The sequence below is a fragment of the Lutra lutra genome, chromosome 3 (genome assembly GCF_902655055.1).
Source record: "Lutra lutra chromosome 3, mLutLut1.2, whole genome shotgun sequence".
Lineage (NCBI taxonomy): Eukaryota > Metazoa > Chordata > Mammalia > Carnivora > Mustelidae > Lutra > Lutra lutra.
The window spans coordinates 192601083-192665309 of NC_062280.1; the positions used below are offsets into that span (position 1 = coordinate 192601083).

Sequence of the window (64227 nt, forward strand, 5' to 3'; positions counted from 1 at the left end):
TGGGTTTCCACACGCCGCCTGATTGCTACTGTCCGATGTAGACAATCGGAATTCTGCACATCTGTGCCATGACATCAGGGAATGCCGCAGCCCTTCATTCTGCTTGGTAGACCACACTAGAGCAGTTTTTTTTCTAGTTCATGTGGGAACAAAACCATCATTCAGAAGGCACCTTGTCCTAGCCATTTGTAAATTAATTTGTTAATGAAACATTACATCAGGGTAGCACTTTATAGTTTACAAAGTGCTTTCATTTCCTCACTTAATCCTTAAAATAACCTTGAGAAATAGGCAGGGCTGTTGAAAGAGGCTAAACAGTTGAGGAGAAAATCCAAGTGCTACTATTCCTGTCTTTAAATGTTTGGTTTTAACTTATATACAGATTAATGTAGAATCATAGCAAAGAATAAAATATGTACGAGCCCCCTCTCCCTCCAAATATGTTTCTCCCTAAGGGAAATAGCCTTTTCTATACATCATTTAGGGAGCACTGGATTTTTAGACTTTCACATTGCTGCCCAGAACTTAAGGAATGACTTTGTCCCCTGGGAGTGGGGGATGATGGGGTGGATGTTTGGGGGAAGAATTTGAATGGCAAGTTTTTAATCTTAAAATATCATATTGGTTTTGAGAAATGTTTACCTGTTTATTTTTGCCACACAATTCTGAGCAAAGTTGCTGTACCAGGAAGATATTCCATACTTATATGAAACTGTGTCTCCCAGTTTAAGAAACTTGGGTTGTTTAGCACATAATATTTGTCCAAACAAGAACAAGTTTTCATACAGTACAAAGGGTCAGCTAACAATATTGGAATAGTATTGGGACGGATTTTCCCTCAGATTGGGTCTTCAGCGAGCCTTTGTAGTTAAGATGACCACGCTGATACTATGGCTACTGGAGTAATGGCGAGCTGGCCTCTCCATAGGGAGAAACTACATATTCTGTAGGCTCTGTTGATTGGATGCAGTTGTCCCGAGTCAGGGGCCTGAACTAGGCCTTGCAGTGGCTCGTCACAAGCAGATGTGGTATAACAGGGCACCTCTTCTCTCAATTCTTAGAGTGCAGAACTAAGTCCAAATTTCTTTACAAGGATAACAAAAGTCTTCATCATCTGCCTTTCTCCCATGTGCCTATTTTCATCTTCTGCCACTTGAGTTTTTCTCTCCTCCCATACCCGAGTTCCTGCAGTCTCTGGACACATGAGGATCTCTCAGGTTTCTGCACTTTTGCACATTTGCACATAGTATTCTCTCGAGCACTCTCTTGCCCTGCTAATGAGAATGGCAAACTCTTCACCCTTCAAGTGTTGCCTCAAGCATGACTTCTTCCTGTTATTTCTCTTCCTAACGCCCTGAAGCAGTCTGAGGTGTCCTTCTTTTATGTCTCTGCTACACTTGCACACCTCCCTATGGTCCCACACATCACATTTTCATTGCTTGTTGGTCTGTCTCCTTAGTAGATTATTAAGTATTTGAAAACAGAAGCTCTCTATCGTGGTGCCTGGCAGAGAGCATGTACTCCAGTAGTTGTTGAAGGAATGAATGACCATGTGATTTTGCAGTAGTCATTTCAAAGTGACCTTGTGGAGGTCACCCTAAAATAGCAGAAAAGAATGATATATACTTTGCTTTTCCTCTCAAAGTTGGAATTATATTACTCATTTTGAAAATTATTATCTGAATATCACAGTCTTAAAAAGTGATTTGGCTGCACTATTGGGGTCCACTAGAAGGAATATTTTGATCAGATGCCTCTAAGAATGTCACATAAAGATAGAAGGAGATAAATGTCTTTACAAAACAAGTTTTAGCAAATCGTAATATGCTCACTAAGTTATCACCTAACTTATCAATTAGGTGGCTTCATTGATAATAGGATTTATAGGTTAAGATAGAGAGAGCAAATTGTAGGAAATATAGTGTCCTATAAATAATATGGGTCATTTTCCCTAGATTATTTCTTCACTATGTTTTTGTTGGTAAGAATGGAACTAATTTCTCTCAATTCTTCTAAGATATATTATCTACTCACCTCTCCCCTATCCATTCTTCCACTCATGTATTATCCATCTATCCATCCATCCATCCATCCATCCCTGCCTCCCTCCCTCCATCCAACCATCCAATAAATGACATAAAATATCTATTCTGGGAAAGCCTTAAATATCAGGAATAGACTGGATATCAGGAATAATCATTTGATTATAAAGTTAAAAATAGGGAGACATCTTACATCATTGGGTAAAATGGTGTACATATTTTTAGAAAGTAGATTAGCCATTATAGTATTTCTATTTTCCAGGGCTTCTGTGAGGATTCAAGACTTAACACACTGAATAGTATAGCTTGGGGTTCTCAGAAGAAAGATGCCAGTGGAACAAAGAACACCACAATTAATGCTCTGAGTAACTTACAGTTATGACCCTAAAGCAAAAGCTAAAGCTGATAATTCAAGTCTGGAGTACTGAACTCCATAATGACGATCCTCTAGAGAGGAAGAAATGGAAGCCAAGTTGTGCCAAAAATGATTTATTCTAAATAAAAAAAAGAAAATTATTTTTGACTGTAATAGTTTCTTTCTGTCTGTCCCTAAGAATGGGGATGGTTGAGCATTATTGGTTGGCAGGGAGAAACTGAAGCAAGCTGCTGAATTTACAAGTTGCTTTTCAAAAAAGTTTTACAGCCCAGGGAATTGGAGTAGTTTGTCTACTATTCACGGTCACTGTTGGAACTTGCATACTTAGAAATGCTGGGAAAAGGTGAGGAAATGAAGTAGTCTTTTAGGCTCAGGTTCAGGAAAGAAATCTACCCAGACTCTGGATGTAATGTCTGATAGGAAACCGTGTATTCCCTCGCTGCTTGTGGAAATGCCACTTGATAATGAGTTTTGACCTAATTTCTTTCTTCATTGCAGCATAGTAATTTAAATCATTGGAGACACATCCTGAAACCTTTTTAAAAAAGTTATTCTGGGGGGCGCCTGGGTGGCTCAGTGGGTTAAGCCGCTGCCTTCGGCTCGGGTCATGATCTCGGAGTCTTGGGATCGAGCCCCGCATCGGGCTCTCTGCTCTCTCGGGGAGCCTGCTTCCTCCTCTCTCTCTGCCTGCCTCTCTGCCTGCTTGTGATCTCTCTGTCAAATTAAAAAAAAAAAAAAAGTTATTCTGGGTCATGATCCCAGGGTCCTGGGATGGAGCTCTGCATCAGGGGCTCTTCTCAGCAGGAGGCCTGGTCCCCCCCCCCCCGCCCCCAACCCCTCTGCCTGCCTCTCTGCCTACTCATTATCTCTCTCTCTCTCTCTCTGACAAATAAATAAATAAAATCTTAAAAAAAGTTATTCTGGGTTAAACAAAGATAGGCTTCTTAATCCAACCTAATTTTATACAGCATCCCATTCTCAGTATATTGTATTTGAGATTACTGTGGTCTTGACTCACAAAATATTAAAGCTTAGACCAGTTGTCTTTTAGAGTTTTCCTGAGACTCATTCCTGGATATGTTATACAGTCATGAAAATTCTATTACCATATTATTTGCAGACCATTTTTATGTATTCACCTAGATTGATTTTTATTTTCCCTCAGGTTCCTCTCACGTTAAAATGTGATCAATAGGATTCTTAAGGCAGTTATTTTCTGACTGAAATTTGTTGATGTTTTAATCCTTCCTTCCTTCTTTCCTTCCTTCCTTCTTTTCTCCATCCATCCATCCATCCATCCATCCATTTATTCTGGTGTTGGTTTTTTTTTTTTTTCCCCTTTTCCCAAATAACAGAAGAGGAACAGGTTAGAAACACTGAGCATTCACATAGGGAGAGAAAATAAACTTTTTACCCATTTGTGTTTTTTATAAGCCATTTTTTGGAATGTGCAATGAGATTCCCATTTATGTGCGGGCAGCAACATCAAATTTTATAAGGAGTCTCCAGTTTTAATTTGGATTCATTTGGAAGGAAGAATTTGAAACAATGGAAAGAGAACAGATGGGGAAATGTCTTTAGAACTAGTGGGATCCAGTGAAGAATGAATGATTGGACTTGTAGGCAGATGAGAGTTTAGGGCTGGCACTAACCCTTTTATCAGTATGGGTAGTTGAGTCTCAACCTCTGAACCTCTTCTCCCTTATCTGTAAAATGGAAGTGGTAATTAAATGGGCCAGAGAGAAGACCTCAGAAATGTTTCCCCGTTTGCAGGTAGATAAGATGATGAATCAGATTGCTTTCACATTGATTTACTACCAAGCTAGCAAAAAAAAGAAAAAGGAGCAGAGGATATATGCAGTCCTTTGAAGGTCCCTGCTGCCTACATCATGTGAGCAATCCCCCTTTCACTAAGGCTAGCAGTGTGAGGGGGCGGCTTCCCTAATGCCCTTTTTTTCTTGTCTTTTAACTTAGCTCTCCAGCTCCTTCTGATCTATTCCTCGGCCACTACTACTCACATGGTCAATGTCAGAGTTGCCTAGAGTTGCTCCTGCATGATGATCTGGCACAATTTGACAACCTTATGTTCCCATGGCTTCCATTGCCACCTACATCCAGAAAATACTCAAATTTATCTTTAGTCTATCTCTTGATCCTTGGTGTCACACTGGACACTTCTACTTAAATATCCCATAGGAAACCTGAAATCATTCAGTCCAACTCAATCACCAACAGTCCAGACTCAATCATGATGGAGCCATCAATTGCTCCATTCTTGGAAGCCACAAGTTTGGAAATTACCCTGCGTTCCTCACTGCTCTGTCCTGGTTCAGGCTATCTCTGTTTTCACACTAGCTCTTTCTCGAATTCCTCCTGTATTGTTGCTGCAGTAATATTTGAAATATTCAGATTAAATGGAATGATTTCTTTGTCCAAAATGCTACTATGACTCTCTACTACCTTAGGGACAAAGTCCAGATTCCAGACCCTCTGTAGTTGGACTGCTGCCTGCTGTCTTGTTATTGTCACCTGATACCCAGTGTATAGCAAATGGTTCTGTCCATGGACGATGAACCCAGTTCCCTGGGCTCAGCATTTTCTCCCTCACTTTTGTGGCTTCCTTCCTCTTGTTCCCTCTGCCTTAAATGCCCTTCTCTCTTTTACTCCCCTGGCCAAATTCCTCTTGTCTTCAAAACTCACTCCATGGTGTCTTCCTTGTTTTCCAGATTCTTCTTGGCTGGAATCCTATTTTCCTACCATGCTCTTGAAATACCTCTCTCAAAGCATTTGCCCCACTGTCTTTTTTTTTTTTTTTTTTAAATACAGAAAGGCAGACTGCTGCATACATTGCATCATTTGGATGTATCTGGAGCCTTGGAAGCTTGACTACCCTACATTCTCCTACAAATAGACTTTGAGAGGTTCATTGGAGGTTCTAGCAAGAGAGTGCAGCTACTTGAAATACCCTTACTGAAAAATGGTCCTCCTCTATTAGGGAAAGTTATTCTCTTTGACCAGGCATGGGAGGGATGCACACAGAGTGGTGAGGGAGGAAGGGGACACCTGCCTTGCCAGCCAGACCAGCCAAATCAACCCCGGTGATCAGTGTGGTGATAGGCGCTGCAGCCAGATCTCCCTCACATCCTGCCTCACTGTCTTGTATGTGCTGGTTAATTTTTTTTTCTCTCTCCCTAGATTCTCAGTGAGAACCTTGACAACTCATTCATCCCGAGTCCCAGGCTTATTGCCTGGTACATCGTAGGAGCTAAATAATGTTTTTTAAAAAAGTGAATGTGTTTAATAAAATATCATCCTGACACATCGCTTGCATTGTTGTTTTGCAACTGTGTCACTATTAACATTTCATTTAGGATAAGGTTGTGTACCCAACTACACCGAAAAGTCTATGTGAGAAATAACTATGGGTTGTCATTTGTCATAGGCCCTCATCATGTGCCAAGCAGGCTCTTGATTTTTCTTTCTGGCAAATGAGTGGATGTTAGGTGACTTAGAAAGAAGCAAATAGACAATATCACAAGCTGGTCTGAAGCTTTGGCAAGCCACTGTCACTCTCCTCTCTCATTGCTGCTTCAAATGAGGCCGACTTTAAAGGAAAGTCACCTCTATTTATGCTCCAGCTCCTCTACCAAGGAAGCTGCAGGAGTAGATGGAGTAACGGATGGATTAGGACTGTAGACAATAAACAGGAGGAGCGGAAACAGAGCATGCTAGCCTAGGCCTTGCTGCCTCCAGCATTGATTATTAAGAAAACATAGGAGCATTATCATTTCCAAATGGGTAGTTGAGCGTAAGTGAAGGGGAGCAGGTCCTCCCGAGGTGTGTCTATCTGGCTTTATGTGGCTCAGTTTGATCAAGTTGTGGAGAGGATGTGGTGGCAAGAAAAAAGGCTGCCTGTAGGGCTGAATCCTGCAGGAAGCTGTGCAGGCCGTTACCCAGAGCCCAGACAGCACAGATAATTCACGTGGTAGGGACTGTTTCCATAGATCTTTTCAAACGCAATTAGATGGATCTGAAATAGAATTTGAAGCTCGCACAACATTTTGACATCAGAAAACCATGAATAAATAAAATTACAAAATCAAAATGCAATTCAAAAGGATTCCATGTGATAATGCCCTTTTCAATAAACGCTGCAGAAAGAAAACTGTGATAAACCATATCATTTCAATTTTCTCCTCAGGGATTTTATATCCATATGCTTTTATGTGGAAAAATTTGATTTTAAAAAAAGGCTCTGCCACCATGACTCCTGACTCCCTGATAGGTGTTCACCATGGGACCAGGTGTGGAGGGGCTGCAGGGGACCTTTGTGAGGCTGGCTGCATTTCCTGACGACATTTTCTGGGGCCAGAACAGTTCTGCCATTCACTGCTCCCTCAAAGGACTGACAGTTGCCTAACGTTCACCCTCCGGGGAGCATTTCCTTAAGTTAAGTTATATTTCTGGGAAGTTCAAGTTAAATTACAAAATGCTATGAGAGACAAACAGTACACTAATCCAAGAGGCATAAAGACCTTAATGCAAAATTTTCTAAAATTTGTATTTTACAAACTTTGCAAACACAGGGTTAAATAGGAACAAATTCTTTTCAACTTGCTTCTCCTCCTCTTCCTCCTCTACCCCTCACTTCTTCCTCCTCCTCCTCTACCCTCTCCTCTTGCTCCTCTTCCTCCTCCTCTTCCTCCTCTTCTCCTTTACCCTCCCCTCCTCTTCTTCCTCTTCCTCCTTTTTTATCCTCTCCTCCCTTTCCTCTTTCTTCTCCCCGACCTCTACCCTTTTACCCTTCCCTCCTCCTCCTCTTCAGCCTCTTCTTCTTCCTCCTTTACAATATACTCCTCTTCTTCAACCTCTTCTTCCTCCTCCTTTACTCTCTCCTCCCCCCTCTTCCTCCTCCTTCTCCACATCTTTCTCTTTCTTCTTCTTCTTCTTCTTTTAAAGCTATAAATTTCCCAAAGGCTTTAATATATGTAGAGTGAATCTCCAAGAAAGGAACATAGTCAACAAAATTTCCAGAAATTTCTTGAACTCGATAAGCTTTTTGTTTGTTTGTTCAGAGAAACACAGCTTGGGAAATTCTGTCTTTGTAACAATTAGGTTGTCACACTTGGAAGCTGAGAGAGGAGATGTGGTAAATGAAGGCTCTGCTGTCAAGTGAAGGAGGTCCGGGGTGCTGCATGCATGGCGGCTGCAAAGGGTAGGCCTGAGTGTGTCTGTAGCAAGGAGGCCTGGGAGATTGGTAGGGGCACAGAGGAGGGTTTTGAGGGCTAAGAAGGTAAGCTTTGCTTTGCTTCTAATTTTACCTTCTGAGGAAGGCCAGAGGGAGGGGCAGGTTGGAGGGAACAGGAGGCACTATTGGTTCTGGACTTCAGTTTCAGATCTGCTTTTGATGTCAACTCAGTAACTGTGTGAGAAAACTCATCTGAGATGAACTCGGTTCTGGATGAATTTGGGACTCCAAATCAATTGTCCTCTTGGATGGGTGATTGGCCTGGAGCTTCTCAGGAATTTTTAAGCCCAGGGGGGCCTCATCCAGTTCTTCTGGGGTGGCTTTGGGTTCCTAATGTCACCTCCAGAATTATAGGTTGGAAAGAAAAGAGCAGGTAGCGTGACATGTTGAGAAGATCATTTTTTCAGGGTTTAGAAAGGACAGATTCTGAAACCTGGACTCGTGCTTTAGTCTGAACTCTTCCACTTACCCAAGAGATGGCCTTGCGAAATTCCTTGCACTCTCTTACCTCAGTTCTTTGGTGAAATATGACTTCAATAGTTTCATCTGTCAGATAAAAACACCACACTCGATGATCTGTAAAATGATTTCTAGTTCTAATGTCTTGAGTTAGATTTCATGTATCTATGTCTACTATAAGTATGTGTGTGTGTACATATGTGTTTATGTATGCATATGTATATATACATACATAAGAATAAAGAGTTCACCAAATTTTTAGTAATGAAGAAATGATAATGTAATTCCTTTTCTTTGTTGAATATAACATTTTCTTCTGCTTCCATCTTAGACATATTTTGAATGCAATAAAAATGCAGACTCTCAGAAAGAAAGCACAAAACTTTTAGGATTTAAATGTTTTACTTTTAAGTTCATTCTTTGAATAACTGATGGATAGCTCAATAATGACATTCCGGGTTATGATTCTTAAGGTTTCTCATAAAAAAGTGCTTAATTTTTAAAGGTTAGTTGCTCTGCTGACCATGAATACTTATTCATAATGGTCGTGTGTCTCAGCATCCTAATTGTTATGTTTGCTTGATAATACTTTTGCAGGGTTCCAAGTATTCGAATACTCATGTACAAATAAACTTTTGAGATGAAGAAGGGAGTGTTTAGATATTCCTATTTTACTAGATGTGGAAGCAGGGGCATGTAGCATGTAACTCTGAAGTTAGACATAGGGCTTGTAATTAAGCCAAATTGAGCCTAGTTCTAGCCTCCTAATCTTTGACCAGGCCATGAATAAAGACTTAGTGCTCTATGAAATAATGAAGAGGAATATTATTATCATAATAATGCTTGAGTTTCTTATTTTGAGCAATTCAACCTGCTCATTTCAAACCCCTTTTGTACTTTAAAGAAAATACGAAGACAAGAGCCAAATTTAGGATTCAAGCTGATTCTTCCCTCCCTTTGTTTCCTATCATTGGATACTTTTGTGCATGTCTTAGAAATTGCCCATTGGATTCATTCTCTTCCTCTCAGTGCTATTTTCCAGTCATTGTTTTTATCAGACTATATATGGATTTTAGAAATAGTTTCATGGCTTTCCTCTCTGCTTTCAGCCTCATTCCTTTCTGTCCACCCTGCACACCATTACCAAGATAATATTCCAAAGACACCCCTTTAATTTTGCCTCTCCTATCAGGAAACTACAGCTAAATCTCTCTGTCCAATTTTTGAGGCTTTCCATATTTGGAACTTGTTTTATTCAGCATGGATTGCCACAGGAAAATATTGTAAGCTGGGCAGCTTAAACAACAGAGCTTCTGTTCAGAGTTCTGGGGGCTGGAAGACAAGGTGAAGGTTCCATCAAGAGAGGTTTTATTCTGAGGTCTCTTCTGTTGTCTTTTAAACTGAGGTTTCTTCTGTGGTTCTCTTTCTCTGAGTGCTCACATGACCTCTTTGTGTTCATGTGGGCAGAGAACAAATTCTCTGTGTCTCTTCTTATAAAGTTACTAATCCTGTTAGACCAGAGTCCCACCATCTTGACCTCTTTGACCTTAACTACCTCCCAAAACTCCATCTCCAAATACCATTACACTGGGATTTGAGCTTCAACATATGCCTTTTGGGAGGATGCCAACATTCAGTCCTTGGTAGGGCTCCTTCAGTCTCTTCAGCCTTACTTCTGCTTCTCCTGAGGTGTACCCTCACCTCCAGTTCCCTCAGTTCTAACACCTAGTGATTTTATCTGTATGCACCTGTATCTGTTTGCCCCTCAGCCCTCTTCCTTCTCTACCCCCTTCCTATTCTTCTCATCCAGAAGACTTTCTTCTTCCCTTGTACTTTCTCAAATTGTACACATCCTTCAAAGTCTACCTCAAGTTGCACCTGCCCCAAGAACACTTTTCAATCTTCTACAATTCATACAGTATCCTTTTTCTCTGAACTCTTATAGTCACAGCATAATTTAGCACTTAGTCATTCTCTAATTCTTTTATAATAGTAGTGAAATATCTTATTGGGATTAATACTGTACAGGGTACTTACATATCTATAGTTTTATGTGGTTCTTTCAAAAACCAAGGGAGATAGAAATTATTGTAATTTCTATTTTACACGCAAGAAGATTGAGGCTCAGTGAGGTTAAATGGCTTACCACTGGTTAGAAAGCCAGTAAGTCAGGAATGAAATGCTATTTTGTGCCTCTTAAGATTCATGGTCTCTCTACTCATTGTTTACTCCATTTTATGAATCTTTATTTGAGTTTTCTTCTTTCTTACCCATTCAAACTTAGGGTATCATGTTGTGTTTATGAATCTACAAGCTGAATTTTACTCTTTTTCTGGGGGAAAATTAACTTCCATGAAAGATATCAGAGTTAATTTCAATTAAGATTCTTTCCACTAAATCATAAATTAGGTATTTCTCTGATAAATAGTAGTCTCTCCATTTAATAAATGAAGAAATGGACAGAAAAAGGACTTAATCTCTGCATACTATCTACTGGATTAGGCAATTCCTCATTATTTTTTTCCAAGTAAAAAGTGTTAATGAGAAGCTCTTGGCTAAGACAACACAGATTCAACAAAGCAATATATCACTTTTGTTTTGCTATAATTGCAACATGTAGATCTAACTTCTCCAGTGTGTGATCTCAGAATATTTTGGCCTCCCACACAGAAGATGAACTCTGAGGTTATAGCCATTAGATGGGGGTGAGGGGGTGTGAAATAATTTAAGGGTGGAAGCCCACCAATCACACCTGACCCCAATCCATCCAGACATTAGTGCAGAGAAACCACTTACAAATTCCTTTAGAGTGATACCAAATCAGAAACATTTAACATGCACTGAAAAAGCCAAGTTAAGAATCAAGTTCAGACATGCAGAGGTGTGATATCTGCAACCAGAGCCAAGTTCGAAAAGGGTTAGTCCTTTCAATGGCCAAATTAAACAAGACACAATTGAGGGTAACTCTTCCCTCTGGGCACTTATAAACCTGCATGTGGGAACTTTTGAAAATGAAGTTAGTGCTGATTGTGTCTTATTTTGCTTGGCCATTGAGTGGTCTAACCCTTTAGGAATTTGGCTCTGGCTGGAGATATCACACTTTTATGTGTCTGACCTCCAATTCCCCCCCCCTCCAAAAAATCCTTTTTTTGGTGTATATATATAGAATTTTAAAAATCAGATACGGTGTTAGATTTTTAAGTTTAATAAAAATGAAAGATAAAAGCCCAATATGGAAAAGAACAGAATGTGCTGAAATAACAATGTAATTAGACTACCAAGGACATACTGTTTTATTTTTTTTTTCCTGGTCTCCTTTATAGTTAAGAGACAAGTAGCATAGTATTGGGTAAGGTCAATAATGAAGCTACTTGTGAGAATTCCTGACCCCAGCCTCACTGATTCACTGCTGATATACAGTGAAGCAAGTGTGCTTAAAAGGGGACAGCTGAGTAGGGAGACAGAAGAAGACACGTTTGAGAGTCATGCAGTAGACAGATAATGCAGTAGAGTTCAAAGATGGCTCCCGTTCAGCTTCCTCAGTGTTTGAAGCTAACAGATTGTATGTCATTGCTGAAAAGCTGGCAGTTCCTGGGGCTGCACACATAGGTGGGAATGAGGATGTTGAGAACCTGATGAAAAAAATGCTTTCAAGGGTGTTTTCCTACCAAGATGTTCTATGTCATACCTGTCAGCAATCTTCCTCTGCTTTGAAGTTGTAAATTTAAATAGCTACTCAACAATGCGCTGTTAGCTGCATAGATTATCAAGGAAAATTTTCATGGCATTTGATTAACTTGTAAATTTTTGTTGCAATGCAATAAAGAAGGCATCTTTACTGAAATCCCTTAAGTACCCAATTGTGAGCCGTTATCCCAAGTGACCTCATACCGAGATACATTTTTTATAGAAAATGGTATTTTTGAGCCAATAACCAAGTCATTATACTTTACCCTTATTTTAACAAGACATTCAGTTGAAAGGAACACAAAGCTTACTAAGTTAAGGTATATATTTACCTCATTTGTTTTCTGGAGTTAGGTCCTGCAAATTGCTCTTTCCCTTTTAACATCTATGTTTCTCATCATTACTGGGCCTACATGAGAAAAAGTCTGAGCTGCTTTTCATGGTCTGATTTAAGATTTTATCCTGGGGTTGATTATGACACAAAACTGGTGAAATGGTATTTTTTACTGTCAGACATTAGGCAAGATTCAATGCTCAGGAGAGGGCGCTATAAATATGTGCATTTGACTCTTTGCTCAGCCTTCTGACCATTGTGTAACTAAGGGTAATTCTCTTAAAAATTTGTTGGCACTTTTTATTTGGCTGTTTCATGCTGAGGTAAATGTTGGCAAATGAACAAACAGCTTCTGTTCCAGCTTCCCCATGGTTCTGTTCCAGGTCATTCCCAGGATTCTGGCATAATTTGAGAAGTTTCTGCTAGTCTCCACCATTTCTGGCCAAGGAGACCTTTGGGAGGCCTGTGTAGAATGGTAACTGCTCTGCTGATCCACGTCTGTTGGATGACTAACTTGGAAACTTATTTTTCTCTGTGCGAATTTCCTGGATCTGTCTACTACTGAAATTCCTAGACAAATGACACCAATTTATGACTTGACCAGTCATTGTTTTGTGTGTGTGTGTGTGTGTGTGTGTGCGCGCGCCGCGCACACGTGTGCACGTGTGTGTGTGTTTTCCTTAAGAAACGGGACTAGTTTTGTTAAGCAACTGTTAAATTAGTCTTAGTCTATATTCTCCAGGACTAACTTCTAAAAATCGAAGATCCCTCTGAAGTGGCTTACACTGCTAAATGACTAACCCTTTATTTTTTCTTTCCACAAAGCCCACACAATTTTTCTAGTACTGTTTAATGGTTTTATAACTTTGTATAATTGGTTTTTCTTCATAGCAAAACTGTTGGTGTGCCAAAATGTACACTAGTAGAGAATGATAGTGTACCGGAAAGAGCTTCATGTAGAGAGATGAAAAATTAAAGGAAATTTTATGCATTCATCAGGTATTAATTATACAGCTGCTCTGTGTAAGGTGCATAGTAAATGCATATTTACATTTATATTTTCGAGTAGTCTGGCTATTGCATGACATTGATTGGAATGTACTTTATTCAAGTGAACATTGTGACTGAAACTATGTATAATAGGATTTCATAGGAGAAATGAATCTGTTGCTTGAATTTGAGAAAAGCAGTCTCAATTTGGCAGAGATAGAGTAGAAAGAACGTTTTCCTAGGAGGGGGATGATGACAAAAAATAGTGAAATAAAAGTTTTAAAGGGGTAAATCAAGTATGCCTTTGTGGTACAGAACTATGACTAACTGACTTCAGTGAAGGTAATATAGTTGATGTCTTGGAAGTTGGGGAGGATTAGAGAATGGCAGAGAGGGGCTCCTATGGAGCACCTTCAATGACCATGGGCAGGAAGCTCAGTTGACCATATTGTTGCAAGGTTGATTTTAAACTCTTTCCTTTCAGTTCAGATTGATTTTCATAAGTGGCAGTGTGTTACTCTTTGATTTGTTAATCAAGTCATCTTAATTAAGTATTGCAAATATAAAAGACAAAATGGAAGATTCTGAAGTAAAGCAATTGAACTACTCCCAATGCCTAGCACACTGCCTGGGATATCACATTTGCTCAATAACTAAGTAATGTTTAGATGAATGAGAGCTCAGGAGTAAGTTCACCTCCTGGGCATGAGCATTTGTCACACACACTGAATAATTACTACTCTATATTCTGTAATCCCACTCTTAATCAATTCATAGAAACTCAGAAACTTTTCTAAATAGAAACACTCCATCTGAGTGGTGATAAACAAGATGTTAAAGTCTGTATAATGGAAAACAAATTATGCATAGGAACTGTGGGCAATGGCTTAGAAAGAAAAAAAATTCTGACCATTTTTAGCCCACTCCTGCTTCTTTAATTGTTTTGGTATGTGAGAATCAGAGAGTCACTCAGGCATGCAAATATTAGCATCCCAGAGGACTGCCACTTGGCTGCCCACATCCATTTTGTGTGTACCTTTACACTGCAGAAACACTCCAATAGCACAAAACAAACAAATGTTGTTAGGTTTGAAATGACTGAATGTGGTTTTGAACCTCTTCACTGAAGCAGGTGTCATGGGTTAAAGACTTTGACCAAGACAGCACTGAACCATAATATCATCTCCAGAACCCAGCATATTGTTCATAACTGAGGTTGGATGCTCATCAACGATTACAAAGTGATATTTGACAGTAAAGACGTTTGCAGTATCCTTTGTTTGGGGTTTTAGGAGTGAGCATATATATTATAAATGTTTCCTTCCTTTCATTTTTATTGCCTTCCCATACTTTCCTTCTATGAGTCTGGAAGAAAAACTTTAGTAAAATATAGTGATAAGAGTCAGTGAATTTCTGCAGAGATGTTAATGGGACAGTCAAAATTTCTTACATGAAGAGTTGTCTCTCACCACAGACATGGCCATTCTTTGGGTTATGGTTGAGAGGAGACTGCTGGCAACACCACAACCTTGACGATACCGAAAACAATACTGAAAACAGCTGATGATACTAGCTGTCACAGATGAACCAGCTGAGGTTGGTGGAGGGTGAACAACAAAGCCAATGTCCCACTGCTGCTGCCAGAAGTAACACAGTGATAATCTGATTCCAGTTCTTTGAACTCTAGACCACTATGTTGCCTTTATGAAACAGATATCTGAGCGCCCTCCTATTTCTTGGCATATGTAAGATATTGCTTGTCTTGGTGGTTGAGTCATATAGTATAGGACATAGCCCAGCTCTTAAGAAGCTGGTTCTATTGCCAAGGACACAAGAAATGTCTATACATGCACTAACTAAAATGAAAGGCTGTAAGCAAGATGTGAAGACTTAACACGAGGACACCATAAGAAAGTGGAGGCGAGATGTAAAGGGATAGGTAGGCATTTTAACAGGTAGGCCCGTGTTTTTGGCCCAAATCACTTGTCCTTTGCAATATAAAACACAGTATCATTCCACCAGGACAAACACACCTACCTGAGGAGAAAAAACATAGCACTTGCATGAATGCCACAGCTCTGCGGCATTACTGAGGACTCTAATATGATGGAGGTGGAGACTCCACAGAAGTGGGGCTTGAAGGATGGGTGAAGTCTGCATAGGTAGTGAGGCCAGAGGAAGATATTGGAGGTGACAGGAATGGTTCACATGGAGGTGTGGAATTAAGTAGCTATGAGGAGGGATTGTGAAATGTTGAGTGGACTGACCTTTCTGGAGAATAAGTTTTCTGCTGGGAAAATGCTAGAAGATAAGACTAGAAATTTGTAATGACCCACAGGGAGCACCTGGCAGGAAGAGGCAGCAGAATGCAGAGGAAGGAGAAGATATACACAGTTCACCTCACAGGATGGCCTGGGGGTGGCTCTGTTCACGTATTAATGTTTTTGTTGGGATCCTTCCTCAAAAACTCTTATTTTATTATTAAGCACCAAAGCCAAATGAATGCTGAAATAATTATCTGAAAAAACAGGGGATAAAGATTGGGGAATTAGTTCCATAAACAACAGGGTATTTCCTGAGGCCAAAACATGTGAGCTATTTCCTTTATTATTTTTAATACTCTACTAAATGCCTGCTAGACTTTGGAGGGTCAAAAAATAAACTTGATTCTTCAGTCATTCTTCTTATCTTTGAAACTTATCTGATAAGAGCATTTTCAACTTTTGAGTTGCAGGAATAAGCATCCTTAATAAAATTTTATGGTGCTTTCTTTGATATCTGATTTCTATCTCTGTTTATTGTCTTTCTTTTGACATTACTATTACTGAATGCTTTTAAAAAACAGGTTGCACAGATTTGTTGTTCTTAAGTCCATAGAAAGCCATCAAATTAAATAAACGTCTCTACACATGTATTATACAAGAACAGAAATAGATTTATATATATTTTTTCCCATTTTAACATGACCACTGATAAATAGTAAGCCAATTTTGGCTTTTTACGAAGTAATAATGAAAAAGTAAATTATTCTGCTTCTAATTTTGATTTTTCACTTGTCTACTCTTCTTCCTGGCTATAAATATAAGCATTTAGAAAGCTCTACTTATAAAGGTTCTCTTGGGTTATATGCTTCACATTAATCAATTGGTGTAGAAGGTGCTGTTTTCTCTCCTTTCAGGAGCCTTTTGTGTGTAGATTTTGTTCTGCTTTACATTTTATTTCTTTTTTATTCTTCACAGGAACTATACAAAAGTAAAATGAAGTGTGTAGAGAGTTAAAGAAATGCCTCATCCTTTAAATCATTATAGTCAGTCAAGCAAAGACCTTAAGACATAGCGTCCATCTTCCAGGACTATGTAAATCTAGCTGAGGGAAAAAGACAAATGTGTAAGAAATAGTGAAGTGTCAATGCAGATTAGAATGCCGAAATTTATTACTGTTGTATATGGAATGTTATGGGAATTCAGAGAAGATGGATGGCTAATGGGGGACACAAGTCATTCTAGACACCTATTCAGGAGGTAATAGGGCAAACCTTGCATGTGTGAAAAGAGGGAGGGGTGCTTGCAGAGCTAGAGAAACTTGATTCTGGAAAGAAAGCTACTTGAGAAAGTGCAGTAGTTTGGACACAGTAGACAAAGTTGGAGTCAGACTGTAGACAGATTTGAAGTCTGAGTTGAGACATATCAGGACAGGGGTGACCATTATGACCTAAATACCTAAGGCACATTTTCTGATAGATCATTTACCCATTATCCATCCATTCATCCCTTCACAGAACAAATAGTGCTTGACTCCTATTTGTTGGACATGCTGTCAAGTGTTGCATGGACGGGGTTTTGGAGGGAAAAGAAGCTGGAGGAAGGGAAACCAAGACGCTAAGGTAATTGGCCAGATATGAGAAAATTAAGGACAGTGTTCAAATATGGTGGTGGAACCGAAGAGGAGGAACTAGATTTAGGAGGTTTCTTGCATCAATACTAAACCTGTCATTGCAACTAATTGGCTCTAGGGGAGAAAGGAAAGGGAAAGGTAGATTCTCAAGTGGGGCTGACTTGGAGAATGCTACTGACAGAAAGAATGGGGTTAGGTGAATGGATTAACTTTAGTAGGAAGAGCACAGACCTCACTTTAAAGAGGTTGTGCCCTTCATGCTATTAGAGATCTAGGACTGGAGCTCAAATTAGAGTTCAGGGTTTGAAATATAGGTATTAGAATCATCACCTCTGTAAACTTAGAGCCATTACATTTAACTTAATGAGACATAGTACTTATTTAGTGTAGTTGAAGATCATAGTTGAAGAGCCAAGAAATACATTTTGGAGATGGCCACAGCTGGTATAGGGGACCATAGAAAGATGAAGAGAAGACTCATAAGGAACAGAGTGATTGGAGGAAATGGGGAAAGAAAGAGCTTCCCATATCAATATTTTCAGCAATAGGTTTTCGTAGACTTTTATTTAACAAACATCGTTGCGCACCTATTAAGAGCTAAGAGCTATTTTAGGTGCTAAGGCTCCGTAGTTTTGAGTTTGAACATCCCTGACCTCATGGAGGGTATGCATTGATGGGGGAGTGTAAGAGAGATTGAACATGCTAATGCCATGCAGTATAATCATAGACATTTTAAAGAACTGATATGTAATATGTTATGAAGATTCAAAATATGGGTGCAACCTCCAAATAGTATAAAAGATATTTTTAAACAGAACATTTTCCCCCTTCAGGTTTACAATTCAGTAATTGCAATGACAATAAAATAGAGTCATAAAATAGAGATAAGATGGAGCGTGGAACAAGCAGAACTTCAGGATTATGACGGATGTACATCATCGTTAGAGTACAATTTCTTTACAAGTCTATAAAATGCTCAAGTCCTTGAAAAAGGGAGTTGCAGAAGAGGTGGGGTAGGGACTAGGTACTGAAGGGATATTACTTTGAGAAGGAAGCTGCTGACTAGATTTTAACTACAAGACAGGCCTTTTCTGAATTGTCAGAGCAGAACGTCATAAACAATAGGAAGGAACCGTCAGGAGACAACAACACATACTAAAGTTATGATCAAAAGCTCTCTCCTTTGCAAATATGTATCTTGCCTTTACAAAGATAGTATTGTCTCTCATGGACGACATCTTCCCCATAAATATCAGGATCTTGTTTGTACTAATTAGGCACATGAAATGCATAATCAGACAGTTTGCCCTTTGGTAGCTACAGTAATTTCTTGTAGGTCCTTCCAAGGATTTTGTAATTCAGTTAAGTGTGAGATATCTGCTGTAGATAAATGCTTGTTTATCTATCCAGGAAACACTGGGTATAAACAAGGAGGTATAACTGTTAAGTGAGCTGGTGATATCTATGTGTGGAGCCAAGGTATATTTTATTAGTCATGAAATAATATGTTGTGGGACTAACGGTTTTGAAACACAGAAGTAAGAAGTCTTTTTCCAGGTGGTATGGAAAAGGAATGAAGTCACTTTGAATCTCTTAAAGATCTATAATACTTTAAAATAACCATTATTCAATGAATATTCATCAAACCCTAACTCTTGATGAGGCTTGGAGAAGGAGAAAGAAAACTAACCAAACAAGTCTTTGGGAAGTGCCAAATGATAGTGCAGATCATAAGAACTGTGAGAGGATAGAGTAATAAGGAAATAATCAAGTCTGAAAATTAAATGATTTTCACCATCTTAGTTGATGTGATGAGTGTTATGTAAGATGTCAGTTCATGGTGGGCAAGTGCTTTTATTCTCACCTCCTCAGGCTCTAAGTAGATAGAGAATTCTCCCAAAGGGCAGCTGGATTTAAGAGCAGTTTCAAACAGTGGACCTTGTCTAATGGCCTGCAGGAGGCATGACTGGTTTGAGGAAAATTTTCAGGTTTAACAGGAGAATGCCCAGGCAAAGAAGAAAGGACCATTTCTAGTGTGACTGGAGAGGTGGGGGCTAGAAGTGTGGGAAGACAATGTATGGGGCATTTAGACACCAGAAGGTAGCAAAGCTCTTTGTAATGTTGGTGAGTTATTCATGGCCCCTTTTATATCATGAGAATTAACACCTGGGTTATAGACTTAATCCTATTTTATCACTTCAACATTTTGTAGACTATTGACACAGAACCTTAAAAGTTTCTGACATGGGGCGACTGGGTGGCTCAGTGGATTAAAGCCTCTCCCTTTAGCTCAGGTCATGATCCCAGGGTCTTGGGATTGAGGCTCGTATCAGGCTCTCTGCTCAGTGGGGAGCCTGCTTCCCTCTCTCTGCCTGCCTCACTGCCTACTTGTGATCTCTGTCTGTCAAATAAATAAATAAATAAATAAATAAATAAATAAATAAAATCTTAAAAAAAAAGTCTCTGACATAAGGAATACATGACTTTGGGATTCTAGTGAGGTCTGATGAATGAATATAACATTTAAGCACATTCCTAAGAATCTACTTGATAAACCAGGTAGACTTACTCTTAATAGGTTGTTCTGGTTGGCTGAATTAATAATGAATGCTTAAAATCACACCTAATACGTATTTACACCATAGTCAAAGAATAGTCTGAATGATGACTCCATGGGCAGTTGGAAACCCAACATAATAAATATGTATCTAAAAGCTTTAAAAATGACTACTGCATGCTAGAATTATGTAGCTTTGATCTTTGTTTTCTATCCTTCCAATTCCACCTGATTGCTATATGGCAGGATTTCATTTTTGTTATAGCAAATAATAAATAGTGTAATTATCCTTTAAAATTTTTAATAATCTAGGGAGAATTAACAAAAATTATGATCATGCCAGGTACAAAGTGAAATATTATAACACATAACTTGGGAATAACTGCTTGGAAATAATTTAAAAATATTTCCTATTCCCTATATCTACAACTTCTATTTATTACTTTCAGATTTAAGTTTATGGGGAAGATTCTTTTGGCTTGAAAATGAACAATATTTTTCATAATCTGACTCAGGGCCAATGTATTCAATTTCACAAGTATGTATTGAGCTGCTTTTGTGATAAGAGATATGGCAAATTGAATGTTATAGTCATTGCTTTTATGGAACTTGCCACCTTGTGTCCCAAGCAAAACTTACATCAAGAAACTCTCTTGATGGTTCCCTACAACCATTAGCCTTCTCTTGTCCACCATCACTGCTTCCTCAGATGCTTGACTTTTTACCCACGGCATCTCCAGTTATAGTAATCACCAGGTCTAGAAGTTAGGAATGCTTATAGTTGAGACATATGGTTGTGTTTGCTTGTCTGTGTATTTTATTTCCAGAAAGGGAATCATTCCTTAGCTTCCCTACCATCTTTATAATACTGACCAGATTTTTATTTATTTATTTAGTTATTTATTCTTAAAAGATTTTATTTATTTATTTGACAGACGGAGATCACAAGTAGGCAGAGAGGCAGGCAGAGAGAGAGGGGGAAGCAGGCTCCCTGCTGAGCAGAGAGCCCGATGTGGAACTCGATCCCAGGACCCTGAGATCATGACCTGAGCCAAAGGCAGAGGCTTAATCCACTGAGCCACCCAGGTGCCCCCTGACCAGATTTGTAAATGCAATCCTTAGGAAGTTAAAAAAAGGTTAGAACACTAGAATTAAAAAAAAAAAAACTAGATTGCATAACCTCTAAATAATTTTTAAAACCTCTGTATACCTTGTACATTTTTAGGTGACATTTGGCATTTCTCATAATAACATTAAATAGACGCAAATTCAATTTCTGACAATAGTTACAAATACAATTTTGAAAATACTGAAAACTTTAATTAAATTGTCACATCACTTTTAAATATATCTAATGTATCTAATCTAAGCTTCATACCTTATAGGTATGATACCCAATTGTCCAATTTAAAAAAAACATGGACAAATTCTGCTTTCATATTTGGTAATTTCACATTATTTTTCTTCCTACTTGAATTTATATTACAATTCCATCTCCACTGTAGAGTCTTAGTCTAAGTAACACATTTATGAAATATTAAAAATTCCACATATGTGGACAAATATTACCTAGTGTAGTACTGTGGTCAATACAGTACATGAAATAGAGCCAAATTTTTCAGGTTCAAACCAAGTTCTACACTTGCCACCTGTGTGATATGGAGAAAGTTCCTTAACTCTCTGTGCCTAAGTTTTATCATGTATTTTCTTCCCCTTTTTTGTTTCTCTAGGTTTAAGTGCTGATCAACCTTGTTTCACGTAAAGAGGTAGATGACAATGGAAGGACTTTTGGTATCTATAGCCCCTCAAATTTGAACTTCTTCCAAGTTAAATGCCAAAAAGTCACAGTGGTCTATCCTCAAAACACTTTTTTTTTTTTTTTTTAAATGCAAGAGTTGACAACTCAGTGAGAATCTTTTACAGTTTTGCTGCAAGAAAAGAATTGAAAATACCTGTTTCTCAAAATGTTTCTGGAACTTGAGCTTTTAATTTCTAAGAAGTATACGAACAAAGTCTTTAGTAGACTTGTCTGACAGCTCTTAGAGCCTGTTACTCTTTCACTTAGAGGCTCCAAATTTTACTCGGTGTTCTCAGAGAGTCAGGAAAAATGTAGTAAATTCCCTTGCTACATCTTGGACAATAACATTTTAAGCCAGCTTTATTAATGGTATAATTTACATGGCACAAAACACACCAATTTAAAATGTACCGTTCTAGGGGGGCCTGGGTGGCTCAGTGGTTAAAGCCTCTGCCTTCGGCTCAGGTCATGATCTCCGGGTCCTGGGATCGAGTCCCGCATCGGGATCTCTGCTCAGCAGGGAGCCTGCCTCCTCCTCCTGTCTCTCTCTGCCTGCCTCTCTGCCTACTTGTGATCTGTCTGTCAAATAAATAAAAAAATCTTAAAAAAAAGGAAAAAAATTCTTAAAAAAAATGTACCGTTCTATGCATTTTGACAAGTGCTTGAAATGGTGTAACCACCACCAAAGTCGTGATTTAGAGCATTTCCATCACCCCAAATGTTCCCTTGTGCCTCTTAGAGTCAAGGCCCGTTGCAAGTTCCTGGCCCCTGAGCTTTGTCTTACTGTGCTCTACTTCTAGGAACTGCATAAATACCTAAGAGTGAGATTGCTGTTATGTGGTTAGTGGATGCTTAACTTTATAAGAAGCTGCAAAATAGTTTGGAAAGTGACCATACCACCTGCAAACTATGGGAGTTACTGTTTATATTCTCACCAGTACTTGCTATCATTACTAATTTTTCATTTTAGCTATTTTATGGGTATTTAAGTAGTACCTTATTGAGGTATTGCATTTATCTAGCTATTAATGATGTTGAGCATCTTTTCCTGTATTCATTTGCCATGGCCACGTGCTTATTTGCTTTACAGTCATTCTTTGCTTGTTTGTTCATTTTTTTTTTTTTTTGCTCATTCAAAAAATTGACTTACCTTCTTATTTTCGGGTTGTTACGAGTCTTTATATATTCTAGGTCAATTATTTTTAAAATATGGTTTTTGTATTATTACATGTTTTTAATATATATTTTTAAACCTTGGAGCTGCAGATTTAGCTCATCTAATTTATGAAAAGTGTCCTTCATATGTCCTAACTAGCAAAACAGGGGCTTTTGTTAAACCAATCAGCCAAATCAGACTTTCTGTCAGAAAAAAAAAATCCAACTTCATTTTTTAATTCTAACTAATATATCAACATGGGTTTGGATTATCCTCAAGAGAGGTTTTTTTGGCGGGGGGTGTGTAAAACGTTGGGGATGGAAATGCTAGCATGTTCATGGAGATTTTTCTTCACTCCCACTCTAGAGTATTTCTACATTAAAATATTCCAACACAGGTAAAAAATACCCTGTTCCTCTTAAAAATAGAGCTTCCCTATGACCCTGCAATTGCACTACTGGGTATTTACCCCAAAGATACAGATGTAGTGAAAAGAAGGGCCATCTGTACCCCAATGTTCATAGCAGCAATGGCCACGGTCGCCAAACTGTGGAAAGAACCAAGATGCCCTTCAACAGACAAATGGATAAGGAAGATGTGGTCCATATACACTATGGAGTCTTATGCCTCCATCAGAAAGGATGAATACCCAACTTTTGTAGCAACATGGACGGGACTGGAAGAGACTATGCTGAGTGAAATTAAGTCAAGCAGAGAGAGTCAATTATCATATGGTTTCACTTATTTGTGAAGCGTAAGAAATAACATGATGGGGACATGGGGAGATGGAGAGGAGAAGGGAGTTGAGGGAAATTGGAGGGGGAGATGAACCATGAGAGACTGTGGGCTCTGAAAAACAATCTGAGGGTTTTGAAGGGGCGGGGGCTGGGAAGTTGGGCTAGCCTGGTGGTGGGTATTGTGGAGGGCATGTATTGCATGGAGCACTGGGTGTTGTGCATAAGCACTGAATTCTAGTACACTGAAAAGTAATTAAAAAAACAAAAAATATACAAACAAAAAAAATATGAAAAAAAAAATACCCTGTTCCCAAAGTCTTAAACAGATATGTATGTAATCAATTAAAAAGATAAGAAACCTTTCACAGACACTATTATTTTGAATTATTCCTTTAGCTGGTGCTCGAGTCTTGTCTTTTCCTCTGGGCCTCTCCACCATAGTAGATGAGGGGTGGCTAGAATAGGCTTTTCCTTTCAACGGGAGAGCCCTGCCAAGAAAGGGGAGGTGGGGAGGGGGAACCTAGGGCAAGTGCAGCCCTGGGGCATCTCAAGCAGGGGAGTTTGGGGAAAGCACACATATGGAAATTGAAGAAATGGAAACTGATTCCCTATCCATGCCTGCATACCCCTTGGACAATTTCAAGAACTCCCAGGAGTATCCATAATATAGTATAAAGACTCTGGTGCTAAACTAATGTGGTCTTTGAAGAGGCAAACGCGTGAGAGGCAATGGGTTGTCAAATATTCCAAAGAAAGATAAATTGTTTCCTGCTGGAAGGGAGTCAAGTTTCCTAGAGGGACAACAGAGTGATGTCTTTGAGGAGTCAGATGGGGCTCATATCCAGAATTTCTTCAATCCAGTTGATGAGAGATTTTAATGCACTGCTACCATAATTGAAGTCTCTTTCTCTGTGTCTCTCTAAATATTTATGTTCTCTCTTTTGCTATATACATATCCATATATATTCATATTCATGTTTATACATTACGCTATGTATATAAATGTAAAATTTTCATAAAAGGTGATAGTAGTCTTATTTATCAGTACATGTAATACTTTTATTATTATTTTAAATAGTTGTCATTGTCACACTGTTTTTAAGTCTTTGATTAATGTTCCCCCAGTATGATTTGCTTGGGGACAACCTCAATCTGTATCTGTGGGAGACCCAATTATTAGAATATTTAATTACGATTTTCTTTCAGGCACTTCTCAGAGAACAATCTAATATTAGAGAAACCCCACCTTATTTATATCTCTACAATTGAACAATGAAGAAATCTTGACAGTTGTCACAAAGACTCGCATAGACCAAACATTACAAAAATTATTTTCATTTATTTAAGCCTTTAAAATAAAATATTCATTTAATATGATACTCGCAGAGGCAATAAAATACATAATTTAGTCGGCTTTTCAAACTCATTGAAAAATACAGAGCTGTCATTTTGCAAAGCTCAGCTATTTTTCTTCCCTCGAGCATATCAGGGAAAAAACCACAACTCACAAGATACCATTCCATGTGAGAAAGCCAAGTTTTGCCTCACATATCTGGGTCCTATAGGGAGGAAAAGCCTGCTCGCTTCAGCCGCCGGCATCCGGATCCTCGACTCTGGGTATGTTGAAGTGATCATCTGAATTCACTGTGTGGCTTCAGTACACCTGCTTCTTTTCTGTTTGATGAGGAAAGCACAGGAGGTACTTAACAGACAGTCCCAGGGTCTTTCTCATGCACCCTCAGAAGCGTATTCTTTGAAACTCCCTAATGGAAAATCTGTATCATCTCTTCCCTACTGGCCTTTAATAAAAATCTTTAGTCCCTTTTAATATATTTGTCTAATGATGAAAAAAAAATAGGAGCTTTATTCAATTGTAAATGTGACCCTCCTATAAAAAGGCATAAGTATTACAATTTTAAAAGCATATTCCCTCACCGTCCATTGAAAGCTCAGAGGTGATCTTCGTGTTCTTTGAATGCTGAGGAACACCAGCAGGATCTGAACTCACCTCAATAAAACGCAAAAGGCCCTTTGGAACCCAAACACTCGAAAGGAAATCTATGAGGCAGGGAAAATGTCTAAATGGAAAACAGAACTAAACCACTGTGATCTGAGTTAAGAATGGGCCCGCTTTTGCTGCAGAATGAAGGAAAAGAAATTCAATTAGATCCAACACAGGGCCAGTTGTTTCCCCCTTGACACAGAACCCCGCTGCCATTGATCAAATCCTCCCTGCTTCCTCTTGTGACACCTACTCACAGCGCGCAGACAACCCACTTGGCAGTGCCCACCCTACTTCTGGGCCCTGGGCATGTCCTCTTCTTCAAAAACTGTTTAATACCCACTTCCCTCGTGGCTCCTTGATTTCATTCTTTTTATTGGTAACATCTAACTCACCCTTATCATGCATTTCAAGTGGGCCTTTATTATCGGTGTTTTTCCTTGCATTTCCCATCATCTCCCATGTAACTGAGCTCACTCACTAGAGTAGGGGTGATTTTTGCAGGACCTCTGCAGTCTTTGAGCCTCCTGGCCCCTCCCCGCTCCATGATGCTTACTGTGGGGCCTTCCCGTGAGCTGAATAGACCTGCCTCCTACAAGCAAACCTTGAAGAAGCCCCTTTCTAGGGCTTGAAGAGCTCTTTGCCAAATTTAAGACATAGGAAAGAATTCTGCTTTTCCTAAAAAAAACTAGTGGTGTCATTGGACTCCTGAGGCAAAGCAACCCATGTATAAGGTCACTGATGAGTATGGGCCTGATTCTAATTTGGTGATTGAATTCTATTTAGTAATTCTTTTCTCTTATTTTTGTTTTTGGGTTATCCCTGGAGAAGACTGACTTTTTTTTTTTTAAATACAGGAAGTCAGGTATTTGTCCATGTTACATTACAAAGTTATATAAATAAATAGGTTACAACATTTTCAAAGTAGTAATTAATATGTCAGTGGAAGATGTTCATTTCAATCTTTTTACAATCATAAATACTGAAGAAAATCTTGATCATTTTATAATAATAACAACAATTCATTGCATCTATATTAAGATACGAAAGGTCAGGTTACAAGATTCTAGTTAAGAATCTGTTCAGGAGTTAGGACGTTCTCAGTGTTACCAATGTCAGTTTTAGTTGGAGGTCCGAGGATATTTCTTGGGCATATTTCAAAGACCGTATATATATATGTATATATATATATATAAATATTTGTCACATTAAGGATTTGGACCACCAGTCACTCGGTACCAAAACCAATGTATGGATTCAACTGGAGTTTAAATTTTCACTTTAACTTTTTCCTGCCAAATATCTCATCAAAACAAATAAATCTTGTTAACAGAAGCATGTACTTTTAGAATTCTTCTCTTTTGTCCAGTCGGTGTCTACCTTCCATCTGGTTGAAATCCTTCATTCACCTTATGGAGCGATGACTCGGAGACCATTTCATTGTCTTTGTTCTCTGAAAATTCCACATTATTTTTTCCATGACATTTTTTGTATGCCACATACACTAGAAAGTAATACACAGGAGGTTAGTGGAGTTTCATAACAATTAGCTGCAAGCTTTTTTTTGGGCAGTGATTACAATCTATGGCTCAAAATCAGCTTGCACTTTCTGTAGGCTGCATGTTGCTTAGAGAAAGTGGAAGACATTCTTTAATTCTGCAGCCAGCCATGGTGGGAGGGATGGTTATATTTCCTAGCAAGGGGAGGTGAGCAGTGTATGTGTGTATACACATGCAACATGCCCATGAATGGGGTGGTGGAAAGGGGTGAATCAGCCCATGTGGTTGCAATTTTGAGCCATATTTTCTATATAAGTTTTATCTGTAATAAGAGTACTATTTTTAAATCTACACAGTTGATTTTTCTTCTACTTCTCAATTAGTTCCAAAGTCAACAGAGGGAGAGAAAGTATTATTTATAGGAACTTCACACTTAAAATAGGTATAATAATATTGTCTATCTCAGAGGGTAATTGTGAACCTTCAAAAAAAATAATATAGTAAGATGCCTAGTATGGCCCTGGGAGAGTAGTTACTGCTCAGGAAATGTTACCTCTCATGATACACAGCTGAGAGAGACAAGGATCTGCTTCAAAGATCTTAATATGTCACGATCCATGTCTCCTTACTGGTCCCTTTAGCAATATATTAATTTTGAAGCCACTGAGCTATTGAGTCTATTGAACTGAGCTTGTGGTTAATTAAAATAGTCCAGCAGTTTTATTATAAATTGTTTTCAGCTGGGACTTCTTCAACACACACCACCTATTTTATTTAACCAAATTGTTTATTCTCTTCTTTCCTTCTTCCTTTTCTTCCCCTCTCTCTCTCCCTCCTTTCCTCCCCTTCCCCTTCCTTCCTTCCTCCCTCTGTCCCTCCCTCCTTTCCTTGTTTCCCTTTGTTCTCTCCTTTCTTCAGTCCTTCCTCTCTTCCTCCCTCTGTCCTTCCATTCCTCTTTTCCTTATTCCAGAAAAATTAAAGCTTCTAATCCTTTTACCAAAATATGTTTCCAGGCACTGCATGTAATTAATAATGATGACTTCCTCATTTTTATTTTACTGATAAAAATGTGGGGAAGTATAAGACCAATACCAGTACCTGCTTTCCCATCATTCCTTTGGCTTATTTATGAGTCTCTTTTGAGTTAGTTATTCAACTAGCAAATTCACTGAATTGTTCTATCAACCAGTCTGCTTTCTCTGGCTTTCTAGTAGACATCATTAGCTAATTATTTGGAAAAATCTCAAGGTGTACCAAATTGGGTGTATGTCTATCATATATGACAACAAGGTAATTAGACCATGGACTCCTGTCTCCTGTGTGAGTGATAGATCAGTGGAAAGTTTCAAATAGATCCGGAGAGTCTTATATGAGAAGGAAAACTCTTCTTTGAGAATAGTGTTCCGGACAGTAGCACAGAGAAGAGTTAGTGCCCACGGGCAAGTGCAATACCTATTGGGGTGAACAAAGCCAAACCAGACACAAACAACACTGGACCACTGGGCATTCTACAACTTAACACTGCCATTATTTGTGTCTTTCACCTTCACTATATAACCCTCCTTAAAAATCAATGAGCTTAAGGTATCAGTCTCTTTATTTAGAAAAAAAAAAGTAGAGTTTAAAAATAGAGGTTAAACATATCAGTCCCTGGAGAACAAAATGCAAGGCAAGCTTTAACTAGGTGAAGGCCAGCAGGTGGCAGGTGCTGAGGACTAGAGCTGGAAGCTACGGTAGAGGAAAATGAACAACCAGGTTAGTTATCCCTAGGACTTGAAATAAGGATGTGTTTGCTTTGACTGTTTCAATTATATGGACATTACGCAGTCTAGGCACACATGAACATGCACACATATCTGTCTTCCAGTATAACTTAGCCTGATAGATATCCCTTGTATACCACTGTTTTGGATAAATAGCCTATATTTACAAAGCATATCAAGATGATGATCTGGAAAAAATGCCCAGCTTGGGGTTTCTGGAAGCATGTAGAAAGACACACAATAAAATTCTCCTAACAGGTTAATATGTCTCCCTAATTATTGAGGAAAGGAAAGCTGATGGAGAGAATTGACTTCTATTATCATTTAAAAGTAATAACTGTATAGAGTATATAAATATAAGAATACATAAATATATAAAATATATAAAAATAAATAAATACTCTTTACTAGAACCTTCTGATAAAATTGCAATCTTCTTGGGACGTCATGGTAACATAGATGGCTTTTCCCATCCATTTTTTTTTTTTTTTACGACAGAAGAAGGGAGTTTAACTTATGTCATCCACTGCCACAAAATATTATTTAAAAAAAAAATGCCATGTTAGCCCCCTGAGGCTTTCTCAAAGAGGAACATCATCAGCAACACGTGATTCGCATTACTCCTTACTTCCTAGGAATATTGCTGCGAAGGCAAGCTGGAAGATGCTGTAGATGAGCGGGAAGGTAAACACGATGTTGAGTTCCTCCTGGGTGAAGGAGAGCTGCACGATGGTGGAGCACAGCTGAGTGTTCTGCATCCCTGTTTCCAAAGCAACTGTCCGGCACCTATGAGACGCGTTAAGAGGAGTTACCCTTTTGTTGTCAGTAGTTTTTACTTTGTTATTGAATAATGCTGGAAGCAGATATAATGTGGGAGCGCCTGGGTGGCTCCATTGGTTAAGCCCCCAACTCTTGATTTCAGTTCAGGTCATGATCTCAGGGTCGGACATTGAGCCCCATAGGGCTCCACGCTGGTTGTGGAGACTGCTGGAGATTCTCTCCCTCTTTCTCTGTTCCTGCCCCTCTTTCCACTTTGCACACTTGAGTGTGTGCTCTCTCTCTCTCTCAAAAAAAAGCAGACATAATGAGAACAAGTACATATATGTGTATATATTCATACCTGCTTTAAATGTATATATTTATTCAACATGTACTTTTACTTAAGCTACGTAGATATATAACTTCTTAATACTTCTTAATATATATTATTATATACTATATAAATATTCTCTCTATATACATAGATAATATCTGGTCCTAGTTACAATTTCTTCTTTTTAAAGATTTACCCTTCCTTTTGACAGAGAGAGAGCGTGTGCATGAGAGTGGGTGGGAGAGAGGCAGAAGGAGAGGGAGACAAGCAGACTTCCTGCAGAGCAGGAATCCCCATGTGGGCTTGATCCCAGGATCCTGAGATCATGACCTGAACCGAAATCGAGAGTGGGATGTTTACCCAACGGAGCCACCCAACTGTGCCAACCCAATTCACCTTTTATGATTGTTATGATATTGAGAAAATGGATATAAAACTCTACAAAAGTTAAAAAAGCATATGCAAATAAAACCATTCTTGTTACTGTTTTCTCATTAAAAAAAAAATTTAAAGACAATTTTTTTTTCTGTCCAGACAAACAAAGAACACCGACTCGCTTACTTAGTCCCCTGAGCAGTGGAATAGATCTATATTTGTGTCTGTATATTATATATCTGTGTGTATCTTTGTATCTGTATGTATGTGTGTATATGTATGTATATATACTTATATATAAAGACTATTTATATTATGGCATGATCTTTATTAGTAGGCAATATATTCAATATAAATAAAATTACATTTTAAATAATACATATACATTTAAAGCAGACATTTATAAGTTAAAAATACAGATATGAAAAGAGCAGGATCATTTATATTAGTGTTCCATAAATTCAAAGTGGGCTCATTTCACTCTTTTCGATTATGTCCTTGGTAACTGTGCAGAGCACAGAGCAGGAGCTGAGAAAACACTCAAGATAGAGTATTTGTTAGAGTTCTTTCAGTTTTAAGTTGGAATTGTTTTTCTGACTAAATCTTGATTAAAAAAAAAAAAAAGTCTACCAGGTAGATGTTATTGCCCCATTCTGCAGATGAGAAAAGTCAGAGGAAGAGTGACTGCCTGTCCTGAGGTCCCAAGGTCAGTAACTGGTAGGCCCAGGTCAGCTTGACGACATATACGTAACACTCTCCACTACCCAGTGCTGCTCATCTCCCAACCTCATACATGCTCCGACGCTGACACCTGCTTTTTTTTCTCCCCATGGATTCAGATGGGCTGGTAGGAGAGGAAAGGTTTCTACTTGGGACCAGACTCATACATGCTAACCCCAGTTCTAACATCAGTGCCTTGGGATGATGAGTACATCCTGCCGCTGGCTGGAGGAGCCCTTGCGAGTGACAAGGCCAGCCCGAGTGCTTTTGCTGAAGTTACTCTGTTTGGAAAATAAGAGTGTGAGACATTGAAAGGGTCAATCCGCATTGTGTGGGGAATGGTCCCCAAGGATTTGAGCAACAGAGAGGCTGTCAGTATTTTCTTTCTGGGGGGCTTATATAATTTAGAAATGAATGATTCTATATCATGACATATTCGGAAGTGGGGTGAATGTTATTAAGGGTGAAAAATTTTGAATTTTTATCAGTATTTACAGCTGTTATGGGTTGAATTGTTTCCTCCCAAATGGATATGCTGAAGTCCTAATGCCCAGGACCTCAGAATGTGGACTTATTTGGAAATATAGTTATCACAGATATGCTTAGTTAAGGTAAAGTAATTAGGGTGGGCCCTAATCCAGTATGACTGGTGTCCTCATCATAAGGGGACATTTGAATACAGAAACATTCATAGAAGAAAGACAATGTGAAAACAGCCATCTATAAGCCAAGGAGACAGGCCTGGGACAGATTCCCCCTCACAGCCCTCAGAAGGAACCATCCTTCTGGCTTGCTGATCTTTGGACTTCTGACCTCCAATACTAAGTGAAAATAGACTTCTGTTGTTTAAACCACCCTGTCTGGGGTACTTCCTTACAGCAGCCCTGACAAATGCATACTACAACTCTTACAGAAGAAAACTTCCAGTCTGATTTACCAAACACCATACCTGTGCCAGGGTTGACCAGATATTCTAGCCAGTAAAAACCCTAGAGAGTATCCGGCCAAAGGAAATAGCGTTCCTATGATCCACAGTTTGGGAGCGATGATCCAGGCACTCTGGTATAGGATTCCTCCAACGACAGCTATGAGCACAATAAGGATTGCGCCTGTGATGGACCCGATCTGGAAGCAAGACACAAGCAGACCCAACAGCTGAGACAGTGAAGTTGTGCTGTGTATTCCCCTCCTGATGACTGTGGTCAGTTTACCAGAAACTGCGGTGTTTGTCCTATGTTCTCATTTTTTAGAAAATAGCAAGACCTCTAATGTCCATGCTCCATTAGCCTGAAGAAGATGTTCTAGCTTGGAAATTATCCTTCTTGGAGAGGAAGAAAGCCAAGTCAGCAAGAACTGGAAGACCTGGCCTCCAGATTCAACTCCTCCTGCTCTCCTTCCTTTGGTAAGTCACACAACTTCTACTAGTCCTGCTTTCTTCATCTGTAACTGAAGATAAAATGTTGCCCTAGATACTTTTCATGATGATTATAGTGAGAAAAGGGATATAAAACTCTACAAAACTTGAAAAAGCATATGCAAACAAACTACTGTTATTCTGTTTTCTCCTTTTCACATTAAAAAAAATTGAGATTATATATATATATGTGTATATATATATATATATATATATATTTTTTTTTTTTTGGTCCAGAGGAACAAAGAACACTGGCTAGCTTATTTTGTCTCCTGATCAATGGGATATATGTATGCCTGCATCTACATCTATCTATACCTTTATCTGTATTAATATCTGGATATTTATATCCTCTGTGTCTTTATCTTATCCACATCCATCTCACCTAGGTAGAATACAGCTGGTGAAGGGGAATGCATGGTTACTGATTACTAATGGGTACTAACGTCTACCAGTTGCCAGGTGCTGAACTGGCCATATGGATTCAGAGATAAGAAACAGATGATCTATTTTCAAACAGCTCTCTTGGTCTATTTTATAATACAGACCCACAGAACAGAGATCAGAGCCAAGTGCCATGGGAGTACAAGGTAGAGTAAAAGCAGGAGGCAGTCTTTGAGTTGAGTATCTCAAAGTGGGCATAGTATTCTGCCCTGTAGTGGGATCAGGAAGGGCGTTCTAGAAGAGTGGATGGCATATCTAACAACATCAAGTCCCCCTAGATGGAGGATTATAATATAATGAGAAAACTGATTCAGAATTCACCAGAACCAATTTGGAATTCACACTGTGGAGCATTTGATTTTCCAGCCTATGGCATGGGACACTTACCTTAAGTATGATCTTGGCTTTATGGGGCCATTTGTGATTAACAAACATTCCAATGGAAACAGGAACAACAAGAGCGACCAAAGATGTACCTAAATATGACAGAAGAGACATTTCATCAGCAGAACACAGAGCACAGGACAGAGGAAAAGAAAAGAGTAGCAGCTTGAAGAAAGCTTGGTGGGTGTCCCTTCTTGAACACCCAAAACAGACTCAAGCAAAACAACAATAAACTCTCCGTCTTTACCCACTTCAGTAAATAATTTCATACTGCTGATACAGCCTTGATAATAGGGATGATATAAATCCTTTTTGGTGCTCTTTATACTGACACTTTTTTTAGTTTCAATTTATTGGAATCTTGGCTTCTTTGCTCTTCGGATCTTTATATCCTAGGAAAAATACCTCTTTAAACTTTGTGTAAATGTTGATGTTTGTGGGGGTACACACAGATATTATACATCCCCCTGTTACTTCCCCATAGTAGAGATAAAACAAAAAGTTCAGAATTCTCCAGGCATTCCATGGGCTAATGACTTCTGGCTCAGACTGAGCTCGGTTATTCAAATCTACGGCAGAGAGGTGAGAGAAGAGGTTGAAAAAGCGTGCTTTAAATTTTCTGTGAGATAATATATTTGGCGACCTCTCAAGTAATTATAATTCTTTGCAGAAACGTGCTCACCCAGCCAGATAAAAGAGTCGTACTTCAATTTCTCTGTGTTAGATTTACTGCTGTTCCCATGACATGTGGTTTGTTCCTCCATGTTACTTAACACTCATTGGTCCAATCACTGCTTTTATATAATATAGTACCAACAACTTCGAACTTCTGATGGGCTGTTTCTTTTTCAAATATCCTTTTAAAGCAGTAGGGGAAAGTGGAATTGAATAACGAAATTTCGAAAGTGGTTTTTACTTAGCATTCGAGTAGATTCATTGAGGACTGGAAAATGGATTCTAGATTTCAGGGCTGTAAATATGAATTTAAAATGAGCACAACAGTGATGAAAACATAATTTCTTTGTAGCCTTCTGGTCTTCCTGGCAATATAAAGGTCAGCAGTTACTTTTTCCCAGAAATTACGCAAAGGGATTAAGTCATGGCCAGGAGTACCTACAGCAGGAAAAAAGAAAGATGGGAGGACAGGATGGGAGAAAATGGTGGAACACAGGGTATGGAAAAGAGTTGTTGATAAACAGGCTGGTGAGAGCTCCCAGAAAAAATCCCCTTTGGGAGGAAGGAGACTTCCTCCCTGGGGTGTCCAGACTATTCTCTAAATTATGTGAAGTTTGTAGGCCTTAAATTAAAACCATCTTGATATGTATTGATTGTAGTGTGGTAACTTAAATTGGTGCAAATGCTGTGCTTGGAATGTCAGTGTGGTTAGGTTTGGGTACTGTATACTTTAAATGTGTTGGCTCTGTGAGGGGAAGGACCCTCTCCCCCTGCCTCACCATGGTCGGGCCCCTCATGCTGAGTCTTTATATCCTCCCTAAGGCTATAGGATCTCCAGCCTAAGGCTATAGGATAAGCCTGCAAGCAGGACCACCTGCCAAATCATGTTTCCTCTCCTCACCAGAGGAGGCCAGGGACAGTTTTTCCCGGACTAGAAGTTGACTGGAAAAGACACTCTTTGCCCTTCCTTGCACTCGGAGTGTGCGGCTCCCACCTGAAGAGGTGGGTTGGTGTGACTCTTGACTCCCCCGTGGGGTAAAGATTCTCTGTTCTTCTCAGGGCTGTTTTCCCTCTTCTTTAAGTGCCTGCACCACCCCACCCCACCTCCGCCCCGTGTCAAAGGCCTGTTCAGTTAGACCGGAAAGCACTGCTTGCGGTTGCATCACCTGAACCATAATTTGGCCTTGATCGAGTTCACAGTGCACATATAGGAGGAAGGAAAGGTGGATAAAAGCGAGAGGCGGACAGTCATAGTGGGGTCGTGGAGCCAGGTTGACTCAGAGTGGAACCCTACAGACCGTGGGAGGGTGCAAAGCGCCCAGCCCCTCTGTGCTCTGATTTCCCCGTTTGTGAAGTGGGTAGAGTTACGTCTAGCTTCCGCTGCTGCTGTGGGAATTAGGTGATGAGGCAGGTGCACAGTGCACAGTGCACGGCGCTGGACACCATCCAAGAGACGGCGGAGTGGGAGGCAGGAATGGCAACCGGTAGCAGGTCTTTTCAGTGGGGCCAACTGTGGGGCCGCCCTCCTGCACCTCCACGTGCCCATGGGAGGGCTCAGCGAGGGTGTTTTCCCTTCAGAGCGAGTGGACATCGTGGGGATCCTGGGTTTGGGGTCCTGCCCACAGACAGCATGCGCGGCCCAGGGGCACTTCCAGCTCCCTGCTCATGTGGGACAAATGAAACCTTTACCCCGGGCCTTAGCTCCCTTCTCTAGAAAGTGTTGAGAACAACTTGTGAAGTAATCAGGTTGCTTGTTTTCTTAAAGGTCTAGACAAAGCAATAGCAGGAAGGTTAAGTTGGAAAACAAGCCTGGGCAAAATGGTGAATGAGCAGAGTTAATATTTTTGTTTCTTCAAATTCATTATTATTATTATTATTTTAATATTTTCCTCTTCTTTTCTCTTTTTTTTTCTATTTTCTTTTCTTTTTGCCCTGACCTCTTTTCTGATGACTTTTACCTCCACTGAGATGCTAATTACTCTTTTTTATCTTCTCTTTCTTTCAAAATTTCACATTAAAGGGTGTGGTATAAGTCATTCATACTATAGTTCAAATTATTCAATATTACCATGGAATGTTTTCCAGATGGGAATGGATATCTAGAGGAGAATATTTTAAAGCTTAAAGTATTTTTTTAAAAGATTTTATTTATTTATTTGACACAGAGAGACACATATTTATATATTTGACAGAGGGAGACACAGTGAGAGAGGGAACATGAGCAGGGGGAATGAGAGAGGGAGAAGCAGGCTTCCCACTGAGCAGACCCTGGGATCATCACCCCAGATGAAGGCAGACGCTTAACTACTGAGCCACCCAGTCACCCCAAGCTTAAAGTATTTTTTAAAACAATAAGTATTACAGAATTAAACTCCTTACTCAGCAGACAGGTTCTTTGGGAGACCTACAATGCACATCATGCAAACAGTCTACATTGTTTGAGTTGAAGGAAGATGCTCTCCTGGGGAGTAGACTGAGAGTTAAGGACTGTGAGGCTTAGGAGGTGATGATTCTGCAGGGTCACCCTAAAACCTGTTTGTGGGTGATTATTTCTGGTATGATGGAGTTGCCCAGATCAGTAAAAAGACCTTGTGCAGAGAAATCCCATATTGAGGAAGATATGCCAATACAGGTCGTCCCTGATTAGTATTTTCAAAGGTTGCTCAAATTGAGTTGTGTAGGCCCCAATCCCATTTTTATCATGGAAACAATCTTTTGTAGAAACAAAGGATTTTCGATACAGCTGTCCAGCTTCCCATGCCATCAGGAATTCCTTTACAAATATCCTTCTGAGTCATGACTTAGCTTCGCTTACACTAAGCTCCCTTCAGTGGACACCCACACCTCCCGAGGCAGCCGGTCAGCTGAATAATGACTATGCAGTGTGCCATGTACCTGGCAATATGTACTATCTCACCTGTATCTCATCTTTTATGACTACAGCTCTGTGGGAGATGCCTGGTTTGGGAGGGCTTGGGAAGTGGTTCATCTTACCCTTGATCCCATGTAACACAAATGACTTAATTTCCCACTGTCATCTGTTGTCCCAGAAACAGAAAAACAGCCCCTTTGGGGTGGGGGTAAACATCTGGGAGCAACATGAGTGGAGACAGGATCATGACTAGCAGACTTGACTCCTGTGCTATGGTAAACACCAGTCACCTTTCCCTCTTCATAGTGGCTCACAGTCAAGTGTTATCTACAGTATGTTTCATCTGGTAGTTTCCAAGTGCCACACTCATGATTGCTTACTAGGTGCCCTAATTTCAAATCATTGGTAGATTTTTTTTTTTTTTTAATATTTCTTCTATCTGAATGTCTGGGAGCAAACTCATGTTCCCACGAGCTAATTGTACTATGGGTTATGTAAAGGACAGAGCCTCTTGTGTCCAGCCATCTTGGCTTCCTGAGGTCCAGCCAGCTAAGCCTTAAGTCAGCCCCTCACCTGATGATTTCGATGGAGGAAAAGCAAGTTTTCCCGTGGGGTCAAGGTTTGGCATTTGGATTCTGTCAACTTGCATTGAAACACGGCGTGAGTTGTAATGAAATCCCAATAGGGCTGGTGCAAGCTGGGTCTGAGCCTGGCCTGAAGATAAACAGAATAGGAGGGGGATAGTCATGACTTACTTACCTATGTTATTAAAGGGAATGACGATCGTCCCAGAGTTGACCCACATTTTGGTATAGATATAGAGGCACAGCGGCATCATTCCCAGGGCAAGCAGCGTGGAGCATGTGGTCATGCTGATGCTGAAAGGAAATGGGCAGGTTGATTCATCCACCTGGGCTTTCTAGGGGGAGAGCTTGCTTCATGGTGCAATTTGGGATGAGGAAGTCTCACAAAAGGTGCTCTGACAGCAGCAGCATCTAGGCTATGGATGGATACAGACATGTGCCCATCTCTGTGCAGGTCCCAGCCTTGGGCAAAATGCTGAGATCTGGATTTGTTTTTCTACTTTGTCTTGGGTCTTTCCTCCCTCCCCATGGGTTCTCAAGGATCAATCTCAAGGTTCTCGAGATAGTTAATGGCTGTTTTAATTTATTATTTAGGAAGGTGCAAAGTGCTTGGACACTCCACCGTTTGGACTTCCCGTCAGAGAAGAGCAAACACATCTATACCAGCCAAGACTTTAGGGGCTTTGCTGTGTCTGTCTGTACTGAGACGAGTTGAGTCTCCCTGGACCTTTGGAGGAGAACACATACCCGAGAGGGAGCCTCAGTGTCTTTTTTGAAAGCAGACAGATTATTTTCCCAATGCCTGTGGCTTGAGAAAGAAAGAGGAAGCTGAGCAGGCAGGGGAGGCCTGGATTCTATTTTCCACTAAGAAATTTACCAAACGTGTGTCCAGAAAAACCAGGATTTGGTACTGTTCCTCCTGAGAGCTTCTGTGTTTCAGTGAGTGGACCTGGCTGGGTCAGCGGACTTTGGCTTTTGACATGGAAGAATACATGGAATGGCGCTATTTTCAGCAATGTGACAGTGAACGGAAGAGAGGTTTTTGGGCAGTGGGTCTTCCTGGTCCTAAGGGCCATGAGCCCAGAGGCACATTCTCTTCCTGGGATACTGAACTGTTAAATCTCTGGGCCAGACATTAAAGCCAGACACTGGCTGGGTTGGAAGCAGGCATGGCCACTTACTACACAAGTACTATATTCTTTGGGTAATTTACTTGACTTCCTTTTGCCAGCTTCCTTATCTGTGAAATGAAGATAAAATTGTCGCCACCTCATAGGCTGTGAGGACTAATGACCCAATGAGTCCAGTACTTAGAGTAATGCAAGGCTTTTATTAAAATTCAGTTACTGTGTAGCCATCCAGCCATTGTGTGTATGCATGTGTGTGCGTGTGCATGTGTGTGTGGGTGTGGGGGGTGCTTCTGGCATAATACAGAATCAGGAAACTGGAGAAATTTTTCTGAAAGTTCTTTCTCCAAAAGTTGTAGCATTGGAGACTATCAGAGTAGTAATTTCTTAAAAGTATCATATGTGGACTTAAAGGAAATGTGAAATTATTTATATCACCTGTGCCCTCCCATTCCCCTGCCCTCCACAAACACCAACAACCACACTACACAAGTGTTAAGGGAAACAGCTGGAGGTAAGGAATTTCATTTTAACGTATGAAGCAGTTTTGGCACGAAAATAAGCGTTGTGGCAATAATTTTATCAGGGGCTTAACTTCCTTAATAACCATTAAAAAAAACCTGTAGATGATCTCACTTAAAATGTGTTTAAAGATTTTAGGAAAAAAAAAATACTTGTCTTAGTGCAGCTAAAATAATATAACACCAACCAGTGCTAAGGATGTACGTAAAACATTTCCAAGAAGTTCCATCTATTTATGGTGACAGGTTAACTTAATTGAGATACAAAAAAGGGATGCTAAGGCAGAATCCAAAACCAGAATAATACTTTTCAGGAACAGTCCTACTTATCATTAAAATACTGGAGTTTATAAACTCTCTCCCTTCCTTTGACATTATCTTTCTTATTTTTATTTACGTATTTTTTAAGGATTTTGTTTATGACAGAGAGAGACACAGCAAGAGAGAGAACACAAGCAGGGGTAGTGAGAGAGGGAGAAGCAGGCTTCCCGTGGCACAGGAAGCCTGAAGCAGGCTTGATCCCAGGATCCTGGGGTCATGACCTGAGTCAAAGGCAGATGCTTAACGACTGAGCCACCCAGAAGCCCTCTTTTTTATCTTTTATTTAAAAAACAAATTAGAATGGACTTAAGATTATGGCCATAATGAAGTCACTTTTATTTCAGCAAGTCTGGTGTACTCTCCAGTGTGAAGAGGACAGGAGAGGGGTGCACGAAAGAAAGTGTTTTCTACCTGGATCGTAGAGCAAAAAGGCGGCCAAGAATTTTTGTTTTAAACTATGAGGACAGCATTTCAAAGGAAGTCTGTTTCTTTCTTTGTTTTTTTCTTTCAAATTTCTTTGGGAAAGCTTCAATTTTGAATTATTGCTAAGACAATTTGTGAAGTTGTATCATGGTTTTGAGTTTGACAAGAATAGTTTCTTAAAGAACATGAGAAAGGACAAGTCAACAGTTGGAGAAGGGAATGGTCTAGCTTTAGTGGGCCACATTGACCGTGAGGCATTGCAGAGGTACAGGAGACTAGATGGCCCAGAAGTTGATGCCATTTAAACTAATATGAGAACAATATCAAGCCACTCAAAATGAGATGAAAAACAATTCATAGGTAATAGTTTTAGGGAGCAAGATAGGGGAATAGATTAGCAAAAGAAAATCATTTTACTTGAATGAAATCTGAAATTTTATAAGAAGCATAGGTGTCAACATAGAAATTTTTATTGGAATGAGGAAAAACATAAGAGAAGCAAACATATCTCTTGTCTTTAATTTTTGGGTTTAGCTCTATTAAAGGTTTTCTTTTTAGAAATAAAAACAATAAATGAGAATTCAGTAAATGTGAGGAATTTGGTGACGTTAGTGATGAGGAATGCCAAGACTGTTATCATATTAGAAGCGAAATACCAAATTTGAAAGATCAAAGTGTATACAGATAGTGCTAGATATTGGGGATGTGGTAAGATTTAGAAACAATGTTGAACAAAGGTTAAGAGTCTGGGTAGGGATAACTGGATAAGTCTGGATCCAAATTATAATTTTGACATGTACTGCCTTTGTGACTTTGGTGAAGGTTATGAGCCTTAATTTTATCATCTGTCAAAGGCAGAAAATCATAGTATTATCTCAAGAGGATTATCTTGAGGGTTGAGTACACCAATGTATATGGAATACTGGTACTGTGCATGACTCCTAACAGTGACTGGTCAATGCTAGCTAGTAAAATAAAAATAAATACTACATGAGAGAAATAAAGTTTGGTTACTTATCAGGAAAAACAGAAAAAGTCGAATACTCTTAGGTTAGCTCTTAGAGTAGAGAGGAGCTGGACATCTATGTGGTTTCAGTGGGAGAGATTGCTTCACATTTATGAAAAGCCAGAAATGTGGGGATCTTGAACAACTGAATTAACCATGAAAACTGATCTGGAAGATGAAAAAATGCAACAGTCTTTAGCCAGAGAACAAAGGACGTGGAAGAAAAATCTAGGCAGTATTAATATTAGAAAATAGCTAAAGGGAACGTAGCTAACAGATGGCAGTGGAGGAAAGGACGCATGAGCAGGGATTCCCCAAAGATGAAGTAAAAAAAGGGAAAATAAGAGGAAAAATTCCTTGCATGGTGTGACTGAGGTCATTGCTGAGAAAGGAGGCTTGAAAATGGGGGATCTCTGGGAATACAGCAGGCACAAAGGAGGCAGACCTCTCTGTGTCCCCTGAACTCTGGGTCCTGCCCCCAGCAGATTCACCTGAAAATGTCACCTTCATTTCTCCCAGAAACATTTTGTGCATAGGATACGCAGAGCCCAGCTAGAACTGGTGAAAATACCTGTACGCTAATCAGATTCTTGCAACAATTTTCTAGGCTGGAGAGATCTGAGAAGGAGCTGAAATATCACTTGCTCTATTTCAATGAGTGCGGTCCATAATTTCGTTAGGGATGGCCATCTGCTTTTGCTGTTGTTGTGTTGTTGATGTTTATTCTTTTTCACTACAGATTGCAAAATGTAATGGTGTCCTAGGTTCAGATGAGGAGGGATGAGGAGGACAGGAGGAAACAAGGGTGTGAAGAGGGGACAATGGGGTGACGAGGGATGGGAGTGGAAGTGAGAGGGGGAATAGGGTGAGGGGTGATGGGATTGGGGGTGAGAGGCTCTGGGGGGAGATGATTTGGTTTCTTCTCCCAGAAACCACAACCAGGAAAGTTGATATAGATGGAGTAGTTTTGCGGCACTGTGTGGTATCTGTCCGAGCAACTAGTAGGCAGTACAGATACCTGTTGGCCTAAACAATCCTATCTTGGCCGCCATTGCGGGAGTTCCCAGTTTAAGTGGAGAAGGTGAAGTTCTCAGAGGACAGAATCGACTCCAAAAGAATGGAAGGTGTTGGAAAACTGTTTCCCAATAGCTGAGGTGATAATCTCTTAATTTGCTTTAAAGAAATATGTGAACAGTTTTTCCTTTAACATATATGATGCATAATGTCATCATCTTACATAGTGGCATTATTTAACTCCTTTCAATGATCATGAGCCATCATGAGAGGCGTCATGATGTGCTCTGCTAAAATATAGCAATGTCCTCTGGATGGTTGTGTTTACAGAACCGTTGGGCTCTAGATGAAGTGATGCAGAGGCTGCTGTGTCTTGTGAGTTGCCTTCATTGCTTTGCAGGCATTTTTTGGTCTTCTCTCTTGAGGTCAGGCTTTCTGGGTCACTTGCTGGTGTGGGACATAGGCCTGCCCCTCTGGTGCCTCGTTCCCTGCTCCCGTCTCTTATTTTCACTTATTTCACTGCTGGGAAATAGCACGATAGAGCTCTAGGACTAGGAGATGAAGAAGGTCCTGTGTAAGGAACATTTGTTAGATTAAACTGGATTTATTTTGGCTGTGTAGAGTCTTTTCCTGGGTCTTGGTTGAGTTCTGGATAGGTGGAATTGTCGGCAAGGTGACTGCTGGCCTGGAGAGCCATTGGTGTTATTTTGTTATTGCAAGACAAGGGGGATCTGTGGAGTACACATTTTCTAGAACGAAAATTAAAAATTCCAGTGTCGTATGTCCCATTCAGGGATAATTCTGACTTGTTGAACCTTTCGTATACACTGATTCAGCTGGACGTTTTCTACTGAGCTTTCAAATTCTACTTTGGTTAGGTTTTTTTAAAAAATATTTTTATTTTTTTGAGGAATTGTTATATAAGGTAGATAGGATTACATAATCATCTGTTTCAAGACCAGTAAGATTTCCTTAAGACCACAGAAAAGTGTAAGTTGGAGCTTTTAGATTAGGTCCCTACAGTTTTAGCCTGCAGAAAGAAATCTGTTTCAACAGCCAAATAACCCAGCATCGTGCATACTTTTCCATCTTACAAAAACGATTACACATGTGGCATTATCTTGAGGTAGAAGACTCTCCCATTTTGCTCAAGAGTTACAAATATTATGTAAAAGCTGGTCAGCGGGTGTCAAAGTTCCATATTCAATTCAGGTCACTCCCCTGGCTGTAGTGGGTGCTGGCTTTGAGAATTGTCACTTCTGTGTGCTCATGTCCAGAACAAACTAAGTTGAAGTCTAAAAGGACCTTATTGCTATGTGGTGGTTCACAGATTAACTAAACCTGAACAACAGTTGCCATCCTTTGTTCTTTACAGGACTTCCTTAGGGGGGGAAAATATCTTGCAAGGGGGATATGGTATTTCCTTAAGTGAAAAATATGTGAAGTGCAGACACATCATTTGTGTGGCTTTTCTGAAGCTTTGGGAGGATCAGCCCCAGCTGAGATGAGATGGCAGGCTCCCAGTTGCTCAGTAGGCACTGGATTAACATGGAATACAGTTTTATACTTTGCAGCGGTTACATTTCTATACTTTAAGCTTCTCTCTTCTGAGCAGAGTAGCTGGTGATTAACAGAGCTGATTACCTACCGTATAGTATTTAATAAGCACTCGTTACATTAACACCTGGCTGCTTTGCAGAAATGCATACCTTTCCCAGGAAATGAGGAATTGTCAGGGAAGGAAAAAGACATTTCTCTATTCAACTAGAAAGCACTAACTTTCTTGGTCTCATCACATTAATGCTTCATCTTACTTCCATTAGTTTTTTTTTTTTTTTTTTTTTTTCCTCAGTGCTAGTTCAGACTGGCATGGGAAGAATTGGGCAAACATTGCAATTTAGATTACTCTGTGGGAAGCAGAGAAACCATTTTCTGTTTATTTTATAGTAAGGTAAGCATAATTAAAAAAAAAAGCTGCTGTAGGTTTTTTTTTTTTTTTTTTTTCTTTCTTTAAATGCCAGCAGAATGAGGCAAATGTACAGATTCTTCCTTAGGTTTTATACCAGGAAAACGTTTCTTCAAAGATCTGGCTGGATTTGTGGAGTTGACCATTGTCTCAGCACAGATTCTACTGTTTAATGAACAATTTGATTTCGTGATTGCATTCGGAGCTTCTCATCACCACAGAGAAAAGCTGTTTTGTTTTGTTTTGCTGGTAACAACAAGGAAAACTTTCTCAGGTACATGTGTGGCTCGGAAAGAATCTCTTTTTTGAAAAACTTTGGATCTTTTCCCAAAGATAAACAGCAGTTATCCAAATGCCTGTGAGCTGAGTTAGATTAAAAAGCACAAGTACAAAGTATAACCCCCAAATTCCAACAGCTAAGCAGTTGTACAGGAAGGCGACTGAATCCATTTAGTCTCTTCTGTTTAATTCCTCAGTTCTACCCTAGTTCAGTGGCAGATCAGATGGACATCACAGAGACATAGGCTTCTGAAAAGATTAATTCATAATATGATCACAGTATGCAGAGCTTTAGATATCTTACCTCAAGTCCATGTCGCCATCAACCCAATAGGCCAAGATATTGGAGGTGGTTCCTCCGGGACAGCATCCCATGATGAGTACCACCACGGCTTGGAGGGGGAGGATGTCGAAGGCCACTGATAGGATGAATCCTGTGAGGGGCATGATTCCAAACTGACAGAGGAAGCCGACACATATGCCCCACGGCCGCTTTATGTGTCCTAGGAATTTCTTGATTTCCACATTACATCCCATGGAGAACATCACCATAGCCAAGAGGACGGTCAAGACAGTACTCAGTACCACACTGAGAATGTCATTGAAGTTTTTCTTCGTTACCACACAGGACATGCCATTGCACACAGTTGCACTGGCCGGACAGCCCGTTGAATTATTCATTGCTGGATTTGCTGCTCAGATGGTCACAGAAGTCCGCAGAAGCACCAATCTTCTGCTTCTCGCTAGATAAATAATGCCTAATCCAACCACGTCAAACTTTTAAACCCTTCTTAAACATGTGTCACTTGGTTTTCTCTTTCAGAAGCCACCTGGAAGGGGCAATAAATGCTAGTATGTCAGTTTTCAGAGGTAACATTACAACACAGCACAAGTTATGAATCATACAGTTCCTGCCAAATTATTGGTCCGGTTGGAGAATTGTAATTAATCATTTATTGGCATGATAATGAACCATGCCGTAGAAAAAGAGCCGTGTTAATGTTTAATGCCGGGGAGGTTTGTTAAATAATGTCAGTTAAGTGACACTGAGAAACAACTCAGGAAATGACAGAACATTGGAGGGTTAAGCCAGTACCTTGTTCACTCACCGCTCTTTGAATGGGGGGTGGTGCTGGGTCCTGAAATGTTGAGTGTCCTATGCCAAGTTAAATTGCAAATTAGTGTCAGGCTCTGAATTGGGACCCAGACCTCCAGTGTCCACCCCCAAATCGTCTTCCTACCGTATCAATCAGTCTGCTCCTACCGGTCTATAGTGTTCATAAAGTATATGTAAGTTTGAGAAACACGTAGGGTCTTGATGCAAACCTCTGGGAGAGGAACATGCAGGAGGGTAGAATGTTTTCTATCTTGTCTGGTGGGGAGGGTGCTGACTAGTGGAGTCACCCTCAATTACACAAGCGGCTATGTGTGTGTCGTCATGGTAACAGAGTGCTGTTTGAGATAGAGACAATACAATTATTTAGAGGGATGAACCTCAGAGGATTAGGTCAGAGTGACAGGAGCTCTTTGTGCTTGGAGTCAGGAATTGAAATCAGATTTTTTATTTGTGGTGGGGGTAGTGGTTGGAGGTTCCAAGGGAGGTTGATTTTTGTAAATGGCAAATAGTCAACCTCATTGTAGGCAGAAAACTGTACTCGGTATGTAAAGAAGATTAAAAAAAAAAAGGTAGAGGAGAGATTGTTCTTGTTCTCAGGAGTTATAATCCAATTATTCAGCCAAGATGCAGCGTAAGAATAAAACCGAGTATTTCGATCAGGATTCTCAGTTTATAGGACGAATTCTAATTGGTTGTTTACATTAATCATGTTAAATCAAGTAGGATGAGCATGCCCGTTTTACAGATGAGGACTTGAGGGTCAGGAAATGAAGTGCTTTAGTCAATGTCACCCAGCTGACAGCTGGACCCCGTGAAACTCAGTCTGGCTTGGTGAAAATTAGAAGTACCTGAGAACAGAACTTCTCAAAACACGTGAATCGTCCAGGGATCTTGTTACACTGCAGAATCTGATTCTGGAAGCCTATGGTGGGCCCCAGCATGTCTGCATTTCCAGCATGCTCAGAGCTCATGGTAATGATGCCGATCTAGGGGACCACACCGTGAGTATCAAGGCCATAGAACACTGACGTCAGGGTGACGACCATGGCATTGAAGCTGGTGGAAATTGAGCTTCCTGCTTACAACTGAGAACAGCATTTACAGAGTAACTCAATATGGGGAATTACCTTTTTCATACTGTGAGTAAACATGGGCAGTGAGCACCAAGCAGAGGAGTCAGCTGTGTCCGATGTCTCCCATCCCCACTCCCCCACCCCTCGACCCCGCCCAGCGCTGGGGGCCTAGTGATGCTGTCCCTTTAATCTGGGATTGTGCTACTGGGAAAACATTGTGCAATGTTCCTAAGGGGTGACAGTGATTCACCCTCATTGTTGGTGCAGCTCCTGTCCCAGGAGAGCCCCTCTTCAGCTGTCATGCTTCATGGCTGCCTTTGCTGGCATGGGTGGGTTGCCATTAGCTCTGTCTGACTTCATGCCAGTTCCTGCGAAATCCTCCCGTCTCTGTCATTACCCTTTCTGCTCCCACAACTAAATGATTAGCTAGATAATTCCCATAAGGACTCCCCCGCCACTCCCACACATGGAATGACTTGGCCCTGGCCTGCCAGGCCCCGGCAAGCATCTTCTGGGACTGACCTCTGACCCACGTTCTGGTGAACGTTCCCTCTGCTGCTGCACCCTGGCACCTGTCAGTCCTGGCCCACTGCAATGGTGATGGGCTTTCAAAGCAGCTGCCCTGCTTTAACCTCAACCATCACTTGAAAGTCAGAGAGCTCGCTTAGGACCTACCCACCAACAGCCTCTTTCACTTCCCTGGGTCTGGCCTGCAAGGGGAAACAAGGCTTTTGGATTGGCCGGTGATTTGGCTTGGTCCCTGGGTGGGCTTCCTGTTCTGGGCTCTGCTTACTGCTGGCTGCCAGGTGAAATCTGTACTTAGCCTTTTGTCCACACTGCTGGAAGCCAAGGAGAGAAAGTGAAGAGAGGAGAAAGCAGGTTCAGAACAAAGCTGTCCTCAAATTTCAGACACTTGCTAAGGAGATTTGAGGCTCCCAGGGGCAGAACGCTTTGCATATAGACAACTTGCAAATGAGCAGTCTGTTTGACTAGACAGAATGCTACAGTTCTGGTTAAAAAAATGTGCCAATGCATTTCTAATTTTCACATTGTTTTTACATAAATTTGCACATTAGGCTTGAGAGGCCTCATATTCAAGTATTGGAGTGATTCACAATTAATTAGTACCCTTAACTTCAGCTGCATTCAAATTCAGGCATCAGACCAGGATAAATGGAAAATATCTAAATATGTAAAAATCATCCTTTTTAATTACAACACAGAATCAGGGAACAGATGCACACCTGAGTGCACTGTCAGGAAAATGGGGCTTGATTTCCACTGTCATCCTCCTCAATCTTTTCTGCTCATTTTCTGCATGCACTGAGCTCAGGTACAGACCATCTTTAAGAAGCCAGCAGCAGGTTCCTGCTTCTGGCCTCCTGGTCGGAGACGCAGCAGGTCTTGGGTCCATTCAATTGCTTGGGCTTCCATTTGGTGTCTGTGGATCACACTGGAGTAGTGAAGGTTTAACAGCTTTCCAAGCAATGTCCTTGGCCTGAAGATCACTCGTGAAAGACAAGCTTTCTGTTTCCTATTGTGGCTCTCTATTCAGATCAACAGTCATTGGGGATTTGAGTGATTCTGTTGAATAGCTCCCCCAGGCTGAGATGAACTCCCTTACTCCTCTCTCCCGTTCCTTCCCACACTCTGAACTTTTATGGAGCCTGCAAGTCCTATAGTCAGTGGCGTCTCCACTGGCCCTCTTGGAGGCAAAAATACCCTGGAGAGTATAGATCAGGACCAGACTAGCTATCCATTCATTGAGTGGGATCAAAGGCTCCGCCAGGTGCCCCTGTTGTATGTCAATCATGTCAGGAGGTTCGTGTTCAGTGGCACTTTGTAAAACAAAGTTCAGGGTAATAATCTCTTTAATAAAACCTATGCTGTCTAAAACTGCAACAGCGGGGTTCCGGTAAAAGATCTCTCCAAGTGGCAGGACAGCTGATTAAGCAGATGAAGCAACAGTGGGATATGCCCTTTGGTCGTGCTTCCTTTCTCAGATTTTATCCCTTTATTTCTCCTTGGAGGACCATACCTTCACCGCCTCTTCCCCATCTCTGTGTACTGTACCTCCTTTTAAACTTCCAGCTCGAGGGAACACTCAAACAAACAAACAAATGGACAGACAACCCTTCCTTGTTTTCCTCCACACTTCTGAGACAGGTTGGGCTTTTCAAAGGGAACTTCAGTAAAGACTAAGAGAGCAGAAAACAAAATCAACAAAAGGGAAGAGAGCCTACCATGAGCAAGTTGTCTGGACTTTTGAGAACACAAGCCTGGTGCAGAGGCTGGGGAGAGTTGGGGACTGAGGCAGGAAAGGCGATCAAGGGCAGTTTCTCAAGACATCTGAACCATGGGTGGAGGAATTTGGACTTCCTCCTGTGTAGAGTATTTGAGCGCAGCAATGGAATTGAGGAGTAGAATTAGATTTGAGATGCTAATTAAAATTAAAAACAGAGAATGCTTGATAACCAGTACCTTGTTAAGACAGGAGTCAAAGATATATTTAAATATCAAGTTACAATTTGATAAACATGCCTCATCCTTGATGACACACAAGAAAACAAGGTTGAGGTAAGAAGGATTAAGGCCGGTCCTTGAGCTACTTTTGGGACATTTGGGGGTAGAGCTAACTCATTAAGGAAGTAAGTAATTTATCGTATAAATTTCACTTTATAATTTTTACAACTGATAAATACTTATTACAAAAATTTTACTTAATGAAAAACAGATTTGAAGAAGGAAGTAAAAAAAAATGCCCAAATTATTGGGCAGTTTGTTAATACTAAGGGATCATTGGTCCAAATGTGTCCTTTTGCAGATAAATTAAGGGAATGAAAAGGTCTTTCTGTCAGCATAAGGTGACAAGCTTGCGACAGTGCCATCACATCTGTATGCTCTGGTAAAAATTAGATGTATTAAAATTACGGTATATGAATTTAAAAGAAAAATATCGAATAAAGGAATGATATAGCTTCAGATAAATATTGAGAGGGTGTTATGGAAAACACAAGATGTTGAATGCATTTAAAAACATATACTGAATTTTATGCAGTGTTAACTCCCTAGCATACAAGGGAAGAAAATGGACATTCTCACATTTCTTCCCTGTCTGCCTTCTAGCTTCCAAATTGTTTGAATTCATATATGTTGAGCACCTGCTCTGAACCAGAAACTCTTAGGTGTTGGGATACATCTGTGAATGAAATAGATTCTTGCCTTTGTGGAACTTACAGTCTATTCAGAGGGAGACAGGAAATAAATAATGAAGGCAAACATAATAATAATTTAGTAAATAAAAAATAAGCAGAAATAGAAAAACAAAGAGTTCGAAGGACTAGGTGTGCCCTGTGTGGGAATGGCAGAAGAAAGTTGGAGTCCAACCATTCGTTACAAAGGCAAGGTGGGAGAAAAGGGTGAGTGGAGTTCGTCAGGTGTCTGAGGTAACCATTCTAGGCACAGGGAAGCTAGAGTGAATCCCTAAGGAATGCCTGGTATGTCCAGAAACCCTGGGGAGGCTGGCTAGGCTGGAAGGGAGTTGACGAAGAGCAGAGTAATGGAAGAGGAGAGAAAGTGTACAAGATGGAAGATCACATAGATCTCTTGTAGGCCATTATGAGGATGTTGGCCAATACCTAATGTGGAATGGGAGCTATTATTAGTGTTCTTTTTCTCATTGCAGTCATTATAGTATTTACATTCTGCTTTGTAACTATAATCTTCACAGATATTTAGTCTTTAAGAATGAATTTAATGCTGAATATCAATCCTTCTGGATGATCTGGAAGGGAGCTGTGAGAAGCCTTAGCCGCCTGGAGAGGCCTTCATCTCGAAGGTTGCTAGTCCTAAAAGGCTGAGCCTAAAACTGGCACAGTACCATTGCTGCCGAAGATTCCAGGTAGAAGGAAGAAAACTCCCATCTTTCTTTGTAGAAAATGAAAAAAAAAATCATAGCCAATTTTAATTCACCAGAGTTGACTTCTCTATTATTTTTGAGTTCTCTTATGTTTTTTTTCTTAATTTTAATTTTAAATTTTGATTGTGTGTATTCCACAGACTAGTTTTATCTAGAAGGACTTTAGGAGTTTGCATTCCCTGTGCTTTTCTATTTATGAATGTGTGTTTTTTTGGCCTTCCTACTGGAAAGTAAAATATTCTTATTTCACATTACTTCTTAGATCTTTATGGACATTACTATATTATCTTCTGGCATTGAATGTTGCCATAGAGAAGTTTCAGGCCAGATTATTTTTTTCTTCAGTGTGTTTTTCTTTTTTTCCTGCCTGAGTACTTCAAGAATTTATTCTTTGATTTTGAAGTTCAGGAATTCAATCAGAACATGACTCTGGTTTGGTCATACTATACTGACATGTCTTAGAACATTATATGCTCTGTGTGTTTAGATTCAAATACTCTTCTTTGATTAGGAAGTTTTCTTATATTTTATCTTTGGATACTTTCTCTGTTTCATATGTTAGCTTTTATATTTAAGGAAAGATCAGTTATTTAATTTGGAGTAACTATGTTGATCCCTCCTTTCTGTTATCTATCTCTAGTTTTTAAAAATACCTTTTTCTCCTTTCTTTTCATTTATCGTGATATTGCTTGTCTTTTATAGATCTGTTTGATTCCTTGTCATTTCCAAATTATTTTTTACCATGGAAATGATATATTTGTCCTTAAATTGTTTATTTATCAAAGTCTGTACTTTTAACATTTAATCTGTTGAATTTTATTTCATTGAATTTATTTTTAATTATTCTAAAATGGGAAGTGCTCACACCGAACTTTCTTCTATTCTTTGAGTTAGATTTTCTTCCAGACTGGGTTCTTTATCTATGTCTTACATGCATTGCTCTTTCCCTTTCTCTTCTTCTCTTTTCCTTTGATCCTATATTTTCCTGTCTTCTTTCTTCCTCTCATCAACACTCTTAACATTTTCATGTGTAATAAATTCTGTCTACTTTTTATTTTTTATTTATTTATTTTTTTTTTAAAGATTTTATTTATTTATTTGACAGAGAGAGATCACAAGTAGACGGAGAGGCAGGCAGAGAGAGAGAGAGAGGGAAGCAGGCTTCTCGCGGAGCAGAGAGCCCGATGCGGGACTCGATCCCAGGACCCTGGGATCATGACCTGAGCCGAAGGCAGCGGCTTAACCAACTGAGCCACCCAGGGGTCCCTCTGTCTACTTTTTAGATTTTGCTAAATACCTTTGCCAAAATTTGTTTCACCTATTGAGAAAAGTGTGTTCTACCCTTGAACTGTGGATTGTTCTCCAGCATATTGAGAGTGTATATACTAAAATTCACACACTGACCACTGACGCAGCCCGAGAGTTTCACATCCTCATATTCACTTCTTTCTCTTGATTTAAAAAAAAAAAAATCTGAAGGTAAAAAAATATAAGGATATCACCTCAGCTTGCTTGGTTCCATGTATTGGACTATTAGTGACCAATTTTAGGATATTGCCTCCTCATTATCAGAGAACGGATAGCTGTTGGGGAACAGGTTTAGGAGCCCTGCTACAACAGGATCTAGGGTCTTCTTTTCCTCACCTTGGAGCCTACATGTTGAAATCTTACCTTTGGCTTATGTATCTCCACTTCTTTGTTTCCAGATTTATTTATTTATTTATTTATTTATTTAGGTGGGGAGTGTTGGACCTTACTATATTTTGAGGCAAAAGGAGACATTTTGAGGTCTATTCCTAGGCATCATTACTTTTCCTCTTGAATATGGGTCACATTTTCTTGTTTCTTCATGTATCTAGGCTTTGTTTTCTTCAGCATATGCTGGACATTGTACACTGTATGTTGAGAGACCCTAACTGAGGAATCATCTTCTGAAGAGCGGCAGCTCATACAGTTGACCAAAATGGCAGTTGACTCAATGGGGAGTGAAATTACTGGCTTATTACATTGAACTTGTATTGGCTTTTCACTCTGCAGGAATGAGACTTTTGGTTTTGCACTTAGTCTAGTTTTATGGTTAGATTCTTAGTCCTGAGTCATAGATTTTATTTATTTATTTATTTTTATTTCTTTATTTTTATTTTTACTTTTTTAGCATTAAGTGTGTATACACACACACACACACACACACACATTGTGTTTTGTTAGTCACAATATAGTACATCATTAATTTTTGATGTAGTGTTCCATGATTCATTGTTTGTGTATTTTATTCTTGTGGCATGGCCCTTCTTTCATGAAAAGCCTGAGGTGTTTACAATACCTCTCTAATTTGTAAGAATTCAAATCCGATATTGTGTCTTCTCTGGTGGGCAGGAGTTGAAATCTATGATCAGCTCTTTCAGACTTCCAGCTCTTTCGTTCTGCTTTACTCTTTGGAGTCTCTCTTGCTCATGAGCTCCTCAGGGGTCAGCAAAGGATTTAGGGAAAATTATACGCAAAACTGGGGAATGTCCCCATCTCTTCCTTCTTCCTGGGGTTTCTCTCTTTATTTTTAGATTCTCTGGCAGTTGCAGACTTCTTTCTCTGTCATCTCAAGCTTGTGTGGCTTTTTACTTTAATTCCACCATACCACACTGCATGGACTGATGGCTGCCTTGAAGGGACGAGCTTTGTAATCATAGATCTCACTCAGAGCGGTTCTCTTTTATCAAGGATCAAGTACCTTCTAGTTTTGTTCTGCCTTTTGTTCATTACCTTCAAGTTGTTCTTTTTAATATTTTTCCCAGAATTTATAATTGATATCTGTAAGAGGATGAATTCACCGTAAGCCCGTGTCACTACCAGAAACGGTAGTCTGTGATTCCATTTATTTATCTATTTATTTATTTTTATTATGTTATGCCAGTCACCATGCAGTACATCATTAGTTTTTGATGTAGTGTTTCATGATTCACTGATTGTGTATAATACCCATTGCTCCATGCAATACGTGCCTTCCTTAATACTCATCACCTGGCTCACCCGTCCCCCTACCCTCTTCCCTTCTAAAACCCTCAGTTTGTTTCCCAGAATCCACAGTCTCTCATGGTTTGTCTCCGCCTCTGACTACCCCCCTCTTCATTTTTCCCTTCCTTCTCCTAATGTCCTCCATGCTATTCCTTATGTTTCCCCAAAAAGTGAAACCATGATTCCGTTTATTAAAAAAAATCCAAACCATACTATGGTCTTTAGGGAGGCATACTTGGGTGGCAGAACATTAAAGAGAAACAAAGATGTGATTACCTTGAAAGTGAAGGTCTACTCTGCAGAAAGGTAGGGAGTAGTGGTTGGGAAGGTCCATAAACAGGCTCCTGGGTGCTGGTGATATTGTATTTCTTAACCTGAGCAGTAATTTATGGATGTTCACCAAACATAATTGCATTGGGGTTTAGTGCATCAACATATGAATATGAAAGGACCAAACCTTTCAGTCCATCATAATACAAAGGCATAGATTGGTGAAAGTAAAAGGTGGAAGATATATTAGACTACCAAGTATAAGAAAGCTCGTGTGGCTCTATTAATATCATTTACACTGAACTTAAGAAAAGGAGCAATATTATTAATAAAGAAAATATTTCATAATCATAAAGATTTTATTTATTTTGGAGATGTAACAATCCTGAATGTGTATACACCTACTAACGGAACTTCAAAATGTATGAAATAAATATAGAACTAAAGGAAGAAATCCAGAAATACTTAGTGATTTTAAGCTCTCTCTCAGTAATTAATTGATAGAACATGAAAAGTTAAGTAAGGTTGTGGAAGATTTAAATAACACTATCAGCCACATTCATCTAATTGGCATTTTAAAAACCCTGTACCCATAACAATAGAATACATGTTTTTATTTCCTTGTGCACTGGAACAGTCACAGGATAGATCAGGTAACAGGTCAAAAGATACATTGATAAATGTAAGAAGATCAAACCTTCTGTAGTATGTGATCTAACCACAGGATATCAATTATAAGTAAGTACCAATAGAAGAACTGGAAACATTTCAAAAATTTAGAAGTTAAAGAAAATTCTAAATTATGATGGGTCAAGGAAGAAACCACAGGAAATATTTAAAGCATTTTGAAATGTATGCAATTGAAAACACGCAATATCAGACTCCACAAAACAGTGGCGTTACTAGTTTCAAATGCTTGCAACAAAGAGGAAAAGTTTAATGATCCAAATTTTAATCTTAAGAAGACAAAAAAGCAAAATACTCTAAGTACTAACAAGATATTTATGAAAGAGAATAAAACATTAGGGAAAGTTAAATTTGTGTTTTGAAAAGATCAGTGAAATTGATAAATGGCTAGAATGTCTGATCGTGTTAGAAAAAAAGCTTGATGATAAGCATCAGGAATAAAAGATACAATATCACTATTAATCCATGGAGATTACAGGGATAATGATAAACAAATATGAAAAATTTTATGCCAATAAATTAGACAACTTTGATGAAGTGGACACATTCCTTAAACAGCACCATTCACCAAAACTAATGCAGGGAAAAATAGAAAATACTGATAGTTCCATAGCTACTAAAGGAATTACATTTGTAATTAAAATCTTCTCACAGAGAAAACTCCAGGCCCAAATGGCTTCACTGATGAATTATTTTAAATACTTAAAGAAACACTCTCCAAATACATTTTATGAGGCAAGAATGAAAGCGGCTATAATTTTCCTATTTTGTATATTTTCTTCTGATTCTCCATTTTACTTCTGTGCCCTTTCCTTGTCTCTTGAGATAGACATATAACCCTTCTTTTCCAATACACACATTTTTACATCTTTAGTTGCATTCCACAAATCTTGATATGTTGATTTCTAATATCAATGAATTAAACATTTTTTTCAATTTTTGTCTTAATTTTTTCTTTGAAAACAGATTTATTTAGAGGTACGTCATAGTACTTTTCAATATGTTCAATGTCTTCCTCAATTTTGACAAAGTATCAGTTACAGTTTTGGTGACTATTACTTCTGTCCTATATTTTTGCTCAGACACAAATTACATGTACTGTAGGCTTCTCATTGTGACTTCTGACTTGCTCAATCTCTCATGTTATTTTCCACAGTATTTTCTTTATCCTCTATTTTTCAATCTTTTCTTCTGGACTATCTACCAGTTCACCAATACTCTTTGCATTTAGTTGTCTTAATTCTGCAAAACTATTCATATTTTTCTAATTTTAGTCATCATACCTTTTATTTCTGGAATTTTCATTGTTTTGAGATTGTCTAGTTTTCTGATGATAGTTATCAATTTTGATTGCATCTTATTGAAAACAGTAGAAATACTTTAAAAAAATACATAAACTAATATCTGGACCACTATAGATTTGATTCTATTGCTTTTTTTCTGCTCTCCACCCCTCTACCCCCCACTGGGTTTCATTTGGGTTGTCCTGCATCTTGGTTATTTTTTATGATGTGCTGGACTCCAGTCTGTATTCTCTCCCTCGAAATCTGTGGATCATGCAGCTAATTCCTTTGACTCTCCTCCAGAATTGTATAGCATGCCCCCAACACGCTTGCTTAACCTCCTTTTACCTCTATATTTCCTCTTTTATTGGCTTCGATATTTTCAAGTTTTTATATTTTCAAGTTTTTAAAAAGGTGTTTACACCTATTTTAATCTCACTGGAGTGTTGGCTGAAGTTGCTCATTTTGTGATAGTAATTTTGTGGTACTTTTACGTTGATAAATTATCAAATATTTCTTTAGTCTTCCTTTTTGTTCTTCTCTTTTATTGGTTGATATTTATATGTGAATTCATTTCTGTCAATGAATTCATCAATTTGGAATTGGAATTCATGTGCAAACTTTGTTTTTAAAATACTGTGGCATGGAGCACTGGGTATTATGCACAAACAATGAATCATGGAACGCTACATTAAAAACTAATGAAGTACTGTAGGGTGACTCACATAACGTAATAAAATAAAAAAAATAAAATAAAGTGGCAGCTTGTTGTACCAGCATGTCCCACCTCAGACCTACACTATGATTTATCGTTATCGCTGTCTGCTATCTTTCACTCTTGTAACTGTAGTTTGCTTCATGCTCGTGTAGTTGCTAAATATTATAACCATGACTGTATTTAGATTTTACTTTATCCTATCCTCCTTATTTGACGGAATTGGATATGGCGATTGAATACCTTGAGAAGATTACATTTTATCTTTTCAAACTACCCTTCGCTCATCCTCAAAAATGAGCTCCCACACGAAGCCTATTTTCAGCCCCACAATTGACAGGTAAGAGGGGTTGGGACTGGAAACTTCTCACTTTTGTTAGAAGTTGACTGTTTTTGTCTTCTTATTGTATAATCTATCAGTAAACTCATCAATAAAATATGCTGATACGAATGACCCACAGCGAGAAACCATAATTCTCAAGGTTCCTACAAGGAAACATTAGAGAAGCAAAGAGGAATGTGATATGTAATTTAATGCCATGGAGAGCAAACATTTTAATTTTTATGCATTAACTGTACTCAGTGTTGTCACTATTGCTAACCCTTCTGGCATTTGGGACATGTTAATTGAACCTAATTACAGAGTGACTGGAGCTGATGATACGGTGTGAGGAGGCCTCGTTAAAAAACATTGTTGAGTTCTGGTAAAATGTATACTTTCAAAAATCAATGGATGTCAATTCCCATAAAGAGATGTGGAGGCACCCCGGCATACTCACACATGGGCTTAATTTTCCTGTGGCATATCTTGTTTCTACAAGCAGAAAATCTCATTGATTTGGAAGTCGTCCATCAGAACGCCCTTCCCTGTTCCTGAGGACTTAATAGAAAGAGCAGAGCTTCTCAGATGTGGTAAGAACTCCAGAAATCTGTGCCACATCTTGAAGAATATTACTTTGGAATTTTGGACTGTCTGGAAAGTTGCTACAGCATCAATAAATGTTTAAATATTTGACTATAATTTATTCCAACTGTTTCACTGAGGATTATCTTAACATTTGATAATTATTGAGGGGAGCATTTTGGATTTTTCTTGCATGTGTGGCAGGATAATTTTTGAGATATTACTTTTTTTCTGTTTTTGCTGTAAGAATTCGATCTTCATTCCAAGCTGCTGGTCACTTTTTGGGTTTCTAATCGTCAGGAAGTGGTAGAGTACTTGCCCGGTTAAGCAAAAACAGGTGTGATGAGCACTGGGTGTTATACATAACTAATGAATCATTGAATACCACATCAAAAACTAATGATGTAATATATGTTGGATAACTGAACATATTAAAAACAAACAAACAAACAAACAGGGGTGATATCCATGGCAAAAGAAAGGTAAAATAAATGGCTTGGGCCAATTTTTGTCTATGGATCTTACCTTTTACCTTATTTTCTCAAAGCAAGTATTTGGCCTACAAAGTTTCTTTTTTTGATTTGCTTTTCCCTTGGGCTCATCCGTTTTTTTTTGAAGAACCCGAGGGCAAAGATTAGATTAGTTGTATATCAGAATGGGACTGAGTTGTATAGTTTAAGGGTTATGGGACAAAATGTTAAAGAAATATAATGTGATTTTGTGTATCCTTGTGTTTTTTTTGTGTGTATGACTTCCCCAGGCCTTTTCAGGGTTGCTGGTAGATATTCTTGATACCTGGTCAAAACGAGAATTCAGAATCCTGGTCATTCCTATCTATCCCAGAAAATGAGATAAAAGCTGCAGTCAGTGACAGATATCTGTTACAAAATTCAGCCAGAGAGGTCAGAACTATTTATAATCTGAGTTTCTGGCATGCCTGGGTTTTTGATTCGGAACTTTACCTAGCCTACCTTCGTCTAGCATCCCTACTGATGACCTCATCTGTTTCCCTGCCAGTTGGTCACTCCAACACCTCTACCGCTATCCCATGAGATCAACTCACTGTGGTGCCTTATAAGAAGTTGAGGATTAAGATCTGAGTCACTCTAGGAACCCCTTAAGCAGAATTAAATTCATATTAAGGGACAAATGACTGATTTTGTATTTATTCCTGAAAGTTGCCCCTAAAAAGGGAGAGGAAGAGACATTCTCATTCAGGGATAGTGGGTGGGGATGGTGGACAGGATTCTTTCACTGACTGGGGAGGGTTGAAGAGTGTCAAAGCCATGTCTGTCCTGGTTGGTGCTGTCCCTCCCATCCAGCCCTGCCCATCATAGCTTGGAACTATTGAAGTTATTTCTTCATTTTTATTGGGTACCTGGGTTTAATTATTGTGTTCATTTCCCAACTTAAGCTTTTATCCTGTTCCATTCTGGTTTCTGTCCTTTATCTCAGGCTGAGACAAGTTGTATCTTTATAGCGTGTGGTAGATCTTCCTACTCAGCTCCATTCTTTACAGTGGTTGGAAGATAGACAGACAGACAGAGAGACAGATATCCTTTGCTTCTACATGGAAGTTAGGTATCGAAAATAAACCTATGCTGGGTTTCAGCTGCTCACGGAGTATGCCTCTGGTGGAGAATATTGGAGAGCTCTTTATAGTCGCACGAGCTAACTCATCTTAACTTCTCTCTGTCCTGGTTCTGTTTTTCTGGAACATCCTAATACATGAGTCAAGTCTTCATTAGGCTTCATTAGGCCCTGGTTTTTCAGAGTTCTACCTAGAAACGTCAAAACTTGCCTTTTCCTGATAGGTTTATTCAGTAACATAATTCACAGGAGACACCTGAATTTGAGATTTTAGGTGGGCACTACCTAATTCTGTAAGTTACATTCATAAATTACTATACTGCATAAATAACAAATTTATACACATTTCACATCAAATACCCCAAAGAATACTTCTTTTTTTTACTAAAAATATCTATGTTACTTTCTCCAAAGAAGAGGGGAAGGAGATTATTCATTTGAAATAGAAACTGTGTTTGTGTTCCTGATAGGTTTTCTTGAGATAAACAGGAACTCCTTAATTATTAGAGGAATCTGTATAGACACCATCCTAAGAGAGTAAGAAAAGAATAACTGGTCTGGGTTTTATCTTTGGAGGACCGTGTAGAGCAGGGCAGAAGAGACTTGCTCTCAGTATTGGTACTAATCTGTGTAGGAGGAGTCAGAGGAAGGTTGTCGCCAGATGTCCCTGCCTAGTATTAGGTGTGTCTTCCCAGGAGCCAGAGTTGGAAGGACTGGCAATTGAAAAGAACACATAGCAAATAGTTAAAAAAGGGAAGCCTGGGGATTTCCAGAAAATTCAAAATAGAACTACCATATAATTCAGCAATCCCACTTCTGAGTGTATATCCAAAAGAACTGAAAACGGGATCTCAAAAATGGATTTGCACATCCATGCTCATTGCAGCATATTCACAACAGCTGAGAGGTGAAATCAAACCATCCATCAGTGATGGACATTTAGTTTGATTTCACCTCTCAGCTAGAGAAAAGATGGCCTATATGTACAATGTAATATTATTCAGCCTCAGAAGAGAAAGAAATTCCTTCACATGCTGCAACATGGAGGAGGCTTGAGGACATTAGGGTAAGTGAAATAAGCCAGTCATAAAAAGACAAATCCTGTATGGTTCTTACATGAAGTGTCTGAACTAGTCAACCCTTGTCAAGGGAAAATAGAATGGAGGTTGCCAGAGGCTGAGGAAAGAGGAAGAGGGGGATTGGTGTTCAGTGAGTGCAGGGTTTCAGTTTTGCAAAATGAGAAGCTTCTAGAGAGCTATAGTTGACACTAACGTACCTGTAGTTAACACTAAGGTACTGTTCACTTAAAAACTAGACAAAATGGTAAATTTCATGTTATGTGTTCTTTACCATGACTGAAAAAAAAAGAAGTCTCTGATCACATGGCTTTTTCTCGGCTCCAGAGAGTGGTGAAGACACTTCCTTCTCTCCTTGAGAACTCTGCACTCTTCCCACTGACCTGCTTACACACATCTGTGCTCAGCCTTGCCCTCATTTCACACCAGTGTTCCTGCCTGTGGTTCTCAGTTCACCCTGTTGGGCTTCCTCAGTGGCCCAAATTCTTTCCAAGTCTTAGAAGACAAAATTGCTGGAAGTTAAAAGAAAAGTTTGTTGTGGGACAGGTCCCTTTCAAAGTCCCTGCCCAATCTTGGCTCTGTTCTCTTGTTGTCAGTAGGTCAATCTCAGTGATGGTTTTTGATGGAAACATAGGTACAAACTGCTTGGTGATACAATATAGTCACTTGCACTTGGGCCAGTGCTACCTAGATGGGGAGAAGATGCTGGAGAGTATATTAAAACTTGGGGGTGGTAAACTCAATAACCTTTAAAGTTCTTTCAACCTTTGAGATTCTATTATTCCCCTAAACCGATTTATCTTTTATTGTTATAAACACAGGCTTTTGTGACATGTTTACTCACAATGTCTCTGTTTGACATTTTATATTTTTCCAAATGTCACAGCATTATCAATTATATATGAAGCTCCCATTAATTTATATGGCAGAAAATTTGTCCAAAGTAAGAGAATTTCATATATTTTTGAGATTCTGAATTTTTGGATTTATATTAAGTACTGAATATAATTTACTATGATAACTTCCCATTTCGGCACTGTCTACTGACTCAGAAAGTAAAAGAGGTCATAGACAACATTTTAGTTCACAGATTTACAAAAAAAATATTACAGAAGTTTTAGCTTTGGTATTAGAATGCCATGTAGGGGGGCGCCTGGGTGGCTCAGTGGGTTAAAGCCTCTGCCTTTGGCTCAGGTCATGATCTCGGAGTCCTGGGATAGAGCCCCACATCGGGCTCTCTGCTCAGCAGGGAGCCTGCTTCCTCCTCTCTCTCTGCCTGCCTCTCTGCCTACTTATAATCTCTGTCTGTCAAATAAATAAATAAAATCTTAAAAAAAAAAGAATGCCATGTAGGGACAAACAGCTCTTCTCAATAATTTTACTTATTTTAACATCATAATCTATTAGTAATAATTACACTGAGTACACTGCACTAAACTAAGTGGGATATAAACACTGAGACCAGGCCACAACAGCCTCTGTTATTTGTAGAGGGAGGTGATTTCCTGAAGACAAAAACCTCTGCATCCCACGTAGCTGAAATTTAAATAAGAACATATTTGCTTGAAGTCCCAGTCATCAAGAAGAGGGAAGGGACAGTCTCCTTTTTAGAAAGTTTGGGTTTGCATGCTTCCAAATTAATCTCTCAAGTTTTAAGTATCTTCATTTTATGCAAATGGAAAAATGGTTATTTTTAACATTCATTAAATAGGCTGCTCAAGTTCACATTTTAGAAGTCATAAGATTTAGAGCATTCAGTACACTTAAGTTTGTATTTTTACAAGTCAGGTAACAAGGTTATAATACTCCATCCTAAGTATGTCTCTTGGCACCATGTTTGATTTTCTCTAAATTTTCTGCATGTTGAAGAATGTTGAAGAATTATTTTGTTGAATTATTTTGTTGAATTTTGTTGAATAATTCAACATGAATTATACATGTTAAAGAATGATTTTGTTTTTTCTAACCAAATGATAACTAACCTTCAGTTAAACAGTTCCTTGAAAAGGCTTTCATGACTCTGCTTCCTTAGATGGATCAAATCTGCTGTTGTCCAGTAGTAACTGGGGATGTGCACAGTGCTTGCTCTTGAATCCAGGCTCTAGACTGTAGCACAGACCAGGACTGGGGTAGATAACAATGAAGGGAAAGGTCGTGAACTACCTTACGCTTTCATTATGTGAGTTGGCACTGTGTTAGCTTCCTTTTTAAAATTTCTTCTCTTACGTTGTATTGGAGCCTAAGTGGTTCATTTGTGGATCTTTAGAAACAGAAAAAGGATTATTCTTTCCAAAAATAAAAATTTTAAAAAAAGAACAAATAAAGTGTCCACAGAAAATTCCAGAAGCTTGTTTACTCTTAATTTTTAAAATCACCTCCATCATAGTGGCAACACGGCGTTCTGAAGCCAGTCGCCTGGGTCTAAATCTCAGCTTCACCTTTATTATTTGTGTGATTTGGGGGCAAGTTAATGAACCGTTTTGTGTCTTTGTTTCCTCTTCCATAAAGTGGGATATGAAGAGTACCTCGCTCATTGAGACAGTGCAAGGATTCAGTGACTGTGAAGTACATGAAGTGGTGCCTGGCACATTTAGTACGTTGGAAAATGCACGATTTCTCACTGTGGTTGGAGTGAAACAAACCAAACTCAATCTTGTGGTTATCTTTCTAAAAATTCCAAAGAAGAGCAAATGAATGGGAAAAAGGGCTTCATTGCACAGAACAAATATAAGTACCGACTATAAGCAAAGTATGACGCCAGGCAGAGGGTGAGAAGTAATAGATATAGTTCCCAGGGTTAATATGAGGCAGTACGAGATAGGCGATGAAAGGGACAGATAACCTGCAACCCTACAAGGAGGCTTGTGTATGGATTTTCCGTGGCACCTTGTGCATCTCTCTCTCATGACACTTGTTCCTCGGGTCATTATTGCCTACCTTCAAGGCTATCCTCTGCCTGTGAGCTATGGACTTCATTTGTTTCTTTGTTTGTTTGTTTTTATCCCTAGTACCTAATACAGTTTCTGGAGGAAAATAGGTGTTCAATACATATTTGATTGGGGAGTAATGAATAAATGCATGAATCCTTTCAAAACAGGATGGATATGAAAGCATTCATGGAAGAAATGGGATTTAATCTGGGCTTGAATGATAGGAGAATTCACCTAAGAGCGGTGCTGTCAGATAAAATACAGCAGGTCCCATTCAGTTTGAACTTCAGATAAACCACAAATAACATTCCAGTGTAAGTATGGCCCATGTGATATTTGGGACATACTTATATTAAAAAAAAATGGTTCATTGTTTAAATTTGAATTTCAGATAAACAATGAATCTTTTTTAGAACCTATTTCTGAATATTGCATGCATGGAATATACTTATTACTAAAAAAAATTGTTATTTACTGAAATTCAAACTGAGCTGGATACCCTGTATTTTTATTCGCAAAATCTGGCAATCCTAATATGAGGAATAGAAAATAGAAGGATTTTAAGTTAAAGGAATGGCAAAAGAAAAAGAGGGAGGCATTTTGCTTGTAAGAAAATTTGAGTCTTTGAGTAGGACTATCTGAATGGAGAATTGTGATAGAGGATGGCGCCTAAAATAGTTCCTTTTCCTTGCTGATTTTCTTTAAAAATGTGCATTTTGGTTTCTGAACACCCTTCACCTAAACTTGTTCTTCCCCGGCCCTCTCCTCCACCCCCCACCCCTACCCCCACCAGCTTGCAAATGCTATATAAGGTGGAGGACAAAGGGTTTCTATGACACCTAGCTCTTTGGTCGTTGAACCTGAAAGGATACCTTACATGTCACTGACTGTAGCACAGAGAGGTACATGGCTATGTCTTCAGGAAATAAGCAAGTTACAATAAACCTCCATTTAGACATTTCAAGTGGTTTTATTGGAGCTCTTTAACGTAGAAATCGACCGTATTGCTTTCTTTAGATAGACTCAACCCTGGACTTTGACAGGCGCTATGTAAGTTAGATGGAAGTCTTCCCTTTGCTTTTTCAATTTGCTTATTATAGGAGACAGCTTGAGCTCACTCTCCCAAGGTCAGCATTTCTCCCTTCCTCCCTCCTACCTTTCCTCTTTTCCTTCCTTCCTTTCTTTCTTTCTTTTTCTTTCTTTCTTTCTTTCTTTCTTTCTTTCTTTCTTTCTTTCTTTCTTTCTTCCTTTCTCCTTTTTTTCAACTAGTTCAGTGATTCAATGTCTTTTGAAGAATCAGGAAATAAAAAATATTGATAGTTTTTGTCTTTATCACACTGTCTGTATTAAGTATCATCTGTTTATTATAATATGCTGGGCTCTGATGAACCTTATGAAAGTTCATTTAAGCAAAAATAGTATAACCTTCTAGGTGCTCCTGTTGAGAAACAAGATGACACCTTTGAGATGGCTCAAATGAAGATTCCTTTGCTTTGTAATTAATGTGTCGATTACAAAGTCACTGTACCCAGCTGGCCTTGTTAAAGTCATTCTTCTCATCTTTTCCACCTTCCTACTTTCTTTTATTTTTATTTATTTATTTATTTTTAAGATTTTATTTATTTATTTGATGGACAGAGATCACAAGCAGGCAGAGAGGCAGGCAGAAGCAGGCTCCCTGCTGAGCAGAGAGCCTGATGTGGGCCTTGATCGATCCCAGGACCCTGAGATCATGACCTGAGGTGAAGGCAGAGGCTCAACCCACTGATCCACCCAGCACCCCTCTTTTACTTTTTTAAAGATTTATTTATTTGAGAGAGAGAAGGAGAGAGAGTGCACACATGCACGAGCAGGGGGAGGGTAAAGGGAGAGGGGGAGGTGATCTCCAGCAGAC

At 39.3% G+C, this 64227-nt stretch overlaps 1 protein-coding gene across 1 annotated transcript; it reads right to left on the reverse strand.

The window, feature by feature from the left end:
- Positions 1–25656: 25656 nt before the first annotated feature.
- On the reverse strand, positions 25657–44601 carry SLC10A2 (solute carrier family 10 member 2). Its single transcript, XM_047720368.1, has 6 exons — positions 44065–44601; positions 37279–37397; positions 32976–33064; positions 31680–31855; positions 29171–29328; positions 25657–26784 (listed from the first exon to the last, which is right to left on the reverse strand). The coding sequence occupies exons 1-6, from the start codon at positions 44439–44441 to the stop codon at positions 26657–26659; spliced, it is 1047 nt and encodes a 348-aa protein (XP_047576324.1). The 5' UTR covers positions 44442–44601; the 3' UTR covers positions 25657–26656.
- Positions 44602–64227: the final 19626 nt, after the last annotated feature.

Excerpts from the sequence above, each read along its gene's own strand:
- SLC10A2 (XM_047720368.1), bottom strand. The coding sequence starts at position 44,441 with ATGAATAATTCAACGGGCTGTCCGGCCAGTGCAACTGTGTGCAATGGC. Across the intron at positions 33,065-37,278 it reads CATTCCCTTTAATAACATAG|GTACATCTTTGGTCGCTCTT; the intron begins GTAAGTAAGTCA and ends TGTCATATTTAG. Across the intron at positions 29,329-31,679 it reads TCTGGTCAACCCTGGCACAG|GTGCCGGACAGTTGCTTTGG; the intron begins GTATGGTGTTTG and ends CGCGTCTCATAG.